A 72,089-nucleotide genomic window follows, 5' to 3' on the forward strand; every position below is an offset into this window, starting at 1 on the left:
TTTTGGCGGGGCCACAGAACAAAGTGAATGGGTCCGCATCAGACCCGCAAACAATGCAGATCAGAGGCGGACACAAATCACAATGGGAGAGATTTATCAAACTGGTGTAAAGTAGAACTGGCTTAGTTGCCCATAGCAACCAATCAGATTCCACCTTTAATTTTTTCACAACTTCGGAAAATGGAAGGTAGAATCGGATTGGTTGCTATGGGCAACTTAGCCAGTTCTACTTTATACCAGTTTGATAAGTCGCCCCCAGTATGTTGTATCTTAGGCCACGCTGCTTTTTCAGACCAGGCACAACTTAGAGGAGTCAAATTACACAATTTACCTCAAGATCTAGGTGCAGTCTCATGATAAAATGTGTATAATTTTCTTAGACCTCGCTCACATCTCCGGCAGGCGGTTCCGGCGCAGAGCAGCCTGCCGAATCCCCTACTTCACCTCTAGATCCCCATTGATTGGAATGAGGTCCAGTGGTGATCCTTTCTATTTCCGGCAGGGTGTTTACTCACTTGGCATTACCTCCCCATCCCACCCACTACATATAAAAAAATATTATTACCACCCATAGATTTCCAGCTAACATCGACTGGAGCTGAGGTTTTACTGCAAAACGCACACACTAAAAATGCCACTAAAATCACAACAAATGCCACACAATACCTATGTGTTGTCAGCCAAGAGAGGTCTAATTATCCAAACTAATGGCATCATCGGATCTGTTAGGGTACTTTCACACTTGCGGCAGGACGGATCCGGCAGGCTGTTCACCCTGTTGGATCCGCCGGACCGCCGCTCCGTCCCCATTGACTATAATGGGGACGGGGGGGCGGCGCTCCGGCGCAGTACAGCAGTGCACGGCGAAAGGCCACTGGACTAAAAGTCCTGCATGTCCGATTTTTTAGTCCGGCGGCCTCTGACCGCGAATTGCCGTACTGTGCCGGAGCGCCACCCCGTCCCCATTATAGTCAATGGGGACAGAGCGGCGGTCTGGTGAAACAGCGGAAGGACGGATCCGACAGGGTGAACAGCCTGCGGGATCTGTCCTGCAGCAATTGTGAAAGTAGCCTTAGACTCGCAATCTGGCTGCACCTTGTGGCCCTTAAGGGTCCATGAACACACAGGTTTTTCTTACCCCTAAAAAAAGTCTGCATAAACGCATGCATTTTTTGGCACCTGCACTGTTTGCGATGCTTTTTTGCAAATCGCACGCTTGCCTACCACCATTTTCTTCATGACATTTTTTTCCCCTACAGAGAAGGTGATGTTAAAACTCCTGAAAAAAAAAAACACCAATAGCTGCAGAGTGCTTTCGTGTCCCATTTTCCCATAGACTTTCAGGTAACACCCGTAACTGGCTTTTTTCTGAAAGAAAAAAAAAAAAAAAAAGCTCAAAAAGGCAGCTGTGCCCGTATTGTAGCCGGCAATATACAGGCACTGGCAGTGTGCGCACTGTATTACGGATGTGGACACATTTACTTGAATGGGTCCTCAAACCCGGAGGCAACGCAGTACTGAGGAACGGATTCAAATTCTGTCCGTGCCTTTCCACGGCAAAAAAGTAGTGCATGCAGTGCAGACCATCCAATACAGATCCTAGACCCCATTCAAGTGAATGGGTTCGCATCCGCAGACAGCAGCCACATGATCAGTGCCTGGGCATCGCTGGCACACATACATGTGCATGTGCCCCAAGACTGGCATTTTTCTGCTTTTAGATGTTTTTTGTTCCCTCTGGATTATTTATTTATTTTTTTCTTACAAAAAAACACCAAATTGAAGCCATGGCATATTTTCCGTCACCTTCTCTATAGGCAGTTTTTATTTTATTTTTTTAATAATGGCAAAACCCGCCCACCAAACTATACTATGTTAGTAGGAGACCTGCTCCCATTCATTTCTATGGGGTCGATTGAAATAGCCAAGCCGCCGCTCCCATAGGAAAAAAAATATGGAGCAGTGCACCCTCCACTACTTTCCTGGCTCCATTCTCAGTGTAGGTGCGGGTCTCAGAGGCGGGACCCGCACCTATCAGACAATGGGGGCATATCCTAGCGATATGTACCCATTGTCTGTGATGGAAAAACCCCATTAAATAAGGGCACACTATGGCTAATTTATGCCTAGCTCTTGATGGTCTGGGTATAGCACTTAGTGTAAGGCCCCATTCACAGGTCCGCAATTGTGGTCCGCATCCGTTCCGCAATTCTGCGGACCCATTCGTTCTCTATGTGCTGTCTGCATCCGCATTTCCGGAGCGCGTCACTGGAAAAAAAAAAATAGAACATTTCCTATTCCGGGGATTTCTGCTGCTCACACTACTATGGCTTTGATTTCAATATGAAGAGTGGGTCCTCCAAGTCAGTCCAGAGCAGGGTGTCCCAAAATTCCCAAGCCAAGTTACACCCCCCCCCCCCCGCCTTCTTAATTTATTAGATCTAGGTATCCTCGATTGCTATAGTTATGCATTGTGTTGTAGCACCGTGAGGGTTTCCCCTAAAAGTATTGATTGTACCAATAGGATGAGATCTTGGGCTGCCGAGCAGACACTTGTGCTTTGGACAACACACCATAATTCATCTCAACAGCTTTCCGTCTCATGGTATATTTGACCACTTATGGTCCTTAGAAAGTACCTATTCCTTCTGAAACCCCTTCCATACACGTGCACGCAAGTCTTCTCAGTGGGGAGAGGAGAAGTTGCTGCCAGATATCATGATGCCTGACCCCTCTCAACATCTGAGGTCAAGGGAAACTGGGGACACCCGACAACAGTTGGTTAGTTAGACCAACATTCATCCAACACGTATGGGCACCTTAAAAGGGACTTTCCGGTTTGAGTCAACCTTCATTCTATTGTTTGGTGATTTTTTTTTTTTTGCTTTGCAATGTAGTGTACAGACCTGTACTGTTGAGGTCACCTACTCCAGGCTGCTGTCACATAACCTCATCCACTCCTTATGATCTCACGTTCCATCCACTTCAAGCCATGTCTTCCGGTCATTAGTGTCATGAAGGGAGAATGTACATCTAGTTAGCATGGGTGGGGAGAGGTTGGGTCTCTTCCGATCCTCTGACTTTTCAGTAGTGAGAAAGGAAACTCCCGGCACATGCACTGCAAAGTGTCTGCGCATGCACTAGAAGTTCCCTGCTTCACTACTGAAAAGACAAGATAGTAGGGAGAAGGCTGTTCTCTCCTTAGACTAATTACATGGGTGCTCACGCTTCAGAAAGTCGCAGTGACCGAAGACCAGGCTGGAAGCAAACGAACATCACGGAGAGTAAGGCCCATTTCACACAGGCGAGTATTCCGCGTGGATGCGATGCGCGAGTTGAACGCATTGCACCCGCACTGAATCAGGACCCATTCATTTCTATGGGGCTGTGCACATGAGCGGCGATTTTCACGCATCACTTGTGCGTTGCGTGAAAGTCGCAGCATGCGCTATATTGTGCGTTTTCCACGCAACACAGGCCCCATAGAAGGGAATAGGGCTGCGTAAAAATCGCAAGCATGTGCGGTGCGATTTTCACACGGTTGCTAGGAGACGATCGGGATGGAGACCCGGTCATTATTATTTTCCCTTATAACATGGTTATAAGGGAAAATAATAGCATTCTGAATACAGAATGCATAGTACAATAGCACTAGAGGGGTTAAAATAAATAATTTAACTCACCTTAATCCACTTGATCATGCAGGCTTCTCTTCTGTGCTGTGTGCAGGAAAACTACCTGTGGTGACATCACATGATCCATCACCATGGTAAAAGATCATGTGATGGACCATGTGATGACTGGAGTGACATCACCACAGGTCCTTTTCCTGCACACAGCACAGAAGACAGACAAAAGAGAAGCCGGGCTGCGCTATCAAGTGGATTAAGGAGAGTTAAATTATTATTTATTTATTTATTTAACCCCTCCAGCGCTATTGTACTATGCATTCTGTATTTAGAATACTATTATTTTCCCTTATAACCATGTTATAAGGGAAAATAATACAATCTACAGAACACTGATCCCAAGCCCGAACTTCTGTGAAGACGTTCGGGTTTGGGTACCAAACATGCCGATTTTTCCGACACGTGTGCAAAACGCATTACAATGTTTTGCCCTCGCGCTGAAAAATCGCGCATGTTCCCGCAACGCCTGTCTGAAAGAGGCCTTAGAGACAAGAGCAGACAGGACTACAGTGAAATCAGCAACAGGTAAACAAACATTATAAAAGCGAAAGACCGCCAAACAAAAGAATAACTGAAAGCTGGTTGATGTAAACTGGAAAACTCCTTGAAGAGTACAGCCCCAAAGAGGGGGAATTTACACTACGCATTATGCCATTCCGTGGCAATATCTGTATGCGCTACAAGTGGATTTGTTGCAGGTTTTGCTGCAAATCTGACAACTTTAAAGGGCATCTGTCAGCAGATCTGTACCCATGTCACTGGCTGGCCTGTTACATGTGCACTTGGCAGCTGAAGGCATCCGTGTTGGTCCCATGTTTACATGTGTCTGTATTGCAGAGCAAAAATGTGTTTTTAATGAATGCAAATGAGTCTGTGGGGGGCCATTACACCTAAAGGCTCTGCTCTCTGCAGCTGCTGAACCCTCTCCACGTTGATTACCAGGGCCAGGCAGTGTAAACATGATGCACACAGCAGGTTCTAGTCCGGCTGATTCTCGGCATATTTGCCGTGTTGCGGCAAGATTTTCATATCATTTTAAAGGATGTTGATGTTAAGCGGAAAACCCCTTTAACATCAAAAAGAGGATCAGTCACCGATGATTTCACATTTTTATATTTTTTCTTTATTTTGTCCTCTTCTGCTTAACAACAGTGATAGACACCCACATACAAACATACCACAAGAGCCCCGCAACTTTTGGGATGACATGAGTGCCGGCAATACGAAGGAAAAAAATAATATATATTTTTAGGGTGGGGGGATGGAAATCTAACATAAAAAAAAAAAAAAAAAAAAAAAAAAAGTCTAAATATTAAAGCCATGACCTCTTGCACAGACATCTCCTGGATTGCCGAAAGAATGTAGCAACACGGTGCTGAAAATTGTGCTGCAAACCAAAATGCAACTTCTGTTCTATACTCTGCTTCTTTTATAGATTTATATATACAGTATATATTTCTATATATTATATATTTTTTCAAACCTTTAATGACATCACAAAAAAGCCATCAGCACAAACAGCAGCAGCAGTAGTACTAGTAGTAGTGAGCGCACTCTGGCTTTACAGAGGTGCCATGTTGGAAATGCAGCCTTGTCACAGATTTGTCTTCTTGAGGTTGAGGCAGGGTGTTTTGGGTGGAGGGGTGGGTGGTCTGGCTGAGGTAAACAGAACATGGAAAATTCATGATCACTGGAGCTAGACCTTGGCATGAACCTGAAGTGATCACTGCAGTCTGTGGTATGGGAGGGTAAAAAGCTACAAAATAAAAAATGTAAAATAAAAAACAAAAACCAGAGGACCTCCAGACAAAAAAAAGGAACCATTTCTCTGGCTGAAAACATCCACGTGAGTTGAAGCGTGAACCAAAACCAAACAGGTCAAACTGTCAGTTCAAGTTTTTTTTTTTTTTTTTACTTTTTAGGTGTGCATTAAATTTTTTTCTTTTTCTTTTTTTAATTTTCAAATATCGCTTAAAGGTATATAAACAGGAGAGGGAGAGAAGTGATTTCTAGGAAATTAAAAAGTAAAGAATAGTTTTGCACCAACGCTTGCAGATCAGCAGCGAGAATTTCTGAAATTCTGTGAGGTGACAGTATTCCCCATCCCTTGTATTCTCCTTGATGGGTCCAAAGAAATGGAGCAAGGAAGAAAAAAAAATCCAAGTGTGCAACTGCGCTATGCGGCAGAAGACTGGTCTCTTTATATCCTATAGCTTGGGCCCAGCAAGACGCCTGCCAGGCCAACACTACTCCATTTGTGGCCTGAGTCAGCAAGGGAAGAGGGGCAGAGGGAGAGGCCGAGGAACAGAGCGCAGGAAGGTCTAAGGGTCAGGCCATGAGAAAAGAAAGAGAAACACAGGCAGGTGAGAGTGTCACGACTCCTCGTTCCCGGAATCATCATCATCATAACAGTCGGCGTCCTCCTCCTCCTCATCTTCGTCATCTATGTCGTCATCATACAAGTCGTCGTAAAGCAAGTCTGAGCTGTTGTCACTAGAAGGCACTTTAGTTTTAATGCAGTATTCTGCCAAGGTGGTGGGGACTTTCACACCGTCTTTTTCTGCTTCCACTTTAGTTGCTGATACTTGTTTCCTGTTTAGAGAGAACAGATTAAAGACTTTAGAAGGGTTAAATCATTAATGTATCGATCAAAAACAGTTACCATAATATTGCCCCTCTATGTACAAGAATATAACTACTATAATACTGCCCCTCTATGTACAAGAATATAACTACTATAATACTGCCCCTCTATGTACAACAATATAACTACTATAATACTGCCCCTCTATGTACAAGAATATAACTGCTATAATACTGCTGCTCTATGTACAAGAATATAACTGCTATAATACTGCTTCTATGTACAAGAATATAACTGCTATAATACTGCCCCTCTATGTACAACAATATAACTACTATAATACTGCCTCCTAAGGATAAGAATGTATGGAGATCTCACGTGATGCTCAGTATGAGTGACACCTCATTATACAGGCGACATCCTCACTCACCTAATGATTTCAGCATATTCCTTGTCTTTTCCTTTGCTGTCCCTCCATTTCCTGAACATTACAGAAGCGTCTACATTGGCCGGGGAGAAGGTGTTTGGTTCATTCAGCAGTGAGATCACACTCAGCAGGATTGTCCTGGGGAGGAGACAAGAGGGGGTGAAGGTTCTGGTGTACAAGGTCCACTGTGTCACAGATGCAATGTACTTGGGTGTCCTGGGGTAAGAAGGCAAATCACACAAGCAAAATCCCGTACACACTGCGGGCTTATTTAGATGGCAGTTATGAAGACCCGTGGTCAGACTAGAACTTGCTGCCATAACATACACTAAAATGCTACCGCATAATGGCCACCAGAATAAGACCTTCTGAACATTATGTGGCTCAACAACACCATTCTAAAGATCTCTGCTCGCTGTCAGTGAACAGGAACGTGTAAAAATAAAAAAAAAAAAACACCTTGACCAATGTATCGCCATCAGTCTGCTCCCATACAGTCTCCTGAAGCATTACTTGACTGCAGAGCTCACATGTCCCCAGTGTCACTCATTAAGCAGGAGGTGGTGTAGGAGGGGACTGGGCAACCTCAAAATGGGGGCAGCAGGCAAGCGGTGAGGAGGGCATTTTTTTTTTAATTTTATTGCCTACATACTGCCCCATTGCAACAAATTTTTTCCACTGGAAAACACATAAAAGGGCTTATCCCAGTATGACAACTTATCTCCTATCCTGTGGATAAGGGGGTAAGTGTCCGATTGGTGGGGCTCCCACTGATCACGAGAATAGGGGCCAATGCTCCCCAGTTCAAATGGAGCAATGCCACTACCTTCAGCTCTGTGGGGCTGCCAGAGATAGAAGAGCACAGGGCCCCATTTTTGTGGTAGGCGAGTGCCCCAGCAGTTGAACCTCCACGGATCAGACACTTCTCCTTTTACCAATGGATGGAAGGGGCAACCCCTTGAAAATCAATGGCACAATTCACATTCAGGACATCTGTTCCACACATACGAATGGGGTAGTTTCGGCAGCAAGCACATGGCGTTCTGCAAGCAGCAGACACATGGGGTGGTCAGAGTTGTCCAACAAATCTGCCACGTGTGAATGCAGATCGTGCCAGAAGGTGAACCTGAAATGTGAGCCATTATCCGATAAACCCTGATAGCAGGCGGATTACATAGAGGATGGTTCAGCAGTCTTCACACTTACCTGACGTTCTGGGTGGGGTTCCACCTTTCTGAAGGCAGCTCTCCACTCTGTGGGTCATCTACAGGCGGGTGAAGGATCGAGATGCAGACATCACCATTCTAAGAAACAGAACAGAGACATGAGGAACCCTCCGCCCTTTCAGTAATCCGCAACTTCTTTTTGCAAAAGACAAAGTTCCAGTAGATGATAATTTAACAGTGGGGCAGATTGTCTAAATTTGCGCCGTCTACCTACAGGATTAGTAAGTCTCTGTAGACGAGCTATGCGCAGTGCCAACTTGGCAGAGATCGGAATACCACTTGTTGTGATGGCCGGGGTTATAGAAAAGCTGAGTTGACTATGCCATGCTGGTTCCATACATCCCATTTAACCCCCGGCCATCTCAAACAGGTAGTCAGATCTCCGCCATGAATGACTGTGCTGGGAACATCTAAGGCCTCGTCTACATGACATTTTCAAGTCAAAGGAAAAAAAACAAAAAAAAAAAAAAAAAAAAAAACACACAACAACACACGTCAGTTTCATCTGTGAAGGATCCACGTTTAGTCCACAGGTGTCCATTTTTAGCCTGTGTGTGTTATCCGAAATCCAAAGACCTAGCTCAGCTGAATTTTTTTTTCCAGAGCATCTCCTATTAATCTTCAATCTGTGATGTCTATGGGTCCACGAAAATCGCAGACACATCACCGAGCGTGTTTGGACCGCATCACAAATCAAAGTAGTGCATGTTCACATACTGATGTGTGAACAGACATTCAAATAAATAGGTACGTGTGCTGTCCGTGGAAAATGCATACAGCACGTCAGTGAAAAACTGAGATGTGGATGAGGCCCAAGTTAGGCCTCATGCACATGCGCAGTTTGTTCACCGATTCTGATACCAGCAAAGGGAACAAACACTTTGTCGGCACTGTGCATGCACTAGCTCGCACACCTCGAGATTACGGCACTAACTTTGTGAGAAAGGAGAAGATTCCTGGATGCAGGCGGTGCTGGGCTCCTTAACCATAAGCAACCACACCTTGGGCACCTTACACATCTAAAAATCATTTTTTAAACAAAATAAAACCACACAGCGCTATTAGACATGTATATTGTGGACATGCTAGCTGAGATCTATCCCTACATGTCTGCAGCTGTATAGGGTAAAACTATAGGTGACAGATTCCCATTAACTGCGGCGGTGTGGGATTTACGGGACCCGCAGGCATAACGGGATTAGGCTACTTTCACACTGCCGTTTCTGGGTCCGCCTGCGAGATCCGTTCCATTCAGAATGCATCAGTTTGGCTCCGTTCCGCCTCCATTCTGCTCTGGAGGCGGACACCAAAACGCTGCTTGCAGCGTTTGTGTCTACCTGGCGGTGCGGAGCCAAACGGATCCGTCCTGTCTTACAATGCAAGTCAATGGGGACGGATCTGTTTACATTGACACAATATTGCTGCAATTGTAAACGGATCCGTCCCCCATTGACTTTTGTTTGCATTTATAGGTGCGGATCAGTCTGTGCAGATACCAGACGGATCCGCACCTAACGCAGGTGTGAAAGTAGCCTTAAAGGGACACCGACAGCCCCAATTAGCATATTTAGGTATATATACGTGAGTACAGGTCTTATAAAGTCTATTAAAATGATCTAAGTATCCCCCCTGTCCACCTTATAAGTACCAAAATATAAAGTTATATAACCTGCTTGTCCGGTCACCAATCTGCCCAAGGGGCGGCGTTTCATCACAAAATGCGCCCAGCCAGCCGCTCCCAACTGCCGTTCTGAAGCCCCGCCCAGCTCATCAATATTCACTTCACTGGGCGGCGGCTACAACTCTCCCAACTCAAGTGCCCGGCGCATGCGCATAAAGCAGAGGCTGCAGCACTTGAGTCAGGAGAGTTGTAGCCGCCGCCCAGCTAAGTGAATATTGATGAGCTGGGCGGCGCTTCAGACTGGCAGTTGGGAGCGGCTGGCTGGGCGCATTTTGTGATGAAACGCCGCCCCTTGGGCAGATTGGTGACCGGACAAGCAGGTTATATAACTTTATATTTTGGTACTTATAAGGTGGACAGGGGGGATACTTAGATCATTTTAAAAGACTTTATAAGACCTGTACTCACGTATATATACCTAAATATGCTAATTGGGGCTGTCAGTGTCCCTTTAAAAATCGACAACGAATCCAGTTATCGATTATCATTGATAACGTTGATTAATGGTTGCAGCCCTAGTTCCCTATATGGTAAAACTGACCTGTCCATTTCATTATTCAGGTCAGTATAATTACAGAGATACCATACATGTATAGTTTCTCACATTTTAATACTGCGGGAAAAAATAAATTAAGAAAAACATTTTTCTCAAATCGCCATATTCTGACCCCTACAACTTTTTGTTATGTGCACAGAGCTGTGTGAGGACTTTTCCAGGGCGATCTGTACTTTTCATTGATACCATCCTGCGGTGTGTAAGACTTTTTGATCACTTTATTAATTTTTTGTGGAAGGTAAAGTGACCCAAAACAGCAAATGGTCCAGTTTGTCTTCCCCCCCCCCCCCCCGTGTCACCGTTTGCCACATGGGAAAATGATATAAATTTTAATAGTACAGCTGTTTTAGCACACGGCAATACCCATGATGTGTATTTTTTTTGCAGCATAACGAATCTGGCTCCCCTGATGGGGGGGGGGGGGGTGATGTCTGACCACGGCATCTGAATGGTTAAAAGTCAGATGTGCCGGTTGCGGACTTTAGCCGCGGGTGTCTACGATATGAAGCAGTAGGCACCCTGTGGCTATGGTGCCCGCTGTAAGGCATGTTTAACCCTTTCACTACCGGAGCTGTATGAGGGCTTATTTCTTGTGGGACAAGTTATACTTTCTAATGAGACGATTAATTATGCAATACAACGTAGTGGTAAGCGGTAAAAAATAAATTCCAAATGGGGTGGTATTGGGGGGGGGGGGGGGGGGAGATAAAAGCGCAATTCCTCCACCGTTTTACAGGTTTTGTTCCCAATGTGTTTAATTTGCTGCAAAATTAAGGCACTCCCTTCATTCTCAGGCAAGTACGATTACAACGATACAAACCCTATACATATGGGGTAGGTCTAAAAATAGGTAGTGTAAAAATAAAATATATATTTTTTTTATTATACGGAAAGATTGTGATTTAAACATTTTTATTTTTATATATTTTTAAAATTTTTAATTTTTTTTTGTAATTATTTTGAAGCTCATATGAGCCTATAATTTCAGTTTTTTCATTTTGTACATTCAGGGATTTTTAAATTGAGTTTATGTTGGTCGAAAGCAAGATCTTCCGGGTTTTTGCGCATTTAGATGCAGTGACCTCACTTGATCACAGCATCTAAAGCCTTTAATTATCGCAATCAGCATTATTGCCGGTCAAGGTAATTAGCTGCAGGTCTCTGGTCGTCCTACTCTTTGCACCTCTGCAGAACATCTGACGCCTCATGGCTCTGACATTTACCTGCACACTGTTATAGCGGTGGGGTCCAGCTTTGTCCTATTTGCTTCAATGGGAACAGCGTTGCAGTAACCAGGCACAGTGTACCGAACTGTAGTTCAGGATATTGATGGCACATCTTCAGGACGTTTGCCACCCACGTCGATCAGCTGTTTGAAAGGGCCAATGCAAGGTATTACAGCTTTGTTCTATTCACTTGAACAGGATGAAGCTGAAATATCCTTCACCACTACTAAAGCAGATAGCATGCAGGTAGCCATGGTGCCTCCCGACAATATGATATTGATGGCCCATCCTGGGGGACAGGCCACCGATACCTTGAACTCAGAAAGCCACTCTAATGTGCCCACTGTCTAATGATCAAATGACACTGCTCATCCTACCTCAGTCTATACAGCAAAGCTGACAAGTGATCTGCTGAAAACAGAATGGTTAGCCTACTGTGGATGCAGTCAAATACCAGGTTTCAATAATGGCATTTTCTAAGCTATGCACCATGGAAGGGTCATAGTATGCAGTTAATGTCTTACCTCATATATATTGGGATGCCACATCTTTGTCAGGAAACGGAAAGTTGGAGGAGAGTACGGATAGTCTATGGGGAATTTTATGTGAGCCTGCAACAGAAGAAACAAGGACGGTCAAGACACTGAGGAGTATTATATTTCTATCATACATTCAGAATCCCATCGTCACATTTCTTACATCTTACATTCACAACCAGGTAACATACAGTGTCCAGCTCAGACAATGAACATGGATGATAATTAGGACTGATTTACAATAAAATAGAGGCACTAAAGATGGAGAACCTTTTTCTTAAAAGGGGTATTACGGTTTTAATTTTTTATTTAATTTATTTTTTTACAGAATAGGATGTTGAACAATTTTTTAATGTACAGTACAGACCAAAAGTTTGGACACACCTTCTCATTCAAAGAGTTTTCTTTATTTTCATGACTATGAAAATTGTAGACTCACACTGAAGGCATCAAAACTATGAATTAACACATGTGGATAGATAGATATCCATCCACATGTGTTAATTCATAGTTTTGATGCCTTCAGGGTGAATCTACAAATGTAATAGTCATGAAAATAAAGAAAACTCTTTTTGAATGAGAAGGTGTGTCCAAACTTTTGGTCTGTACTGTGTATATATATTTAAAAAAAATTTGCTCCCAGCCCTTTATTATAGTCACACAGTAGCCTCTTCCTAAAGAAAAATAAAATTGTATGGCCCATTTTAGTCCTGTAAAATGCATCCACAGGAGAGCTGGATAGGAATAAACGTGGCATAGGTTATGTGAGCAGTCATGTGACCTGACTTTCAGCTAACTGAACATAAAAGGGAGTAGAATATAAACAGTATATATACGGTATTACTACCCATCTAATTTTCCATGTAGAAGCAGATTTTTTTAAACATTAAAAACATGACATCACCTACAGACAGGCAGCCATGTTACAACATCACCTACAGACAGGCAACCATCTAAATACATGCAAAGATGTAGTTACCATAATGAACACAAAAGTCATTATTCCAACTCTAGTTCTCTCTATAGTTATAACACAGATGTAAACTGTGTGCTGACCCAAAACAAGACCTCTGAAGGTGTCCTGTGGCCCCAGTTTCCCTACATTTTTACAAGACAGGTATCATTTTAATCAGCATGATGAACCCTGTTAGGAAGTATACAGGTACCAGTTTAATAGGGCTGGTCCTGCACACTGCTGCATGGATTGAAATTAATTTCCAGCACAACCCACAGATGACAATTGGATTGCGATCTGGTGAATTTTGAAGCCAAGTCATCACCTGCAACTCATGGTCCTCATTCCTGAGGCGGAAAGAATTTGGACACCGAGTCAGGGCCAAAAACCACCGTCTGAACATACCCACCCTTAGCAGGGAGTATTTTTAGTCAAGGAGGTGTGGAATAGCTGCACTAAGTAAACAGCGTGTAAGCACACAACATTCTGAGGTCACCATTTATGCAGGAAAACCATTTAAAATATTTGCATCGCTATTTTCTGACACCCTGTGTGATGGTTTGGCATTTACAGCTTGGGCTGTAGTTTTTATTGGTACCACTTTAGAGGGAAGCAATACTTTTTGATCATTTTGTATATAATTTTTTGGTAGTGGCGAGGGGACCAAAAACAGCAAATCAGTTCTCTTTATATGTTTTCCCATTACAACGTTCAGTATCCATAATATTTTAATATGATTTAAATAGCTTTGTCACAGCAACAGTTTATTTCGAATTGTTTACCTTTATATGTAAAATGCGACAATCTGACAGTTTAATATGTGTGTGTTTTTTTTTTTTACGTCTACTTTTAGTCCCCTTAGGGGGACTTGAACATGTAATCCTTTGATCATTTATACCATATACACTTGCGGTCTAAAATAAAAAACACACCAAGACAACATTATACTCCCCCTTCCCCATGCCGCTGGTCCGCTCCCCTTAGCGCAGCTTGTTTCCAAACTGCAGTGGAGCCATGCCGTACAACTGCAGCCAATTAGGGTGGGGGTAATGAGAGATTTTTTCCTCATCTCCGACACCCAGTTACTAATACCAAAAGGTAGTTTGCTATGACAGGCCTGGTAGTCAGCAGATTGCGGATCCACAAAACATGGATGCAGCCCGTGTGCATTCTGCAATTTGCGGAACAGAACAGACGGCTCATTATAGAAATGCCTATTCTTGTCCGCAAAACAGCCATGTTTTATTCTTTTTAAGGCCTCTTTCACACTACAGTATGTCCATTTCAGTGTTTTGCGGTCCGTTTTTCACGGATCTGTTGTTCCGTTTTTTTGCTTCCGTTGTGGTTCCGTTTTTCCGTATGGCATATACAGTATACAGTAATTACATAGAAAATATCGGGCTGGGTATAACATTTTCAATAGATTGTTCAGAAAAAACGGAAGACATACGGATGCATTTCCGTATGTGTTCCGTTTTTTTGCGGACCCATTGACTTGAATGGAGCCACGGACCGTGATTTGCGGGCAATAATAGGACATGTTCTATCTTTCAACGGAACGGAAAAACGAAAATACGGAAACGGAATGCATACGGAACACATTCCTTTTTTTGCGGAACCATTGAAATAAATGGTTCCGTATACGGAACGCAAAAAACGGACCGCAAAACGGAAAAAAAAAAAAAAAAAAACGGTAGTGTGAAAGAGGCCTAAGTAGCCAGAGAATGGAGCAATGAATGCGGGCAGCACATGGGGTGCTGTCCGCATCTTTTGGGGCCCCACTGAAGTGAATGGGTCCGCATCTGAGCCGGCTCGGATGCGGACCAAAACAACGGTCGTGTGAACGAAGCCTTACACAGAGGACACCTTTTGTGTATGGAATGGGCTCAGCTGGGGAGCCTGCTTCATACATGCCTTAGGCCTCATGCACACGACAGTGTCCCTATTGTGGTCTGCAAACCACAGAGCCGCAAAATATGGACAACTACCATGTGCAGGCTCGCATTTTTCCCCTCACTCCCATAACTAGAAATGACTATTCTTGTCCGCAATACGGATGCTCTATAAATTGTGGAATGGGCACACAGATTTTTAATTTTTTTGCAGACCCATAGAAATGAATGGGTCCACGTACAATCCACAAAACGCGAATCGGACAGAGATACAAAATACGGTCATGTGCATGAGGCCCTACATGTAAATGACACATTTGCATTAAGGAGTAACCAGTTCCTCATTCCCTGCGAGTATAAAGCTCCATTACTGGCAATGTCGGGCACCAACAGCTGCGCAGGTCTGTGCTCATGTGTAGAAATAAGCACAAGACTCTTTGCAAAGCTGTAGGCTGCTGGGGTCTCATGCCCGTATGAGCATTGGTGTGACAGTCTAACATCTTCCCCTCCCAGCAATACATTAGGCGCGGGTAGGGGAAATTAATGTGTTCATGAGCATAGCCGCACTGGTTATTAACATAATCTAGAATAATGATAATTCTGGATTGCAGCTGGGGGCAGATGCTGCGTGCTCGGCCCATCATACAGACACCTGCAGATCAGAGACATCCCAGCACTAGGCCTCTATGCACAGCATTGTCACCATCCATATTATAATAATATTCTGCATACCATGCTGCATGTATATACAGTGCCTTGCAAAAATAATTAACCCCCCTTGACTTTTTTCGTGTTTTGTTACATTACAGCCTTAAAGAGGACCTTTCACCTGGAAAAACATTGTGAACGAAGTATGCTGACATAGAGAGCGGCGCCCGGGGATCTCACTGCACTTACTATTATCCCTGGGCGCCGCTCCGTTCTCCCGTTATAGGCTCCGGTATCTTCGCTCTAAGTTATAGTAGGCAGTGTCTGCCCTCGTCCTGTGGGAGTCTCCTTCTCCTAGGCTGCAGCGCTGGGCAATCGCACAGCTGCGGAGAACGGAGCGGTGCCCGGGGATAATAGTAAGTGCAGTGAGATCCCCGGGCGCCGCTCTCCATGTCAGCATACTTCGTTCACAATGTTTTTCCAGGTGAAAGGTCCTCTTTAAGTTCAATGTTTTGTTAATCTGAATTTATGGGATGTATCAGAACACAATAGTCTAAGGTGGTGAAGTGAAATGAGAAAATTATACAAATAAAACTATTGTTTAGAAATAGAAAATTGGCATGTGCTTTGTTAGGAAGCCCATAAAAAGCTCTGGTGCAAATAATTACCTTTAGAGGTCACATGATGTCCACTTGTGTGCAATCTAAATGTCACATGATCTGTCATTACATATATACACCTTTTTTGAAAGGCCCCAGAGACACTGCCATGAAGACCAAGGAACTCTCCAAACAAGTAAGGGACAATGTTGTTGAGAAGTACAAGTCAGGGTTAGGTTATAAAAAAAAAAAAATAATAATAATTATATATATATATATATATATATATATATATATATATATATATATAATAATCCCCAGGAGCACCATCAAATCTATCATAACCAAATGGAAAGAACATGGCACAACAGCAAACCTGCCAAGAGACTGTCACCCACCAAAACTCATGGACCGGGCAAGGAGGGCATTAATCAGAGAGGCAGCACAGAGACCTAAGGTAACCCTGGAGGAGCTGCAGAGTTCCACAGCAGAGACCGGAGTATCTGTACATAGGACGACAATAAGCCGTACACTCCATAGAGTTGGGCATTATGGCCAGAAGAAAGCCGTTACTTTTAGCAAAACTCACAACGTGCCTTTTTGTTTTTTGCTAAAAGTATGTAGGAGACTCCCAAAATGTATGGGAGGAAGATGCTCTGTTCCGATGAGACTAAAATTTAACTTTTTGGCCATCAAAGAAAACGCTATGTCTGGCGCAAACCCATCACATCACCCAATGAACACCATCCTCACAGTGAGACATGGTGGTGGCAGCAGCATCATGTTGGGGGGACTGGGAAACTGGTCAGAGTTGAGGGAAAAACGGATTGTGCTAAATACAGGGATATTCTTGAAAAACCTAAACCACTCTGTGTGACGGAGGTTCACCTTCCAGCAGGACAATGACCCCAAACACACGGCTAAAGCAACACTTAAAGGGATTCTGTCACCTCCCCTCAGCCAAAAAACGATTTAAAAGCAGCAATGCAGCACAGCTTACCTGGATTAGGCTGTGCTCTTTTATCTTGAAATCCGTCCAGCAGTTACTGCAAAAAACGACTTTGATTGATATGTAAATGAGTCCTGAAGGTGCCCAGAGGGGCGTTTTTTTCTTCTTAGAGAGCCCAGTACCGCCCCTCTTTCAGTGCCCAGCCCGCCTTCCTTGCACTGTCTAACTGCCCCAGCCTGCCACAGCCTCCCCTCCCTCTCCTCCCCCTCCGTCACGCCGAACGAAGTCTCGCACAGGCGCAGTACCCACCGAGGGCTGCGCCTGTGCGATCATCAGGAGACTGAGGGCGGCAGCTTCATCTTCGTCACTGGGCATGCGCCGAGCCCAGTGACGTCCGATGTTAGCTCTTTCCCTCAGTCAGCCTGGTAGGAAGCGCAGAGGATTGCCGATCGGCTGCTGCACCCTGCGCTTTCTCCAGTCTGCCTGCCACAGTGAAGACGGCCAGCGATTTCTTTCCCCACCCTCCCTTCAGGAAAGAAATAAGTATTTGTTGGGGCGAATTAGGTATTATTATATGAAGTAAAGCTTTACTGAATTTATACATTTTCACTGAGCAAAAACAAATACTTATTTCTTTCCTGAAGGGAGGGTGGGGAAAGAAATCGCTGGCCGTCTTCACTGTGGCAGGCAGACTGGAGAAAGCGCAGGGTGCAGCAGCCGATCGGCAATCCTCTGCGCTTCCTACCAGGCTGACTGAGGGAAAGAGCTAACATCGGACGTCACTGGGCTCGGCGCATGCCCAGTGACGAAGATGAAGCTGCCGCCCTCAGTCTCCTGATAATCGCACAGGCGCAGCCCTCAGTGGGTACTGCGCCTGTGCGAGACTTCGTTCGGCGTGAGGGAGGGGGAGGAGAGGGAGGGGAGGCTGTGGCAGGCTGGGGGCGGCGGTTAGAAAGTACAAGGAAGGCGGGCTGGGCACTGAAAGAGGGGCGGTACTGGGCTCTCTAAGAAAAGAAAAGCCCCTCTGGGCACCTTCAGGACACATTTACATATCAATCAAAGTCGTTTTTTGCAGTAACTGCTGGACGGATTTCAAGATAAAAGAGCACAGCCTAATCCAGGTAAGCTGTGCTTCGTGGCTGCTTTAAAGTCGTTTTTTGGCTGAGGGGAGGTGACAGAATCCCTTTAAGTGGTTTAAGGGGAAACATGTAAATGTGTTGGAATGGCCCAGATCTTTATCTAATAGAAAATCTGTGGTCAGACTTAAAGATTGCAGCTCACAAGTGCAAACCATCCAACTTGAAGGAGCTGGAGCAGTTTTGCAAGGAGGAATGGGCAAAAATCCCAGTGGTAAGATGTGGCAAGCTCACAGAGACTTATCCAAAGCGACTTGGAGCTGTGATTGCCGCAAAAGGTGGCTCTACAAAGTATTGACTTTTTGGGGTGGTGAATAGTTACGCACATTGACTTTTTTTGTCCCATTTGTGGTTTGCTTCACACAAAAAAACAAACGAAAAAAACAACTTCAGTTGTGGGCATGTTCTGTAAATTAAATGATGCAAATCCTCAAACAATCCATGTTAATTCCAGGTTGTGAGGCACCAAAATAAATTTGCAATGCACTGTACCCATGCATAGGAACCCAGCCCATACATCCTGCGCAGGAGGACAGCAAGGAACTGGTTAACCCTGAGCTTGAGTGGACTATGCAGAACAGGCCGATTACTCCAGTCATGGGCTCCCTGCCAGGCTATTTATTGCTTGCAGCCCTATCAGCACATGGCGACTCAAGACCATCATCACAAGGCCACATAGTCGCATCACCACAGACACACGGGGGCCGGAGGCTGATGGCTCCACAGGCCTGAAACACACAAGGCCAGAGGCGATGAAATAAATCTAGCAAAATAAAAGCGTAAAGCGCACGGAAAGGTTATGGAAAGAACTGACCTATTTTTACGCTTGACTGAAGAGCTTGCATTCCGTCGTCTGAACAGGTGCGGACCCTTTCACTTCAATGGGGCCGCAAAAGATGCTGTCTGCATCCATTGCGTGGTCCGCCAAAAAATATAACCTGTCCTATTCTTGTCCGCGCTTTGCGGACAATAGGCAGTTCTATTAAAGGCTGCCGTACAGTTCTGCAAATCGTGGAACGCACACGGACGCCATCTGTGTTTTGCGGATCCCCAATTTGCGGACCGCAAAAAACACAACGGTCGAGTGCATGTAGCCTTGAGCTGACAGTTATCACCACCACTGGTAGGCTTAAAAGGGGTTTTCTGACTACAAATAGTGATGTCATAACTTACTGATCATTTGACGAGATGGGAAGAACTCCTTGAAGGGGCCGCTCCCAAGTATTGCAGCTCAGCTCCTAGTCACTTAAAAGGCAGTACCCTGGCGCAGCCACTACTTAGCAGATGGAGCTTTCCGCTTTGTTCATTATGGTGCCTGCTGCTGCCGAAAACAACTGATCAATGGGGGATGCAGGGTGTCAGATCGCCAAAGAATCTATCCTGAGAATAGGTCATTAATATCTAGAAAGTGCTAAAATCTCTATCTTAAAAGGTGGAGTCACCCTCAAAACACCTGTATGTGATGGAAGCCTACGGCTTGTTTATGGCATGTTTTAGGCATGAAGCCCTATACGTATTTCTCACTGAATTTCCACATCACATTGCTGTTCATACAACCACAGAATTTTTTTCCGTGTGGAGTTCAAATCTGCGTCAAGGGACATTGCTGCAGTTTCCTCATGGAAAGCACCTGGAAATCACGGCAGTTGTGCGCAGCATGCAGATTAGTACATCACGCTGGGCTTCTGAAGAACACAAGGACGCAGCCATCCACCACTGACTAAACAACCAGAGGACCAAACTCTATTCCAGCCTATGTAGAGCATCTGACAACACAGCAGAATATGGCTACACGAACTTACACTGTGTGGTTGGGTGCATTCACACTGTGCTTGCAGTGCAATATCAGCCATCAATCTGATCGGCAAGGGTCCTGCACTTCTGCTGTTCAACTTAATAGCGCCATCCGTCGTGTAGTGGATGGAGCTGGTAACTGCAGTGCGGTTCCCAATTACTTCAATAGGAGCAGCTGGACCGCAAACATACAGCTGTGTGCACGAGTCCTTATCCTGAAGCTAGGTCATCACTATTAGGGTCCATTCACACGTCTGTTTCTTTCCTGATCTGTTCCGCAAAAAACGGAACAGATCTGGACCAGTTCTGTACTCATTCATTCTCAATGGGTCCTGAAAAAAAATATATAAGACATTGAGCTGTCCGATTTTTTCAGGACCCATTGAAAATTAATGAATACAGAACTGGTCCAGATCTGTTCCGCAAAAAACGGAACAGATCAGGAAAGAAACAACGTGTGAATGGACCCTTAAAGAGGTTTTCTGAGCAGCTTTTCCTAGGCCAGTGATATCGCGTTCATTATGTGGCCTAGGCTGTGATACCAAGGTACAACCACTATACAATGTACGGTGCTGTGCTTGACGAGATGCAAGGAGGTCACGGCTAGGGAATCGACAGATATCGGAAGTACCGATATTAAAGATTTTGCACATTATCGGCATCTAACTTTTTGAGCGAGTTTGCATCGGGTGCCGGGAGCATGGGAAAAGCGCAGCAAGCGTTTCCGATACATAACTCACCGTCCCTGGTCAACATTGATGGGGCCCGCGCTGCACTGTCCTGACCCCGTACAGCGTCTGGGCATAGTGTGCAGCGTCAGGTGACAGTGCAGCGCGGGCCAGAGAACAGAGGGGAGCGCGACACTGGACCCGAAGAGGAGGAGCGGTGGCACAGGAGAGGTGAGGAGTTTTTATTTTATTTTATTTTATTCATCTGAGGTCTGATAGGGGTTAAGTCAGTTGGGGGGGGGGGGGGGGGGGAGGTATGGAAATTGGCATTTGGCACTGGTATATTATAAATTAACTACCAACTAAGGGCTTTATTTTATTTTTTATAAATTACATTTATAATATACTAGTGCCAAATGCAAATTTCCACCACCTCAGTGACTACCAACTAATATAATATATAAAACATTAGTATAAATTATAGGCTATGGGCTGAAAGCTCAACGATTATCGGTATCAGCTCTAAAAATAAATAAAATTCTATATTGGTCGATCCCTAGTCAAATGGGGTTCCGTTGTTCCATTTTTGCTTCCGCGTGTCTTCCTTTATTTTTGGAGGACCACCAGACATAAAGGAATGTTAAAAAAAAGTCTAAGACAGGTTTGCCATGCAAATAATAGGAATAAAACAGACGCAGACGTGCATGACAATCTTGCGTGCCTCCACGTTTTTTTTAGCAGTTTCCCATTGACTTGAATGGATCCACAAACAGTTTTCCGCGGAAATAGGACAGGTTATATTTTTTGGACGGACTGGAACCACGGATAGCAAACAGTGCGCTATCCGCATTTTCAACGGCTCTATAGAAATAAATGGGTCCGCACCTGACACGCTAAAATCGGCGGAACGGACGCGGAAGCAAACCACGGTCGTGTGCACGAGGCCTTAGGGTCCACTCACACGTCCGTAAAATGGGTCCACATCCGTTCCGCAATTTTGCAGAACTGGTGCAGACCCATTCATTTTCAATGGGGCCGGAATGTGCTGTCCGCATTTGCGGATCCGCACTTCCGCATCCATGCTTCTGTTTCCGCAAAAAATATAGAACATGTCCTATTCTTGTCCGCAATTAGGCATTTTCTATTATAGTACCGGCGATGTGCGGTTCGCAAATTGTGGCATGCACAATGCCGGTGTCAGTGTTTTGCCGATCCTCAAAACACTTACGGACGTGTGAATGGACCCTTAAGGTTCTGTCCCTTGCTCTTTGGTTATTGACCATCCTGATGTAAGGAGACACTTACGCTGGGTTCAGACCTGAGCGTTTTCCAGCGCGTTCCTACGCGCTGTAAAACGCTCAACAGGCAAGAACCAATGATTCCCTATGGGAATGGTTCTCACCTGGGCGTTTTACAGCGCGTACGATCGCGCTGTAAAACGCCCGACGCTCAAACAAGTGCTTGAGCTTTTTTGGGGGCGTTTGTCGCGCGTTCCCGCACATAGATATTCGGGAACGCGCGACAATGTGTGCATGCCTGTCTCTGTATGCGCGATTGTAAACGCCCGTACAATCGCGCATACAGAGCGCTCGTTTCAGAACGCTCAGGTCTGAACCCAGCCTAACTGAACACAGTCGCTATCACTCAACTGCTCACTGTATCCCCATTTTTTTTTCCAATCGTGGTGCGGCCATCTCGCCTGAGCTGCTGTCAACAGCATTTAGAGATATGCTTTACAGCAGTCATATGGACCATAGGTATAAAACTGGGGAGGACTCCCCAACGTCTACATTGTCTGTGACCTATGCAGAGTTCATTGTACAGGGAGGGGGGGGGGGGTAGATAAGCTGTGAGAATCACTTATTGTGAACGGTGGATTCCATGTCATCTATAGGTGATGATACCGGGTATTGTAATACTGCCTGTGATAATGAGATGACTGCTGAGATCTCTATAGAACATCAGCCTATTACTAGACTCAGCGGCCAGTAATAAATCATGAAAACTGCAGGATTTAATGTTTTTTTTTCTCCATAAATGTAGACAATGACAAGTTCTTATATCATATGCAAAGGCACAGATCGGGAGCCAACGGAAACACTTGGACATGTCCTATCTTTTGTGGATCGGGGACCCATTCAAGTCCGTAGCTCCACACCGCAATACAGAAATCACAACCACGGGCAACCATATGGTCGTGTGAATAAGCCCTCAGGAGGAATTTCCAATGGAAAACTGAGGCGCATGTGTTTAATGGATGCCATTGTGTGGCATCTTATACCCACAGCCTATCAGGGGGAAAAAATAAAATATATTTTGGCCTCTGTGGTATAATGGGCGTTTAAGGTCCATTAAAGGTATGCGGCTAAAAGACACTCAATCCCATTTCTTACTATGACACAATATGCAAGTCTGCGTTGCCACGGAGCCTGCAGTCTTTTGCCAATAGCAAATAATTAAAAATACTGGCAATACTGCTACTGTCAAAGATCACCACAATAAACTGCGCCAATGATGGACTCTACTTTGTTGCTGGATATTGGCACAATTTTTAAATATATTGGGGCAGATTAATCAAAACTAGTGCAATGCAAAAGTGGAGTGGCCTAAAATATTAAATTTGGTTGCCATGGGCAACTACTTCTTGTGCATCAGTTTTAAACGGGATTGTCTGGTTTCCAATATTGATGACCTACCTTTTGGTCTACACTCCTACAATCAGCATCACCGGAAGCTGAATATATTTACTGACCCGCCCGCCTCATTTATCATAACCTGTCACTCCTCAGGCAATGCGTCTGACAACTAATGTATTAACAAAAAAAAATAAAAAATATATATACAAAAATAAAAAATAAATTGGGTGGAGACGCCTCAGCAGTGACAGAATCAGGTCAGCCAGGTTGCAGTCCTGAAATGACACCACCATGAAGTAGTGAATGGAATTAAGGCACAAGTCACACACAATTACTAGAATGCAGTTTGTAGAGTTTTTTGACACAAACAAAAAAGGAGTGGATACAAAAAGATAAGTATAATGGAAAGACATATTTGCGCATCAAAAGCAGATGCCAGCCTTAGGGAATGGATATGCAGGGCAAGATCAGCAATCCGGTATGATGGGGCTGTTGACAGACAGTACTGCCTCCCAGTAAATTATGTAGGTACAGTACTGCCTCCCTGGTTTTTTTTGCGGATAGGATGGGGACCCATTTATTTCAAAGGGTCAGCAAAAAAATGCTGATAGTTCATCCGTTTGTGTTCCGCATCCGTTGTTAGAGTTACCCTTCAGCAAAAAATAAAATAGTGCATGTCCTACTTTTTTCACATTTGCGGACAAGGATAGGCATTTATTACAAGGGATCTGTGAAAAAAAAACATATCCTCCCGCATCCGTTTTTTTGGCGGTCGCACAATTTGCAGACGCAAAAAACGACTGTCGTGTGCATGAAGCCTAAATGATGTAGGTACAGAGAGTACTGCCTCCCTGTAAATTATGTAGGCACAGATAGTACTGCCTCCTCGTTAATCTTTCTGTAAGGAGTTATGCTGCAACCTTGTATGCAGCTACACAGTGGAGTCACATTACTATGACCACGTCCTACATCAGCACCTCATGAAGGAGATGAGATCTGATGAGCTGGCTCAGTGGGTATATAAGGTGTGTCATAGGCTGTCTGCACACATCCCTTGTTGCGGTCATAGGTAAAACGGACGATCTACCAAAGAGTTGAAAAAAGGGGGGCGATTATTGGCTTTCGGGTCAAAGGTGGCAGTATTTCTGAAACCATGCAGTTTGGGAACCGTTCTTGTGCCGCTGATGTGAATTGTATAGCAAGTCGGCTACAGTGGAACAATAGTTCAGCGAACCCTTAGGCCTCTTTCACACGGGCGAGTATTCTGCGCGGATGCGATGCGCGAGTTGAACGCATTGCACCCGCACTGAATCAGGACCCATTCATTTCTATGGGGCTTTGCAGATGAGCGGTGATTTTCAAGCATCACTTATTTTCACGCAACGCAGGCCCCATAGAGGTGAATGGGGCTGCGTGAAAATTGCAAGCATCCGCAAGAAAGTGCGTATGCAGTGCTATTTTCACGCACTGTTGCTAGGAGATGATCAGGATGGAGACCCAATCATTATTTTCCCTTATAACATAGTTATAAAGTGAAAATAATAGCATTCTGAATATAGAATGCATAGTAAAATAGGGCTGGAGGGGTTAAAAAAAAAATAAAAAAATTAAACTCACCTTAACCCACTTGATCGCGCAGCCCGGCTTCTCTTCTGTCATCTTTTTTGCTGTGTGCAGGAAAAGGACCTGTGGTGACGTCACTCCGGTCATCACATGATCTTTTGCCATGGTGACGGACCATGTGATGACCGGAGTGACGTCACCACAGGTCCTTTTCCAGCACACAGCAAAAAAGATGACAGAAGAGAAGCCGGGCTGCGCGATCAAGTGGGTTAAGGTGAGTAATTATTTTTTTTAACCCCTCCAGCCCTATTGTACTATGCATTCTGTATTCAGAATGTATTATTTTCCCTTATAACATGGTTATAAGGGAAAATAATACAATCTAGGAGAACACCGATCCCAAGCCCGAACTTCTGTGAAGAAGTTCGGGTACCAAACATGCCGATTTCTCACGCGAGTGCAAAACGCATTACAATGTTTTGCACTCGCACGGAAAAATGGTGCATGTTCCCGCAACGCACCCGCACCTTTTCCCGCAACGCCCGTGTGAAAGAGGCCTTACTGTGTATGGGGCTCTGAAGCAGACGGATAGTCACTGCACCTCTGCTAATGAAGATGCATCGGCAGAAAAGGCATCACTTTTTGGAAGCATCAGAATTGGACCTTCGGTGATTAGCAAAGGGTTGCCTTCTCCAATGAGTCACATTTTCTGATTCATCAAACCATGCAACCATTGCTGGAAGAACACAATGTTTTTGTGGCATTCTCTGGGCCCATTCATTCATGTGGAAGGCACCCAAAAAATTTGGATAAGAATCCATCCTTGCAGATCACATGCACCCATACACACCGATTGTTTTCCCTGGGGCAGATGGGATCTTCCAGCAGGACAATGCGACATAGCACACAGCTAGAAATGTCTGACATTGAAGTCTTGGTCATGCCCTTCCAACTAAAGTACTACCCTCCCCCCTAATTCCCCAGACTTGTACCCAAATGAGCATCTGTGGGACCACCAGATCGCTGTGTTTGCTCTATGGACCCTTCCCCACGCCCCCTCCAGCAGCTGTGGGTGCACTGCAGTCAGCATGGCTCCAGATACCTGTGACCACCGACCAGGACCTTATGGAGTCACCCCCAGCCCGTCTAGCAGCTGTCCGTGCTGCAGACACAGGTTACTCTGGGTATTAGCCGGTGGTCAGAATAACAGGATTCCACTGTAAGTAAAACAGGAACAGAAACTACGGAATAAAGTAGATTTTTACTATACATAAGAAGGACATGGCAGAATTATGGAGTGGCTGGGGTCTGAGGTTAAAACCCATTTTCTGCATGAACATGTCTGTGCCCTCATCTCAGAGGCTGCCCGCTTATCAGACAACTGGAGGTAAACAGGGTGGTGACCCTCACAGTAAACACGCAATCATGATAACCGCTCAGTGGGGGACATTGCGTTCTCCGACAGACGGACACACAATAGTACCAAACTATAACAAACTTTATACAAGAACACTTAGAGTCAATTCATCTGATGACCCACATGCCGTGGCAGAGTGTGCCAGGGCTACGGCACCACCGAGAGCTCTGACCTCTGGCACAGCTTGTGCTCATCTTTCACCACTCTCCGTTATCTACAATTACACCTCCACAATCAACAGGACTCTGTTACAGGGGTGTCCTTTTAAAAAAAAGGGCTGCCGGCTTCTACAGAGGCGCAAAACTGAAATATACAGGTTATCGGAAAAGACTGATAGTCATCCGCTCAGTTGGGGCGTGTAAATGCACCTTTAGATGCCACAGTCAATAACTACCGCCAGATAAAAGGGAGGGGGGCTGGCCATCACCCCACTGACTGAATGAGACCTGTGGGACAAGTTATGCTTTAATAGCCAATATAACCGCTACATATCACGGCACACACAGGCGTTCAGGAGTCCGGGAAAACTCTACAGTGGAACCCATCTTTCTCAACTATAGTATTACCGTCTTCAGTTGATTCTTAGGCCCCTTGCAGACGAGCGAGTCCAGATACGTTGCAAATGTGTTCAGTGAAAAATTTGCCATTGCGTTCAGCAGTTATCGCACGGGTGCAATGCGTTTGGAAGCATTTTGCACACACGTGAAAAAAACTGGATGTATACAGATAACATCTCTTAGCAACCATCCGTGAAAAACACATTGCATCTGCACTTGCTTGTGGATGCGATGAAATTTTCACAAAGCTCTATTCACTTCTATGGGGCCAGCAGAGGTCCTTTTCCTCTAGGCACCAATGAGAATCCCAATTTTCACTCCTCCACCAAATCAGATATGGACGCCATATGGCCAGCAACGCTTACAGCGAGTAAATCCACTTCACGCCTAGGTCTATGTGGCACAACGGTGGTAGCCTCAGCTGCTTGCCAGGGAATAAATGGGCAGCCGTGCACTAGCCTGACCCTATGCACCTTTTATTAACAACTAGTGTCATTCAATTTCATCCTGTCTTTACAGGAGTGGTCCTTTGCAATCTACGATCGTGGAAAGTTTGACCATTTAAAGTGACGGCGCTGCCCGAACATATCGCACACTGGCAGGAGCAGCCCATCTGCAGAGCCGGCCCTGTACAGTAATGGATGGAAACAGATACCATGCACCGTCTATGGCCGAGGACAGACTGCAGCAGATCGGGCTTCACAGGACAGAGGGCCGGCTGCAGAGGCCGTCCTGGAGGTCACACTTCTCGTATGTCCATCGTCTCTGCAGCAGAAGTCGCCTTTAGGGAACATTCACAGGGAGGGGGAATAAAAAAAACAAGTAAAAAAATAAAAATTGCATTACAAAACAGATACATGGTCAGTTTGCATCCATTCTCTGGGTATGCAGCTGTATCCAATGGCCATTTTATATCTGGTTTTAACAGATTAAAAAAAAAAATTATATATATATATATATATATATATATATATATATATATATATATATATATATATATATATATATATATATAAATTTGATGACGCAAGCATGGCACAATACTACTGGCGGCTCTCCTCCCTCTACATGGTGCACTGCCCTGCCCTTCCATAGCTTCAACAGCCATTCGCTGCTCAAGTCAGCCGGTAGCCTATGCACCCTGGATGTACGATATAACTCACTCCCAAACCGTCCATCACCCACCCCCCCCCCCCCCCAGCAATCCATCAGCACATAAACCAGATATGAAAGCCATCCCATGCCCCTGATAACAGCAAACGTACAAAGCAGGTCTTCAACAGGAGCTGCCGTCCGCAGCGAAAGCCAGGTTGCTTCCGCTTCAACATCTGGGATCAGATCCAGCTCGGACTAAGGCATCAAAGCAGTCAGAGTGATGGATCTCCTGTCATCCCAATGGCCTCCCTCCAGGCCGCCATCATGAGTTGGTATTGCAACTGGGGGCACAACAACGGCCTCCAAGTCCGCCGTGTACGGCCAGAGCAAATATGTTGACGGGAACATATAATACACTAGTAGTAGTAAGTAGTGTAAGCAATTAAATAATGTTCAAGTCCCCTTGTGGGACTAAGAAATTGTTTTAAATGGTTTAACATTAAAAAGAATAAAACAAAAAACACACTACCGAATTAGGTACCGCCATCATCACACTGACTCACAGAATGAAGGCAGCAGGTGGTGTACAGGTGAACATAAAAACTATGCCAGAGTTGCAGTTTGTTTTTTCCCCATACCCCCAAAAAGATTTAATAAAAAAGTGACTAAGTTACAGAGATCACAAAATGGTTTTCTCCTTTAAACCCGTCAGTAAAGCAGTGCAGACGCAGAGGTGATCTGAGCGGCCCCAAACATCATCCCCAGGACACGTCGTCTGAACGCGCCAGTATCTGGAGCCTGTCCCTACATGTATAACGTGTTCTGACTACACGCTAAGAGACCCTGTAATGCTAACCAAGGCATGTTGGATGTACGCACTACAGATGACTATACTCCACCACAGTCAGCCCTTCCAGGCTGTACATAACGCAGTGTAAGGTTACCTGCACACAGGTGCGAATTTCTGTGAGTTTCCGCCCCAGATATGAATCAAACATCGCATGTGTTACTTGTGGTTTTGCTGCAGATCTCACACAAAGGGTGAAGTCTGCACAGAAGAACCGCACAAAGTGTGCTGCGTTTTTTCTGCACGTAATCCGCAATGTGTGCAGGTATTCTGAGGTTTATATGACACCGCGAGTTCTTTTGGGATCTGCTGACAATCTAATACGCATGGGTCAAGCTGATATCCGAAGCCTAGGGTTGGGCAGAAGGCGCAGCCGCTTATCTCCTTCCCTAAAGAGAAGGAACATACAGGCCAAGCTAAACTGGTACGTTACAGGTATGAGCAATAGGACTCCTCCACCAGCGACCACAACTTGCCGGTCCATTCTTAAAGGGGTTCTGGAACTTTTACTACTTTTGTGAATATTAGTAGCTTTTTAGAATAGTCAATAGGGCAGGCTGAGGCTACATGGCCACTTTTGCTGCTCCAATTCTAGCTGTGCCAAAGTTGTGAGAAAGGGGTTCCTCTTGGGCAGACCTGCTTAGGAAACCATACTTACCTGATGCCCACCACCAAGTACTGGCTCCACCGCTGCCCCGCAGGTCCCCACACTTGGGTGATGTCACCGCTGCACCGGTCACGTGACCCGCATCAAAACAGATAGTGTTGTGGGGCAACGATGAACCTTGCGGTGGGGTCAGGCAAGTATAACCAGCAGCACAGATCTGGCCAGACAGGGTGAGGGGTCCGTATAAAATGTCCCCATGGTTGGACAACCCCTTAAAGCCCAAGCTTCCACACAGCAACCGCAATCCTGCACACCAATGATGGCTGCAGAATTTTACAGGTGATGGTTCCATAAGGGATCATTCTTTGCGGAGCCATTCATTTCCACGAGGCCACAAAAAAGCGGACAGCACACAGATGTCATCAGGGTGGTGTCCAAATCAGTGTGACCTCGGTGCAAATAATAGAACATGACCTCTTCCTGCAGACAAAAGGCAGTTCGACAACAGGCCCCGTAGAAAGCGAGGGGCGTTTTGCAGAGCGCAAAATGTATACAGTGGTGTGAACGCTCTCTAACCCTGAATATTTAAATGGTCATGGGCCACTGTAAGAGGATGAGATTTCGGTTGCACGAAGCACCCGTTACATGCACGCCATGCCTAAAGGGGTTGTCAGGGGGATTCATTTTCAAATTCCTTTATTTTTTTTTATTTTTTTTAGTTCAGAATGATATAAAATAATAAATTAAGTTGCCGTATTGTGCCCCCGCAAACGTCGCCTTCCTGGTTCCTCTCGACACACAGGACCGCACAGCCAATCACTTTTTCCCGCGTGTAGAGTGGGACCAGCAAGAGCTGGAACAGGAGCGGTGAGGGATCGGTACGGAGAGTACCACAATAATTACGCTGTCCCCCCAGAACTCCTTGTGCGTACTGGTATCAGGGAGGAGGACTCTCCCTTTATTAGGGGGCATTCACATGACTGTATTGGTATCCAATTTACATTTTTTTTTGCGGATACGTTCATTTCAACGGGGCCGCAAAAGATGTAGACAACACACAGCGTGCTGTCCATAACCGTATATCATGTTCCATTCTTGTCCACAGAATGTTCCATTCTTGTCCATTTTGCGGGATGTGCTGATCCACAAACCGCAGGACGCTCAAAGCTGGTATCCGTTTTGCGATCTACGGACCTCAAAACGGATAAGGCCTTGTGAACGCCCCCTTAACGGCAGTGACAGATTGCAGTAGAGCACCTGCCTGTCCCTCTCTTTTTATATATATTTTTTAAAGCAAAAGACGTTACATGTTGGCCAATTGAAAATGATAAGATGCCCTACAAACATGGCTTTATTTTGTAGCAGCGTTTTAAGATGTTTCCTGATTTTTTTTTTTTTTAAAGCACAGCGTGCTCTAGGTGTGGCGTTTAGGTAATTTTCCGTTGACTTTTCTACAGGAAAGATAAAACACAAGTATACCGTTTCAAAGTAGAAAACTGAACTCCAAAAATACTTGTAAAAATAAAAAATAAAATTGATTTTAACGCGCTTTTAAACAAAAAAAAAAAAAAAAAAAAAAAAAAAAAAAAAAAAACACACCTTTAAGTGGCAGCCCTAAAAGGGGAGTTATGAGCACCTGACAACCCCTTTAGGGTGGCCACAGACAGAATCTATAACCACCACCAAATCAGTCAGTGCCCACCTTAAGAACCGCGTCAATACATACCCTGCATATCCCTGGAGTAGGCGCAGCATGTCCATCACTTCTAGAGGGATGGCACGCTACCCGATACAATCGCCTCCCAATTACCGCAGGACGACCAGACACCGCGCTGGGCGCAGAGATAGATACACACAGATCATTCCTGTTACTAAACCCACTCCTGAAACAAGTTTTAGCAGTCATGTCGCAATCCTCTCCTCCTCAGGCGTGCAGAGCAAGGAAGCAGACTAACCCAACCTCCAAAGCCAGCCCCCCCGCTGCCGGTGTGTGCCAACACAGGCCAAGCCAATGCCAGGAGCCAACGAGCTAAAAAAAGAAAAACAGATCGTACTGATGACACCTATATTTTCAGGTTGTTGTTTTCTATGAACTGATTTTCTGGCTCAGAGTTTACAGAAGGGGTCTGCCGCGGCAGAACTACAACTCCTAGCGTAATCTCTGGAAACGAGCAGTGTAAAATTAGATAGAAAATTAATCCTACCAGCAAAGGAAGTAATATGGACAATCACAATACATTAGTAAGTGCCTTGTATTAACTTTCTGTTCTAGGCCGGGTCATTTTTTTTTTAAGCAAATTTGTCATTTGGAAGGGGAGACCCCAATGGATATGAAACCACTCATTTTAACACCGAAAACAGACCAAAAAATAAAATAAATAAAACCATAAACACAGTAATGGCATAATACAAATAAACCCAAAAAATCCTCTGGATTAATCAGCATCTGATTGGCGGGGCTTCGACACCCGGGACCCCCGCCGATCAGCTGTTTGAGAAGGCAGCGGCGCTCCAGGAGCGCCACGGCCTTCTAGCTGTTTACCGCCGCCCAGTGACATCACGACTAGTATCAAGTGAACAGAGCTTAGCCCCGCCCAGGCCACTGATACTAGTAGTGATGTCACTGGGCCTGCGGTAAACAGCGAGAAGGCCGTGGCGCTACTGCCAGCGCTGCTGCCTTCTCAAACAGCTGATTGGCGGGGGTCCTGGGCATCCAGAGGATAGATCATCAGTTTAAACAAACTGCAGAACCCCTTTAAGAAAATATCTAGATAAAAAATAAAAATCTCTAAGCCCAAATCAAAATTAGGCAATACTGTATTTTTTCCTCCAAAACGTTGGGAAAATGCCAGTGCGTCTTATGGGGCTAATACTAAGGAGTACCGGTACTCACTAGTACCGGGAAGCAGTGAATGCAGCGCTCCCGGGCTCTGTACTCACCGCTACCTGGTCCTCTGCCGTCGGCTGCACTGCGACTGCGCGAGGACGTCAGCACTCTGACCTCATGCTGTACGGGTCAGGTGGTCACACCAGCTCTCTGGCAGGAAGAGGTGGAACTGGATCCCGGGAGCGGAGGCGTCCTGAGCAGGAGAGGCAAGGGTTGTTTTTTTTGCTCTGAGCAATAGGGTCTCTACTGAGGTCTGTGGGTCATCCATATTTAGGGGGTCGGATCTGAGGTCTGAATTGGGGGAGGGTTTATTCATAATGAGGCTGTTATCTGAGATCTGGGGAGTCTGATTTGAGGTCTAAATTGGGGGGGGGGGTTGGGTTCATTCACACTGTGGTCTGAGCTGAGGTCTAATGAAAATGGTCTTATTCTCCTCTTCTGAAACCTTGGTGCGTTTTTTTTGTATTTCTTTCTAAGATAACTAATCCTCCGCCACTGAATGGTCATTTCCTGTGTGTTGAGAGGGGAAGCAGAGACGGCGGGGCCCAGTAATCGCCATAATGGGAGCAATGGATGAGCGAGGAAGGGGACACTTTTTTTTAAACACATTGAAAAGGGCATCTGTCAGCAGCTTTGTCCCTATGACACTGGCTGACCGGTTACATGTGCGCTTGGCAGCTGAAGGCTTCTGTGTTGGTCCCGTGTTCGTATGTGCCCGCATTGCTGAGAAAAATTAGGTTTTATTATATGCAAATGAGCCGTGACGAAGCGGTGGTCTACTCTGAGCAATGATGATGATAGACTCCCCGTACTGACCACTCTAGGGGTGGTCATGTGACTATACGACTTACCACTGGATAGAACAGCGCGCAATACGCGGTTTATATATCTCAAGGACAATAATCATCACCCCCACTATCCACACAGAGGTGTATGAGCACGGCGCAGCAATCAGGACTCCATACTCACCTTGAAGTAACCCCCCTCATAGAGGGTATTGGGGGGGCCAAAGATGGCCACCTCCCAGTTGTACAGGTCGCTTTCGTCCACCAGGGTGATACGGAAACCTTCCACTGGCTCCTCCTGCAGCGACTTCAGCTCCAGCATCAGCGCCTTCTGCGAGCTGGTCATCTGTTGCTGAGCCATGGCGAGGAAAACGTGCAAATCAGCGGCGTTAAAGGGTCTCTAGTCTTTAGAAAGTGTCAGCTCTTGGGACAAGCGTCCTCTGGGAGGCGCTATCGGGAGAGTCCTTTGTCCACAGCGAGAGTCAGCTCTTGGAACGAGTCTTATGGTGGACGCAAACCAAGGAGAGGGTCTGCTCTTGGGCCCAGCTTCTGGTTATAGGTGACAGCAGGTTCTTTGTTCCCAGAGAGTGTCAGCTCTTGGGCCCACCTTTGTATGGGGGGTGAGGAGGAGTCTATAGGAATATACAAGTCCTTTGTCTCCAGTGAGTTGTCAGCTCTTGGGCCCACCCTTATGTGGGGGGGAAATCTACAGGATTACAGGACTCCTTTGTCTCCAGTGAGTGTCAGCTCTTGGATTACAGGACTCCTTTGTCCACAGCGAGTGTCAGCTCTTGGGCCCACCCTCTTGTAGGAGCAACCACAGTCTTGTCCCTTTATGGGATCCGCAGGCTACACTCAGGGGCCCCCTCGCTCTATAAACTTCCGTCTCAATCTATGGGGCCCCTTCAGTGTCTGCGGTGTGGCCCCTGAATTGGGCGGCTTCTCTCTAGGTTTAGGGTGAAGAGGCCTTACTGTAATCCCCGGCCTGTAGTGAGCGGCCGGACGGTGTCGGGTGAAGGGGAGGACGGATGAGGCCTCGGCAGTGTCCCCCTTCCTCCTGCGGGTGTGTGTCGGGGGCTCGGGGTGACGGGGCTCCAGCGTCAGGGTGTCGCTCACTCTCCGGGCTTCCCAGCTGTAGAGGTAAGCGAGGCGCAGCGAGTTCCTTTTGTGACGTCACGGGGTGTGGTGACGTCACGGCCCCGCCCAGAAAAGGAAGGATGACGGGCGGGACAGGAGTCGGTTTGGGGGCGTGGCTGTCACTGGACGTTCTGATGACACACTGATGATTATAATGTGTGGGGCTGTGACGTCACCATGCGTGGTGTTCTGTACCGCACCCAGCCGGTGATAGGAAGAGAAGGATCCCGTACTGCTAAAAACTATGTGCCCCCTCCCAAATCCCCAGCAAATGGCTGCTAATGAGTGTTCCTATTACTTGCCCTTAAAATAATAATTCTTAGTACTTATATCATTTGCAGTGATCACCTTAAAGTACCCCCCCCCCCCCCCTTCAAAGATGGTCACCTCCAAGTTCTGAAGCTTGCTCCAACCTGGGTGATACAGAAACTTTCCATTCATGCTGCGCCATCTCTCAACCCGGACCATGTGAAGGGCCCCCCGCTCGGCCCACCAGTGTGTTTTCGGGAACATGCCCCCCTTTCTTGGTCTGGGGGGACCCGCTCTGAACGGATCCATTGTCTGCATTATATGAGCGGATCCGTCTGGGCAGACCCCAGACGGATCCGCTCTGAACGCAAGTGTGAAAGTAGCCTTAATGGCCAGAAGTCCTCCTTTTTTTTGGTTATCGGCGCGAGTCCAGCGACTAGTACAGGGCTGGCCAACCTGCGGCTCTCCAGCTGCTGCAAAACTACAACTCCCAGCATGCCCAGACAGTCTACAGCTATCAGCCTACAGCAGGGCATGGTGGGAATTGTAGTTTTACAACAGCTGGAGAGCCACAGGTTGGCCAGCCCTGGACTAGTAGAACGGGGCACTTTAAGGATTCACTCACATGTCACATCCGGTCTCCGGATCACTAAAAGTGCAGAGCGCTCGGCGTCCGGCAGCGCTGCCTGCAGATTCGCACCAGTCAATTCTGGTTTGCAGGCCTGGCAGACTCTGACGGAGGAGCGCAGCTGCGCTGAAGTAGTCCTAGCGTGAACCTACTGTGCTGTTGTTGCTGTGGCCGGGTCCCGGGGATTCGATTGCTGAAACTGAAAGGGAGGAAGTCCGGGGACTGTAATATAACTGCTGTGAAAGGGGGGAATAAGTTATAAGAAAGTGAATGGCTAGCGGCTACTGGGCTGGCGCTGCGGATTTTGAAAGGCGTTAATAACTACTGTGGGAGCTGAAAGGGGGGGATAAATAACTACTGTGAAGAGGGGACTGAAAGGGGTTAATAAAATGTATACTGTGAATGGTGGACTGCTGAAAGGGGTTAATAACTACTGTGAAGGCCCTTCACAGTAGTTATTAACCCCTTTCAGCAGTCCCCCATTGACAGTATTTATTAACCCCTTTCAGCAGTCCCCCATTCACAGTAGTTATTAAGCCCTGTGAAGGGCCTTCCCCCCGTTTTCCCCTGACGGTGATGGGTGCGTGGCTTCACTAAGGTAGGGGCGTGGCTTCATGAGCATGGTTATCGGTTCGGGGGCGTGGCCGGTGAGGGTCGGCTTTCTTGGGTGAAGCCAGTGGCCAACCTTATTCCATGGCCACTTGAAGTTAAGTGTTTTCTTTCCCTTTTGTATTTTGTTTGGATGCTACTAGTCGCTGGACTCGCGCCGATAACCATAAAAAAGGAGGGCCTGTGCCGGATGGAGGACCAGGAGTCTGAAAACCGGACTGTCTGGACTAAAACCGGACTGTCTGGCCTAAAACCGGACATCTGGCCACCCTACTATGGAAGCACCACTCTCCTCTGTGGCCTTCCATCTAGCACTCTCGCACCCCTCCAATCTATCCTCAACTCTGCTGCCCGACTAATCCACCTCTCACCCTATTACTCCTCTGCCAATCCCTTCACTGGCTCCCCATTGCCCAACGAATTCACTTCAAAGTACTAACAAATACATACAAGGCCGTCTATAACCTGTCCCCTCCCTATATCTCTGAGCTACTTTCCCGACACACCCCCACACGCACTCTCCGATCCTCACAAGACCTTCTTCTCTCCTCTCCTTTTATTGCCTCTTCCCACAATCGACTCCAAGATTTCTCCTGTGCATCCGCCACACTCTGGAACTCGCTACCCCAACATATCAGACTCCCACCTACAGTGGAATCCTTCAAAAGAAACCTGAAAACCCACCTCTTCAGACAAGCCTACAACCAGTGACCCTGCTGCCTCTATACCGCCATGACCAACTTCACCCGCACCTACTGTGTCCTTCTCCCATACCATGTAGATTGTAAGCCCTCACGGGCAGGGCCCTCTCTCCTTCTGTACCAGTTTGCAACTTGTCTTGTTTATGATTAGCGCAATTGTCTGTATTATGTATGTGCACCGCTTATCATATGTACAGCGCTATGGAATGAATGGCACTTTAATAACAATAAATAATAATAATTTGTGTGTTGCATTTCCCTGTCATTTGTACTAAGGCCTGAGGGAGACTCCTGTTCGACCTTCCTTTTGGAGGAACAGGTTGTCTCAGTCCTGACATTAGTACCAGGGTCCTTTAGGGTGAGTTAGGACACTGGGTATTCCTGTGTATGAACTCACCTACCTCTGGGGTCTGTTCATACTGGTAGTTAGTCAGGACTTTTATTAGGGTTTTACTAGGAGGTGTCCATCTCCTTCCCCTAGATTCCAAGTCTTATTCCCTCACTCCTTTCCCTCCTATGTTCAGTGTGGTGTTTCCCTCCCACACATGAATGTGACAGCACCCCTATAGTCACACCAATGGCTCCTTAAAGGGGTATCCACTGGTTTAATGGTGAAAACAATTACACTTTTAAAGGGGTTGCCGGACACCAAAACTAAAATTAATGCGTTTACACTAAAAACACCTCACCTGCTCACTGGCACACTGTGGGTCCCCTGTGTAGTGATGGAAGAACATCGGCCAGGACGATTCACAAACGTGCATTTGCGATCAAATGTTCGAGAACTGCGCGTTTGCGGTGGGCCCCATTCATTTTGATGGCAGGCGAACCTGAAAAACCTTCAGGTCATATTTGCAGCCAGCAAAGACTTACTAGAAGTACAGAAATACTCCCACAACATGGACAGTGATATACCAGAGGGGGATCATCGGCACAAATTCCCACCAAAAATAAGTATTTTAATCAGGGGCCATTCTTATGTGTCTTAAATCGAAACTCCTAAAAATTGTGCCCTTCTGGAGCCTAGATATATATATTTTTTTATTTCCTATCGGTTTGATGTATACAAATGTGCAGCGCATGGAGCGCTGCACATTTGTATACATCAAACCGATAGGAATACATCAAACCGATATCCTGCAGAGTCCACAAAAAAAATGTATGGAACTGTATGGTGAACGGACGCCACTGTACGGCATGAGTCTGAGGCATCTGGTAACGCATACATTTTTGGTATACATTAAATGGATGGCAAAAATAGGATGTGAACCCAGCCCTAGTGTCAGAATAAGCACCAGTATAGAGCGGAGCAGAGTGGCAGAGAGGGGAGGCCGCCATGTACTGACAGAGCGCTACCTGGTCCTGGTGGTCAGGGATGAGGACTGAGTTACAGGGCACAGTATAATACACTAGAATCTATATAATATAAAGATATAATATAATTAGGTGGTCATTTATTATATAGAAATACATCAATGTTAGGCGTATTTTTGACACAGATTGTGGCAAAAGGTCCTTAGCACCACAATCGGCATATTTTTCCCGCTCATGCCAGGTCGAAAAAAGGATGGCATGGGTAGGGAAAGGGATACAGTTATGGCCATACAGTTATTGGATACCACCGCCATACATTGACCGGATAACATCTCTGTACAGTGACCACATAACACCACCATACCGTGACCGGATAAAAGGGTATAAGAGGGCACAGTACAGGGAATGACTAGGGGCACTGTACAGGGTGTGGTAAGAGGGCACAATGCAGGGTATAAGGGGGCACAGTACGGGGTGGGGGGCACAGTCACATGACCCTGTGACATTAGAAGGTCCTGATGGTGAATGTGGTTCATACGCCACCATAATGATAGGCAGAGGAGTGAGACCAGGGTGTGATTATGTGGCTAGAGATAAAAGAAAATGTAACTGTCGGTCAGTATAGGCCCCAAAAATTAGGCAATAGGCATTCACCTGACAGCAAAGAACTTTGGATTCTGTGGCTGGAGGTGCATTAGGCGGTCACACGATAAATATGTAACTGTCAGCCAGTACAGGCCCCAAAAATTAGGCATTCACCTGACATAAAAGGCATTTTATGCCGCTGTATATACATGAGGCAAGGACCATTTTTTGTTCTGGGTGGTGTGTGCTGGCATGAGGAAATTCAATTACACGTGGTCATCACAGGTGTTGAATTCCTCCAAGATCCATGCCTCATTCATTTTTAGAGGTATTCCACACTGTCGTGAGCTAGGCGAGTGTGCTTATCGGTCACGATCCCCCCTGCTGCACTGAACGTCCTTTCGGACAGGACACTCGACGAGGGGCAAGCCAAGAGTTCCATGGCAAATTGTGCCAGCTCTGGCCACAGGTCAAACGTGCACAGCCAGTAGTCAAGAGGTTCCTCGATCCTCAGAGCGTCTACATATGCCGTTAACCCAATGTAGCCGGACACCTGTCGGTCTAGGCGTTCCCTGAGGCTTGATTCAGAGAGCGGCTGTCGACGGGTTGATTGCAAGAATGATTTAATATCCGAAGTGTCCAACAAATCTTCAAATCGCCCTCTTTTTGCGGGCGCTGTAGGATTGGTACCCGCACCTGTTTCGCTGTGGGTGGAAATTCCTCTGCCTGTGCCCGCAACAGCAGAATGCAGCATCCCTCGCAGCAAGGCCTGGAAATGCTGCATTCTGACAGCCCTCTGTGATGCTGGTAACATGTCCGCCATTTTGTGTTTGTACCGGGGGTCTAAGTACGTTGTCACCCAGTACAGGTCCTTCTTGACCTTTATGCTTTTTATACAGGGGTCCCTCTTCAAACACTGGAGCATAAAGGCCCCCATTTGCACTAAATTGGAAGCGGTGGAGCACCCTGGCTCCTGCTCATTGCCCAGGAGAATGTCGTCCTCGGTCTCCCCCCCGCCCCCAGCCATGGACAACACCAAGGATCCCCGAAAAGTTTAAAGCCTGCTCTTCTTGCTCCTCCTCCTCCTCCTCCCCCCAGCCACCATCCTCCTCTGACTCCTCTTCAGACTCCTGCTGACTTGTCTCAGATGGAGTAGCCCCCCTGTGAATTCATTCAGTATTGCGACTTCCTCATCTTCCAGCTTCCGCTCCTCGACGGCTTAATCAATGACACAATGCAATGCACGCTCCAGAAAGAAGGCATAAGGTACGATGTCACTGATGGCGCCCTGGCTTGCTCCAGATACATTGGCAGTCTGCTTTTTGCCTCCTGTGCACTGCGAGTTCTGCCTGCTTCTCCTATCTCTCCCTCTGAACTCCCCTCCTCTTCCTCTCTCTTCAAACACTGGAGCATAAAGGCCCCCATTTGCACTAAATTTGAAGCGGTGGAGCACCCTGGCTCCTGCTCATTGCCCAGGAGAATGTCGTCCTCTCCCCCTGAACTCCCCTCCTCTTCCTCTCTTGTGGCGTCTATCGACACGTCATCATCGTCACCTTCACCACCACTGACATTAGAGATCTCGGAGTAGGCAGCAACAGCGGGGACCACCATACTTGGGCTGATCTGGGTACTGTCGTCAGACCGCTGGGTGGCAGCCGTTGCTACCTCCTCTCCCTCATCCGATGCCAAGAATGGCTGCGCATCGGTAAGGTCTGGGAATGGATGGGAAAATAATTCTTCTAACTCAAATGGAGGGGCTATGGTGGTGTCTTTGGGGGTGCACACAGCAGAGAGTAAGAAGGGTGCAGCTACAGAGGATAAGGAAGCTGCAGAAGCGGAAGGCTGAGTGAGCCACCCAACCAACCCTGGTGCATCCTTTGACATAATCGCACGCACCTTCTCCAACTTCCCACTTAGGCTCCGGCCTGGTGTACCTGCCCGACCCCTACCACCCCTGCGGAACGGCCTGCCTCTTCCTCTGCCTGTCATTTTCAAAATTACCCTGTGCCAAAGTCCCTAGAGAAGAGCAGGATTTGTGGAAGCTGATATATGGCAGGCATCAATCAGTTGTTAGTTGAAGCTGGTATATCACCCTCAAGCAGTAGTTTTGTGGACACAGGTATATTTGGAAAACCTCTATCACAATTTTGTGGAAGCTGATATATGGCAGGCCTCAATCAGTTGTTAGTTGAAGCAGGTATATCACCCTCAAGCAGTAATTCTGTGGACGCAGGTATATGGAAAACCTCTATCACAATTTTGTGGAAGCTGATATATGGCAGGCCTCAATCAGTTGTTAGTTGAAGCAGGTATATCACCCTCAAGCAGTAATTCTGTGGACACAGGTATATGGAAAACCTCTATCACTATTTTGTGAAAACTGATATATGGCAGGCCTCAATCAGTTAGTTTGTGGACGCAGGTATATGGAAAACCTCTATCACTATTTAATGGAAGCTGATATATGGCAGGCCTCAGTCAGTTGTTAGTTGAAGCTGGTATATCACCCTCAAGCAGTAATTTTGTGGACACAGGTATATGGAAAACCTCGATCACAATTTTTTGGAAGCTGATATATTGAAGGCTTCAGTCAGCTGTTAGTTGAAGCTGGTATATCACCCTCAAGCATTAATTTTGTGGACGCAGATATATGGAAAACCTTTATCACTATTTTGTGGACGCTGATATATGGCAGGCCTCAATCAGTTGTTAGTTGAAGCTGGTATATCACCCTCAAGTAGTAATTTTGTGTATGCAGATATGTGGAAAACCTCTATCACTATTTTGTGGAAGCTGATATATGGCAGGCCTCAATCACTTGTTAGTTGAAGCAGGTATATCAAAACCCGCAATCTGTAGTTTGTCGACACAGGTATATGGAAAACCTCTATCACTATTTTGTGGAAGCTGATATATGGAAGGCCTCAATCAGTTGTTAATTGAAGCTGGTATATCACCCTGAAGCAGTAATTTTGTGGACGCAGGTATATGGAAAACCTCAATCACTATTTTGTGGAAGATGATATATAGCAGGCCTCAATCAGTTGTTAGTTGAAGCTGGTATATCATCCTCAAGCAGTAATTTTGTGGGCGCGTGGACATCGCCATATGTTTGCATGTTCGGCGGATCTCGAACGCGCAAAGTTCACCGCGAACCGACCGCCGGGCGAACCGCATGGTCATTACTATCCCTGTGTGTGATATCCTGTCCATGTCCACTGCTGCAGCCATTCACTGGCCTCAGGGTTGACGTGTCCCTGAGACGGACCCCTCAGTCCTAGAACAGAGCACTGGGGACTTGTTTTTTTAATGGTATTTTTATTTTATTTTATTATTTTAAAGGGGTTGTTCTATTACTACAACTTAACCCCAGGATATGAGATAAGTGTCGGATCTCCGGGGGTCCGACCACTGGGTCCCTCATGAGAATGGGGCCCGTGCTCCTCATTTCAGTGAAGTGGCAGACAACGTATGCATGTCCGTTACGCCATTCAACGTAGAGAGCGACAGGACCAGCGCTCGACTATCCCAAGGACCGGCCATTGCGCAGGAGTGTCCGCTGCTCCAATCAAAGGGAGCATGGGCCCCGTTCACGTGATAGACGGGAGTCCCAGCTCGGGCCCCTGCCTATCAGCTCAAATACCTGGATAGGAAATAAGTTGTCATAGTGGAATAAGTACTAGAGGGGGTTTCTCTTTTTATTTATTTTTTATAATATCGTCCACCTTCAGTTTTTTGGGGTCTTGGAAATATTTATGACTGGAAGGCTATGTTCACATGGCTAAAATACGTATGAGGAACAACAGGGAGATGAGAAGGCCGATCTGAAGGCCTCTGAGAAGAAAGAGAGTTTTGGCACCGGAAACGTCATCAAATACACGTCAAATACATCAACCTGTTTTAGCCCTTTCTTTTGACTTCAATGGGGAACGCAGCGAAACGACACAACATTGGTTGCGTAACAAATCCGACTATGTGCACCTCTTTCCCATTGCAGGTAATGCCTTCTGAGACTGAACACGGCCGTAAGTGTTTTGTGGCCCACAAATCACGGATGCACAAAACACGGATATCAGGAAGTCCATGCTGCTGGAAAATAAATGATGTTTTTTTGCAGAGTGGTGGAACAGACATACGGATGCGGAGAGCACATGGTATACTGTTCGCATCTTTTGCGGCCCCATTAAAGTGAATAGGTCCGCATACGATCCACATTTTTGGGGATATTTTTGGAAAAATACGGTTCTGTGCACGAGTCCTTAGCGTTACCTACAGAACAGTGTCACACACAATGCAGCAGTAGAGGAAAATGGAGTCAGAGCTGTAAAAGCCTCCAATCAGCGAGTACTTCACTGACAGGTGCAGACAGTGGACGCCGACTACTACATGTGTGATCACAGTGTCCCCATGTACAGCCATGACCTGCACTTCTAGAAAAGTGGAAACCATTACAGGCAACATTGTGCTGATCAGCCAGTGTATCTAAGCCAATCATGTGTGGTACACTACGATTCTATAGTAATATGAACCATGCTGCCATAACCTAGGCATCTCCTGTATATAGTTATATGTGTACAGCTGGTATACAGAATACATCTTCTTGTATATAGTGATATGGACCATACTGGTATAACCTGGGCATCTCCTGTATATAATTATATATGTACAGCTGGTATAAGTTATACATCTTCTTGTATATAGTGATATGGACCATACTGGTATAACCTGGGCATCTCCGGTATATAATTATATATGTCCAGCTGGTATAAGTTATACATCATCTTGTATATAGTGATATGGACCATGCTGGTATAACCTGGGTATCTCCGGTATATAATTATATTTATACAGCTGGTATAAGGAATTCATTTTCTTGTACAGTGCTGCCCATAATTATTCATACCCCTGGTACATTTTGACTTAAAGTTACTTTTATTCAACCAGCAAGTAATTTTTTGACGGGAAATGACATCGGTGTCTCCCAAAAGAAAATAAGACGATGTACAAGAGGCATTATTGTGGGAAAAAAACATAATTTCTCAGATTTTTTTTACATTTGAGCAAAAAGTGTCCAGTTGGCGTAAAAAAGGAGAAGCCTTCAACCCCAAGAACACCATCCCCACTGTCAAACATGGTGGTGGGAACCAAATGCTTTGGGGGTGTTTTTCAGCCAATGTACCAGGGAACCTAATCACAGTAAACGGCACCATAAAAAAAGAGCAATATATGAGGATTCTCAACGACAACATCAGGCGTCTGCAGAGAAACTTGGCCTTGGGCACCAGTGGACATTTCAGCTTGACAATGACCCAAAACACACAGCAAAAGTGTGAAGAAATGGTTAGCAGACAACAACATTAACGTTTTGGAGTGGCCGAGCCAGAGTCCAGACTTGAATCCAATTGAGAATCTGTGGAGGGAGCTAAAGAGCAGGGTGATGGCAAGAAGACCCTCCAACCTGAAAGATTTGGAGCTCATTGCTAAAGATGAATGGGCAAAAAGCTGGTCTGTAATTATAGGAAGCGTTTGATTGCGGTAATAGCCAATAAAGGATTTTCTATTGATTATAGAGAAGGGTATGAATAATTTTGGACTGGATACTTTTTGCTCAAATGTAAATAAAAGTTGAGAAATGTTTTTTTTCCACAATAATGCCTCTTGTACATCGTCTTATTATCTTTCGGGAGACACCTATGTCATTTCCCATAAAAAAATTACTTGCTAGTTGAATAAAAGTAACTTTAAGTCAAAATTTGCCTGGGGTATGAATAATTATGAGCAGCACTCTATATAGTGATATGGACCATGCTGGTATAACCTGGGTATCTCCGGTATATAATTATATATGTACAGCTGGTATAAGTTATACATTTTCTTGTATATAGTGATATGGACCATGCTGGTATAACCTGGGCATCTTCTCTATATAATTATATATGTACAGCTGATATAAGTTATACATCTTCTTGTATATAGTGATATGGACCATGCTGGTATAACCTGGGTATCTCCTGTATATAATTATATATGTACAGCTGCTATAAGTTATACATCTTCTTGTATATAGTGATATGGACCATGCTGGTATAACCTGGGTATATTCTCTATATAATTATATATGTACAGCTGGTATAAGTTATACATCTTCTTGTATATAGTGATTTGAACCATGCTGGTATAACCTGGGTATCTTCTGTATATAATTATATATGTACAGGTGGTACAAGTTATACATCTTCTTGTATATAGTTATATGGACCATGCTGGTATAACCTGGGTATGTCCTCTATATAATTATATATGTACAACTGGTATAAGTTATACATCTTCTTGTATATAGTGATATGGAGCATGCTGCTATAAACTGGGAATCTCCTATATATGAATATATATATACAGGCTCTATAAATTACTTTATTTTTATGTTATTTTCCATATATAACAAAGAAAAATCTGGGCACTCTCAAGATATCAGACCATAGAACATTTATTACTGCACAAATAAATAAAATACAGATTGATAATTCATAAAACTCCGCTACCCATAAACATCCTAATAAACGCTCCTAAGGGTAAAAATATACATGCCAACAAGGTACCCTAAAATGTAAGTATAAATAAACAAGGGGCCGCAAGTCACAAAATATCGCTGCAGAAATAGAAAACAGCACTGTCAATGAGGTAGATGTGTTGCACTTAATATATAATCACACTTGATATATAGTCCCAAATATAATCAATATTGACAAAATCTCCTAGCAGAGATCAATAAATGTTCCTGGTGTGGTATCACAAACTGGATCCTATAGGTCAATTGCAAATAGTGTGTACATACACTCAGAGAGATAGCGGCGTCCCGCTATAGACTATCACCAGCGGCGTCCCACTGGGGAAAGAAACTTTTTCGTGCTCCTTATGACTGCCAAGAAAAAGTGGAGTTTTTAGACTTAGGCTACTTTCACACTAGCGTTGTTTGAATCCGGCGTTCAATTCCGACACCGGAACTGCCCGCCGGATCCGGAAAAACATGTGAAAACTGATTACATTTGAATCCTGATCAGGCTTTCGATCACAATGGAAAAATGCATTGGAAAAAACGGATCCGCCATTTATGGACTTTTTTTTCCTATTTTTCGGGTTTAACATGCAAAAGCCGGATCCGTTTTGACTGAACACACGGCGCCGGATCTGGCGTTAATGCAAGTCAATGGGAAAAAGGCCGGATCCGGCGTTCAGTCAAAGTGTTCAGGATTTTTGGCCGGAGGTAAAAATACTGCATGCTACGTTTTTCTGAAAAGCCTGATCAGTCAAAAAGACTGAACTGAAGACATCCTGATGCATCCTGAACGGATTACTCTCCATTCAGAATGCATTAGGATAAAACTGATCAGTTCTTTTCCGGATTTGAGCCCCTAGGACGGAACTCAGCGCCGGAAAAGAAAAACGCTAGTGTGAAAGAGGCCTTATACATCTATGTTGAGAATAATAAGATACAATGTTGCACATACATTAAACCCTCCACAAGGAATAGTTACATTTTATATAATAGTTGCCTCCTCCCAAACTGGCTTATGAACATTCCGCAGGGCAAGTTTCGGAGGATTAAACGTAACTGCACACTAGATGATCGGTTTAAAATGGGAGCAGCAAAAATGAAAGAAGCTTTTTTGGAGAAGGATTACCCTATGGAGCTTGTGGAGGGAACTCTTAGTAGAGTTAGAGACACGAGAATGGAGGATTTTTTTAAAGAAAAGGCCAAAATAGATAAAGAAAAGGAGAGTTACGGCTAATTTTACAGTTTAATAGTGAGTATAAAAGGATTTAAAAAATAATTCATAAACATTGGCATTTAATTAGGAAGGATAAAGTATTGGGCCCAATTATCCCAACTAACCCTCGCGTCAAATTTACAAAAGCATCTAACCTAAGTAATAAAGTGGCCCCGACGGTTAAGAATGTAATGGATCAAAAATGCTCAGTCCAAAGTTGGGCGAATATTAACGGCTTTTTCAAATGCGGACAATGCAGCAACTGTAGGATTACAGATTTCCCACGCAGAACTAACAAAGTTGTATCCACCACTAACAATTACAAACACACGATAAGAGATTTTTTTATCTTGCAATTCGACGGATGTGATTTACATTATAGAGTGCTCATGTGGCAGACAATATGTGGGGAGGACTAAAAGGACATTGAAGAAACGCATTTCAGAGCATGTGGCTAATATAATAAAAGGGTTTGGACATGCACTCTTTGTCCAACCATTTCAAAATAGCCCACAACCAGAATCCAGTAGGGCTTAGATTTGCTGCCATTATAAGGTCCATAGGGATTGGAGGGGGGGGCAATCATATTGGCAAGATGTCAAGACTAGAATCCCAACGCATTTTCGAACTAAATACTCTGTTTGGCTTTTTGTAGGTTTGGTGGATGCCCCCTGCTGATGGGTGAAACTATAAGGGGGCAGTACACTGAAATAAAACGTCACTTTTATTTGTATAGGAGACAAAAAGGCCCCTACACACAGACAAACAAGTAAGACATACACACCCTCAGCCTGATGTAAGGCAAAGATGCTGAAGGCTAGAATAACAACATTAATATTAATGGTGGGCTAGGCAAAAACTGGATGTAGAAGGTCAGAGGGGGGTTGTTGGTACAATATACCCACTAGCCCTAGTGACTCCCTACTTGTCCTAGTCCACCCTAATAGTGTATCCAAGGGACGGGGTCCAAAAAGCCCCGCAAGGGGTGGCCCAGACTGGAGCTCTAAACCTGCACTGGAAGCCCTAGTAAGGCCCTAACCAGTGATGAAAAAGACCATGCGTCCAATTGGAATAACACATTGATACAAGTTGGTAAAAATATGCCCCAACCAAAACCAGAAAGGATTAGATAGGGAATACTCAAGTGTCCCGAAGCGTTTCCTCGATAAAGGCCCCAAGATTCTTCAGGGGACACAGGGCGTAAATGATGGTTACCCCAGCTGGCATATGGCCCAACAGCTAGGAAATAACCTGTACGGTTGCTACAGTCAGTGTGTGGCTGAGCCTAAAAACAACAACAACAGAAAGCAAAAAACGTAAGTATAATAACCAAATAGGTCACCACCAATCATCCAACATGGGACGATGGAGGAGAGTGACTTACTGTTTGGTGGCTGCAGTCAGCGTATGGCTGTGGACCCAAACACAAGCAAGACCCAGGGCGGTGGTGTCTGCAGGAGTACATGGACCGGCAGCAAATGGGGCTGCACTGCCCCATTATAAAGGCAGAGGGGCCATGTGAGACGCATCTCCAGCGATCAGCGCCAGCTGACAGGGTGTCCGCTGATGACGTCATAAGATGCGCCTCACAGTCGTGGTCACGTGATCGGGAGAACCGAAACCACGTGGCCGCGCATGCGCTACAGGATCCTGCCCCATGCGTTTCATGGGGCCTGGGATGGAACGCACGGCTACGGGCGAACTGATGGTCAACTTCACCCAGTATTTTCTATTGGGAGAGTTTTCCCTTGGCGGTGGGCTTCCACCGATATCCGATTGCCTAAATTGAAATCCTCTAAGAATATCTATCCAGCTGTAAGAAGTGTTTTTATAGTATATTTTTTTATTATAATTTTTTACTATAGTATTTTTATAGTACTTTGTATAGTATTTCTATAGGCTCCTTGATATTGTATAGGTCCCTTTGTCAAATAGTGACTTTTATTTAGTCATGTTTTTATATATTTATAAAAAATTGATATAAGCAATTTTTTGAGTATTTTGTACAACAAATGGTACCGATTACTTAGGATATCTCCAATTCATTACCTAATATAATATCAAATGAGTATGGACTGGAGTTTAGAGCAAAGATATGGAAAAACGCAACGGAACCGCATCGGTACCGCACAGGTGGCGGTGCGTTTTCGAGTGATATGGAGATAATGGATATGGACAAACATTTGTATGGGAGGTTTTTTATGTAGAAGGTTGCGATGAGGCTATTTTTGAGAGATTTATGTATATGAATGTCATGAGGTGGATTAGAAGAGGTTTACTATGTGACTATTTATTATATGGTGAGGACTCCTTTTTCACAAATACCCAAGATCATGAAGTGCAAAAATAAGCGGAAATACGATTTACTTGCCAAAAATCCATGTCAGGTTTTGCAAGAGCCTATGAACTATAAAAGAGAGGATTATTCTAGGGGTCCGATAGCTACTGAGGAAGGGGTGACCAGATACCCCGAAACGCGTTTAGCCAGGACCCCAGTGACCGTGCCTGCTGTTGATTGCAATACCGTCAGCGCGCGAATGGGAAGGTGAATCACACAGCGTAAGACTAACCATATCAGCTGGAGTCTAGCTGCACGTGGTTAAACAAACCACCATCGCGAGAGAAAGGAGACAAGAGACGCTCGTGTTGTGAGTATTGGCCTGACAAATACAGGACCACCAAGCCGAGCACCTTTGGGACATTTACTTACATGGTAAGATCGTCCTGATTGTTCCGTCAGGCAGTCATAAGGAGCACGAAAAAGTTTCTTTCCCCAGTGGGACGCCGCTGGTGATAGTTTATAGCGGGGCGACGCTATCTCTCTGAGTGTATGTGCACACTATTTGCAATTGACTTATAGGATCCAGTTTGTGATACCACACCAGTAGAGTTGAGCGGACACCTGGATGTTCGGGTTCGAGAAGTTCGGCCGAACTTCCCGGAAATGTTCGGGTTCGGGATCCGAACCCGATCCGAACTTCGTCCCGAACCCGAACCCCATTGAAGTCAATGGGGACCCGAACTTTTCGGCACTAAAAAGGCTGTAAAATAGCCCAGGAAAGGGCTAGAGGGCTGCAAAAGGCAGCAACATGTAGGTAAATCCCATGCAAACAAATGTGGATAGGGAAATGAATTAAAATGAAAATAAAATAAATAAAAATTAACCAATATCAATTGGAGAGAGGTCCCATAGCAGAGAATCTGGCTTCACGTCACCCACCACTGGAACAGTCCATTCTCAGATATTTAGGCCCCGGCACCCAGGCAGAGGAGAGAGGTCCCGTAACAGAGAATCTGTCTTCATGTCAGCAGAGAATTAGTCTGCATGTCATAGCAGAGAATCAGGCTTCACGTCAGCCACCACTGCAACAGTCCATTGTCATATATTTTAGGCCCAGCACCCAGGCAGAGGAGAGAGGTCCCGTAACAGAGAATCTGTCTTCATGTCAGCAGAGAATCAGGCTCACTTGATTTTATCGGATACTTGGTTGTGCAGGGAAGGCACGGCTCTCTTGGAGAAGTAGTGGCGGCTGGGAACAACATACTGTGGGACCGCAAGCGACATGAGCTGTTTGAAGCTGTCTGTGTCCACCAGCCTAAATGACAGCATTTCATAGGCCAGTAGTTTAGAAATGCTGGCATTCAGGGCCAGGGATCGAGGGTGGCTAGGTGGGAATTTACGCTTTCTCTCAAATGTTTGTGAGATGGAGAGCTGAACGCTGCCGTGTGACATGGTTGAGATGCTTGGTGACGGAGGTGGTGGTGGTGTTGGTGGTACATCCCCTGTTTGCTGGGCGGCAGGTGCCAACGTTCCTCCAGAGGCGGAGGAAGAGGCCGAGGCGGCAGCAGCAGAAGAGGCCGAGGCGGCAGCAGCAGAAGAGGCCGAGGCGGCAGCAGCAGAAGAGGTAGCAGGGGGAGCCTGAGTGACTTCCTTGTTTTTAAGGTGTTTACTCCACTGCAGTTCATGCTTTGCATGCAGGTGCCTGGTCATGCAGGTTGTGCTAAGGTTCAGAACATTAATGCCTCGCTTCAGGCTCTGATGGCACAGCGTGCAAACCACTCGGGTCTTGTCGTCAGCACATTGTTTGAAGAAGTGCCATGCCAGGGAACTCCTTGAAGCTGCCTTTGGGGTGCTCGGTCCCAGATGGCGGCGGTCAGTAGCAGGCGGAGTCTCTTGGCGGCGGGTGTTCTGCTTTTGCCCACTGCTCCCTCTTTTGCTACGCTGTTGGCTCGGTCTCACCACTGCCTCTTCCTCCGAACTGTGAAAGTCAGTGGCACGACCTTCATTCCATGTGGGGTCTAGGACCTCATCGTCCCCTGCATCGTCTTCCACCCAGTCTTGATCCCTGACCTCCTGTTCAGTCTGCACACTGCAGAAAGACGCAGCAGTTGGCACCTGTGTTTCGTCATCATCAGAGACATGCTGAGGTGGTATTCCCATGTCCTCATCATCAGGAAACATAAGTGGTTGTGCGTAGTGCATTCTATGTCTTTCACCGCTGGGGAAGGGCTAGGTGGATGCCCTTGGGAAACCCTGCCAGCAGAGTCTTCAAACAGCATAAGAGACTGCTGCATAACTTGAGGCTGAGACAGTTTCCCTGATATGCATGGGGGTAATGTGACAGACTGATGGGCTTGGTTTTCAGGCGCCATCTGTGCGCTTTCTGCAGAAGACTGGGTGGGAGATAATGTGAACGTGCTGGATCCACTGTCGGCCACCCAATTGACTAATGCCTGTACCTGCTCAGGCCTTACCATCCTTAGAACGGCATTGGGCTCCACCAAATATCGCTGTAAATTATGGCGGCTACTGGGACCTGAGGTAGTTGGTACACTAGGACGTGTGGATGTGGCAGAACGGCCACGTCCTCTCCCAGCACCAGAGGGTCCACTAACACCACCACGACCATGTCCGCGTCCTTTACTAGATGTTATCCGCATTGTTATCGTTCACCACAACAACAAAAATATTATTTGACCCAATGTATTGAATTCAAATTCAGGCCTTTTTTTTAAAGACAACTAACACTATCTGGCTATCTATTTAGGTACCATATTACACTAATACAGGCACAGCAGTAACCACAGATTTAGCTGACTATAAATTTGAGGCCTAGTATTTAGGCGCTGGGTGACAGGTATAGGTTTACTGACAGAATTTGTGTGAAGTTATTCAAAATGACCCTATGTGCACCTTGAATCTGATATACTCTTTTAGGGATAAATTTAAAGTAGGCCTGATACAGCAGAAACCACTAAATTAGGAAATTGCTAAATTTGGAATTGTATTTCAACCCAGAACAAAAAATGTGCTTTGACGGACACTAAATAACTTGACCAGCCACAACAGTACAGCAGTAACGACAGATTTAGCTGAAAATAAATTTGAGGCCTAGTATTTAGGCGCTGGGTGACAGGTATAGATTTACTGACAGAATTAGACTTGGAAATGCACAGTAGCGTGTGTGTGAAGTTATTCTGAATGACCCTAGGTGCACCTTGAATATTATATACCCTTTTAGGGATAGATTTAAAATAGCTCTGATATAGCAGAAACCACTAAATTAGGAAATTGCTAAATTGGGAATTGTATTTCAACCCAGAACAAAAACTGTGCTTTGACGGACACTAAATAACTTGACCAGCCACACCAGTAACGACAGATTTAGCTGGATATAAACTTGAGGCCTAGTATTTAGGCGCTGGGTGACAGGTATACGTTTACTGACAGAATTAGACTGGGATATGGCCAATAAATAACCACACTATTGATGGTTAAATGCACTTGGTGTGACAGCTTGACCAACCACACTACTGAGGGTTAAATGCACTTGGTGACAGGCGCAGCTTGCCCCTGATGTAGTATATGGCCAAAAAATAAACAGACTATTGCTGGTTAAATGCACTTGGTGTGACAGCTTGACCAACCACACTACTGAGGGTTAAATGCACTTGGTGACAGGCGCAGCTTGCCCCTGATGTAGTATATGGCCAAAAAATAAACAGACTATTGCTGGTTAAATGCACTTGGTGTGACAGCTTGACCCTGATGTAGGCTTTAGCCAAAAAACAACCACACCATTGAGGGTTAAATGCACTTGGTGGCAGCTTGTGCTGGCGCAACACAAGACACAAAATGGCCGCCGATCACCCCAGAAAAAAGTGACTGAAAAACGCTCTGGGCAGCCTAAAAACAGTGAGCAATTCAATAGCAGCAGTTCAATCATCCACAGCTGCAGATCGATCAATGGATGGAGTCTTTTGGAGGAGTTAATCAGCCTAATCTCGCCCTACTGTCGCAGCCGCAACCTCTCCCTACGCTAATCAGAGCAGAGTGACGGGCGGCGCTACGTGACTCCAGCTTAAATAGAGGCTGGGTCACATGGTGCTCTGGCCAATCACAGCCATGCCAATAGTAGGCATGGCTGTGACGGCCTCTTGGGGCAAGTAGTATGACGCTTGTTGATTGGCTGCTTTGCAGCCTTTCAAAAAGCGCCAAGAAAGCGACGAACACCGAACCCGAACCCAGACTTTTACGAAAATGTCCGGGTTCGGGTCCGTGTCACGGACACCCCAAAATTCGGTACGAACCCGAACTATACAGTTCGGGTTCGCTCATCCCTACACACCAGGAACATTCATTGATCCCTGCTAGGAGATTTTGTCAATATTGATTATATTTGGGACTATATATCAAGTGCGATTATATATTAAGTGCAACACATCTACCTCATTGACAGTGCTGTTTTCTATTTCTGCAGCGATATTTTGTGACTTGCGGCCCCTTGTTTATTTATACTTACATTTTAGGGTACCTTGTTGGCATGTATATTTTTACCCTTAGGAGCGTTTATTAGGATGTTTATGGGTGAATCTGTATTTTATTTATTTGTGTAGTAATAAATGTTCTATGGTCTGATATCTTGAGAGTGCCCAGATTTTCCTTTGTTACCCGTATCTGACCTTTAGAGGATAGGGTGAGTCCTCTTATCTGAGAGTACCTCATTTTGGTTCTAGTGAAGACTGTGCGCCACATACATTACTGTTTTCATTTTCCATATATAAGAAGTTTTTTAGTAACCTTGTATTTTCTTTTGCTTTGTCGCAGGATGCCGCGGGGTCATGTGAGGGAGCCCGCGGTCATGTGACATATACCTAACATACGAATGCCGTTCTGTCACCTTCAGTCTGAATGCAGTTTTGGGCAGCTAAAAATAAACTTCACGCCCAACCTGACAAGTGATACTGCAATTATTGTGAACTGGGAAGCCGTACGGAGGGAGGAAGCCTGTCCTTATTATATGAATCACTGTGTGCGTGCCACCGAGCACTGACTCACCTCATTTGAATTGTGTACATTGTACAATATGTATTATTATTATAATGGCATTCAAGGGGTTGTCCCTGCTAACCTTGGAACACCCGGCACCCCTACCAATCAGCTGTTTTGGGTGGCCGTGGCACTGTAGACAATGTATGGAGCAGAAGCAGAAGGCTCTATAGACTGTATTGGTATCTGCACCAACGTACTGCAGCTCAGCTCCCACTCAAGAATTAGGGCCATGCTGCAGTACCCCGACACGGCCACTACTCTGTGTATGGCGCTGTCCAGGTGTGTAGCTATAGGGGAAGCAAGGAAAGCGGCTGCTTTGGGGCCCTGACCCAAAAGGGGCCCATCCAGGAGGAGGAGGACTAAAAGATTTACAGTATTACACAATGAAATGATATACAGTGACAGTATAGACAGTTTTTAAAACGGATGGAACAGCTGCCGGGCCTGGTCTGAGAGAGATCTTTACTAGTCACAGGAATGGGGGCAGCATGAAAGGAAGGGGTTGCGAAAAAAATTACTGGGGGAGGGCGGCCCCATTTAAAAATTTGCTGTGGGGCCCAGTCATTTCTAGCTACGCCACTGGCGCTGTCTGCTTCCCGCTCTGTACACTGTTAGTTTACGGCTTCATGGCAGCCCAACACAGCTGATCAGTAGTAGGGGTGCCGGGTATTGGAGTCCCACTAATCTAATATTGGCGGGAATCTCTGTAGTCTGGAGAAACGTTTTAATTGAATTAAATGTAATCATTGGGCTCACTGACAGACAGATTTGCTTTGTTTGTTTTTTACCCCTAAAAACACCATAGAAACCGGCTGCGTTGTTTTCCATACCACATGCGTTTTGTATGCTTTTTTTCTTAGTGTCATTTTTTAGTTGTGGTTGGCGTATTGTTTTTGTTTTTATTTTCCTTATAGAGAATTAGATGGTAAAAGGTCTTCAATATGCAGCAGAGGCATAAAAACTGAAATAAATGACAGTAGCAAAAAAGCTACTGCAGCGCGCATGCCAGTTTCTACTGGATGGTGAGTGTGGGGGAAGTGAGCATTATGACTTGTTGGGGGTGTGGAGAGGATGGTGAGCCTGCATGAAATTGCTGGGGGCAGGGACGTAACTATAATTCATAGGGCCCATAGCAATATAAGATGGGGCCCCCACCACCTAGTTTAACAAAATTAAAACAGCTGTATAAATAGCAATAATGAATGGTAGCACCACATGTCAGAAAACCCACATTATGGCAAAAAGCACCATATTGTTATTCCCCACAAAAAGGAACCATGTTCTTGCATCTGACTGCCCCCTCCCCTAATCATAGATGTGAATTGTGCATGGGGGTGACCAGTGCATGGGGGTGACCAGTATATGAGGGACCATGCTGGGGGAGGGCTGCTCTTCCCTACCACTGTCAGAAAGTAGATGGTTGGTGGGGTGGTCCCCCCATATATTGGTCCCTTAGAGGATTCAGGGGAGCAGTGGCATGCTTTATTATCCATAGACCTCTTTGTGCATGTGCAGTGTCGTTAAGAATTTTGGGACATAGTAAATACCTGGTTTATGTCGCATACAGTTTGTGTTATGACTTTCCTGTATTGCACGGTACACTGAGAATTGCAGCTTTTTTTTTTTTTATTGCAAAACATGCACATGCGATCTCCTAATTTCTAGTCCCAAGGTCTGCAATAGAATTCTATTGCAGTCTATGGGATTTTCACTGGCTTGTCTGCTAGACTGCGGCTTGGCCATGCGTTTTCAGGCAGCTTGCTATGACAGTGCTAGTTGCCTTTTCAAGGCCTTAGGCTGTCATAGCAGTCGATTAGAGCCCTGGATTTCGCCACCGGGGCCTTGATTGGATGGAGGGAACCCCCTCCCTCTGCCTAACGCCACAGATGCAGTGGCCGCTATTGACTGTGGCACCTGAGGGGTTAAATGACTGAGATCACCATTATTTCTGATCCTGGTCATTGTGGCCAGGTGCTGCCTTCTGCCTAGTGGTAGTAAGGGTGCCCTTAATGGAGTATGTTTGACTAGGTGCAAGACATAAGTGTGGATGCAGGGGTCTGCGTATGGTGGAGAAAATAACCTGGTCTGTTTATTGTAATAAATAACAGTCTTTGTTTACTGAGTGGAAGATAGGAGTAGTAGTAGTCTATATAGCAGCAAACCACACAGTTCCTAGCTAGATCACAGTGCAATCCTCTCTCAATAGCAGTGTAGAAGCAACAATGATGGTATCTCTCTATCTCTCTCTCTCTAAAGAACTCTCTATAGTCTCTCAGATAAGCCACAGGCATGCAATTAGGTTGTTATTAACTTCTTCTGCAGTTCTCAGCCTAAGGGGTGTAGAGCTTAGATAACAGGTGGTCAATCGGTCTCAAAGTATGGGGGATGCTTCAGCAGTATTCTCTCTCCACAGCAGCAAAGTCTTTCTGTGCACAATACCTTGCTGTCCAATGCACAGTGCAGTTTCTAGGTAAAATTTCTCTCAGGGCGAGTGTCAAAAAAACTCCCCCCCCCCCCCCCCCCCCCCCCCGGTAACAGACAGGCAGGCAGTGCGGGCGGTACAGTGAGTGAGCGCCGCCGCCCGCACTGCCTGCCTGTGGGGGGGACATTATTTTTAATAAGGATCACTATGGACATTATTTAGAATGGAGGCTGCTGTGGATGTCATTATAACTGTATAATGTCTGATAGGCCTAGTCCTGAGTTATATTACCCTGCCCTGTATAATAATGTACCCTGATACCCCTTAGTTATATTACTCCAGCGGGGTAATATAACTAAGGGGTATCAGGGATGGGTACATTATTATACAGGGCAGGGTAATATAACTCAGCTCAGGACTAGGCCTATCAGACATTATAGTTATAATGAGTAATGACACCAACAGCAGCCTCCATTCTAAATAATGTCCATAGTGATCCTTATTAAACTTAATGTCCCCCACAGTGACAGTGGCCCCCATTTTCATGTCTCCCACAGTGGCCCCCCCATTGTAATTAATTCCCCCCATTGTAATTAATGCCCCCCCCCATTGTAATAACCCCCATCCCCCCATTGTAATTAATGCCCCCCCAGACCATCACTCGCCTCACAGCAGGCATCAGCACTGCTCAGGGGCTCAGGGCGGGCGGTAACAGGCAGGCAGTGCGGCACTCACTCACTCACTGTATGTCACGCGCCTGCGCCGCCTAGTGGGAGGATCAGGCGCGTGACGTCAGTAAGTCTGACCAGGGCCGGTGCAAGGATTTTTGCCGCCCTAGGCAAGATAAAAATTGGCACCCCCGCCCCCCCCCTTATCAGATCCGGAATTGCGGACCCGGATCCGAAATTCCGAACCTGAAAAAAAAATAGTACATGTCCTATTCTTGTCCCCAATAACGGACAAGAATAGGCATATTCTCTTAGTGCCGGCAATGTGCGGTCCGCAAAATGTAGTATTAATAACTAAACAATTAAATAATACACATATTGCATTGTCGGACTCCCTTGTCACTCTCCCCCCCCTCCCTTGTCACTCTCTTCTCCCCCCCTCCCTTGTCACTCTCTTCTCCCCCCCCCCCTCCCTTGTCACTCTCTTCTCCCTCCCCCCCCTCCCTTGTCACTCTCTTCTCCCTTGTCACTCTCTTCTCCCTCCCCCCCCTCCCTTGTCACTCTCTTCTCCCTCCCCTCCCTCCCTTGTCACTCTCTTCTCCCTCCCCCCCCTCCCTTGTCACTCTCTTCTCCCTCCCTCCCCCCCTCCCTTGTCACTCTCTTCTCCCTCCCTCCCCCCCTCCCTTGTCACTCTCTTCTCCCTCCCTCCCCCCTCCCTTGTCACTCTCTTCTCCCCCCCCCTCCCTTGTCACTCTCTTCTCCCTCCCCCCCTCCCTTGTCACTCTCTTCTCCCTCCCCCCCTCCCTTGTCACTCTCTTCTCCCTCCCCCCTCCCTTGTCACTCTCTTCTCCCTTGTCACTCTCTTCTCCCTCCCCCCTCCCTTGTCACTCTCTTCTCCCTCCCCCCCTCCCTTGTCACTCTCTTCTCCCTCCCCCCCCTCCCTTGTCACTCTCTTCTCCCTCCCCCCCTCCCTTGTCACTCTCTTCTCCCTCCCTCCCCCCCTCCCTTGTCACTCTCTTCTCCCTCCCTCCCCCCCTCCCTTGTCACTCTCTTCTCCCTCCCTCCCCCCCTCCCTTGTCACTCTCTTCTCCCTCCCCCCCTCCCTTGTCACTCTCTTCTCCCTCCCCCCCTCCCTTGTCACTCTCTTCTCCCTCCCTCCCCCCCCTCCCTTGTCACTCTCTTCTCCCTCCCCCCCCCTCCCTTGTCACTCTCTTCTCCCTCCCTCCCCCCCTCCCTTGTCACTCTCTTCTCCCTCCCCCCCCTCCCTTGTCACTCTCTTCTCCCTCCCCCCCCTCCCTTGTCACTCTCTTCTCCCTCCCTCCTCCCCCCCTCCCTTGTCACTCTCTTCTCCCCCCTCCTCCCTTGTCACTCTCTTCTCCCTCCCCCCCTCCCTTGTCACTCTCTTCTCCCTTGTCACTCTCTTCTCCCTCCCCCCCCCTCCCTTGTCACTCTCTTCTCCCTCCCCCCCTCCCTTGTCACTCTCTTCTCCCTCCCTCCCCCCTCCCTTGTCACTCTCTTCTCCCTCCCTCCCCCCTCCCTTGTCACTCTCTTCTCCCTCCCTCCCCCCCTCCCTTGTCACTCTCTTCTCCCTCCCTCCCCCCCTCCCTTGTCACTCTCTTCTTCTCCCCCCCCCTCCCTTGTAACTCTCTTCTCCCTCCCCCCCTCCCTTGTCACTCTCTTCTCCCTCCCCCCCTCCCTTGTCACTCTCTTCTCCCTCCCCCCCTCCCTTGTCACTCTCTTCTCCCTCCCCCCTCCCTTGTCACTCTCTTCTCCCTTGTCACTCTCTTCTCCCTCCCCCCCTCCCTTGTCACTCTCTTCTCCCCCCCCCTCCCTTGTCACTCTCTTCTCCCTCCCCCCCCTCCCTTGTCACTCTCTTCTCCCTCCCCCCCTCCCTTGTCACTCTCTTCTCCCTCCCTCCCCCCCCTCCCTTGTCACTCTCTTCTCCCTCCCTCCCCCCCTCCCTTGTCACTCTCTTCTCCCTCCCTCCCCCCCCTCCCTTGTCACTCTCTTCTCCCTCCCCCCCCCTCCCTTGTCACTCTCTTCTCCCTCCCCCCCCTCCCTTGTCACTCTCTTCTCCCTCCCTCCCCCCCTCCCTTGTCACTCTCTTCTCCCTCCCTCCCCCCCCTCCCTTGTCACTCTCTTCTCCCTCCCCCCCCCCTCCCTTGTCACTCTCTTCTCCCTCCCTCCCCCCCCTCCCTTGTCACTCTCTTCTCCCTCCCCCCCCCTCCCTTGTCACTCTCTTCTCCCTCCCCCCCCCCCCTCCCTTGTCACTCTCTTCTCCCTCCCTCCTCCCCCCCTCCCTTGTCACTCTCACCTCTAATGTAGCGTGGCCGAGCTCTGTTCGCTCCGCGGTACAGGAGCTTTTGTTTCCTGTACCCGGCTGACAGGAAGTGCTCACTTAGTGTGCACTTCCTTTCAGTCCGGCCGGGTACAAGAAACAAATGCTCCTGTACCCCGGGCCGGACCGAACAGAGCTCGGCCACGCTACACTAACAACTCAGCAGTCTGCAGCGCAGGCAGGCTGCGCAGCACTGAGCCGGCCGCTCAGGAGGCTCAGCATGAGGGGCGCCGCCGGCCGGCCGCCCGATCCTTTACCGTCATAACGAATTTTTTTTTTTTTTTTTTTTTTTTTTTTTTACACCTCAACGGGCGCCCCCTGCTTCTGACAGCGCCCCGGGCGGCCGCCCGTCCCGCCCGCCCCTAGAAACGGCCCTGCCAATGCATAGTCTTGTGGATTCTAGAACTTCCAAGATTTTTGGTCTTTTTCCCTCAGGGGTACTTCAGTAGCAGTGCTGCTTCTCTGGCATCTGTTAACTTGGAGGCAGAGTTTTCTGAACTTGAGTCTAGTCCATGCCGGAGCTCTCAGCATACAATCCTCCCCTGTAGTTTCTTCTCAGACTAGACTCTACTCTTAACTTCTAACTTTTTTTCTTAACTTCTAACCAGGGGGCATAACCAGTTTCACATCCACAAAAAATCATAACATTTGACAGGGAACCTGTCACCTGCAAAACGCATATCAAACCAACCACAGTACCTTACAGTATCCCCCAGTGTGTTGCTAATCATGTTTTTCTTTCCTCTTTGTGTTTCTTCATACTTAATGTCGGTTGGCGCTGTCTCCGAGTCAGGCTTGAAGTCAAAGGGGCAGCGGCCTCCTTGCTTCAAGTAAAGCTAAGCCCGCCCCCTACCCCTCCTCTCTACAATTAGATGGACATGCTGCCGTGATAGCGCTCTTTTAGCGCATGCGCGGTACGCTGCTTGTTACAGTGCGATTCTCACTCACCTGCCTGCATTTTGCTGACTGCAGATGCGCCGGACAGTTCATCGCGCGCGTGCCCGGCTGTCACGCTGTAACAGGCAGTGTACCGAGCATGCACTAGAAGAGCGCTATCACGGCAGCATGTCCATCTAATTGTAGAGAGGAGGGGTAAGGGGCGGGCTTAGCTTTACTTGAAGCAAGGAGGCTGCTGCCCCCTTGACTTCAAGCCTGACTCGGAGACAGTGCCAACCGACATTAAAACAGAGTTTTTAACAAGTATGAAGAAACACAAAAAGGAAAGAAAAACATGATTAGCAACACACTGTGGGATACTGTAAGGTACTGTGGTTGGTTTAATATGCGTTTTGCAGGTGACAGGTTCCCTTTAACCCCTTAAGGACACAGCCTTATTTCACCTTAAGGACCAGGCCATTTTTTGCAAATCTGACCAGTGTCACTTTAAGTGCTGATAACTTTAAAACGCTTTGACTTATCCAGGCCATTCTGAGATTGCTTTTTCGTCACATATTGTACTTCATGACACTGCTAAAATGAAGTAAAAAAATAATAATTTTTATTTATAAAAAAATACCAAATTTACAAAAAAATTGTTAAAAATTGCAAATTTCCAAGTTTCAATTTCTCTACTTCTATAATACATAGTACCTCCAAAAATATTTATTACTTTACATTCCCCATATGTCTACTTCATGTTTGAATGATATTTTATTTTTTGGGGATGTTACAAGGCTTAGAAGTTTAGAAGCAAATCTTGAAATACATAATAGAAACCACCCAATTCTAGAAACTACACCCCTCAAGGTATTCAAAACTGATTTTACAAACTTTGTTAACCCTTTAGGTGTTCCACAAGAATTAATGGAAAATAAAGATACAATTTAAAAATTTCACTTTTTTGGCAGATTTTCCATTTTAATATTTTTTTTCTAGTTACAAAGCAAGGGTTAAAAGCCAAACCAAACTCAATATTTATGGCTCTGATTCTGTAGTTTACAGAAACACCCCATATGTGGTCGTAAACCGCTATACGGGCATACGGTAGGGCGCAGAAGGAAAGGAATGCCATACGGTTTTTGGAAGGCAGGTTTTGCTGGACTGTTTTTTTTTTTTTACATCATGTCCCATTTGAAGCCCCCCTGATGCACCCCTAGAGTATTAACTCCATAAAAGTGACCCCATCTAAGAAACTACACCCCTCAAGGTATTCAAAACTGATTTTACAAACGTCGTTAACCCTTTAAGTGTTCCACAAGAGTTATTGGCAAATAGAGTTGAAATTTCAGAATTGAAATTTTTGGGCAAATTTTCCATTTTAATCCATTTTTTTCCAGTAACAAAGCAAGGGTTAACAGCCAAACAAAACTCAATATTTATGGCCCTGATTCTGTAGTTTACAGAAACACCCCATATATGGTCGTAAACTGCTGTACGGGCACACGGCAGGGCACAGAAGGAAAGAAATGCCATACGGTTTTTGGAAGGCAGATTTTGCTAGACAGTTTTTTTTACACCATGTCCCATTTGAAGCCCCCCTGATGCACCCCTAGAGTAGAAACTTCCGAAACTACGGGATAGGGTGGCAGTATTGTTGGTACTGGTTTAGGGTACATATGATTTTTGGTTGCTCTATATTACACTTTTTGTGAGGCAAGGTAACAAGAAATAGCTGTTTTGGCACCGTTTTTATTTTTTGTTATTTACAACATTTATCTGACAGGTTAGATCATTATTTTTTATAGACCAGGTTGTCACGGATGTGGCGATACCTAATATGTATACTTTTTTTAAATTTATGTAAGTTTTACACAATGATTTCTTTTTTGAAACAAAAAAAATCATGTTTTAGTATTTCCATAGTCTGAGAGCCATAATTTTTTCAGTTTTTGGGCGATTATCTTGGGTAGGGTATGATTTTTGCGGGATGAGATGACGGTTTGATTGGCACTATTTTGGGGCGCGTGTGACTTTTTGATCGCTTGCTATTCCACTTTTTGTGATGTAAGGTGACAAAAAATTGTTTATTTAGCACAGTTTTTATTTTTTACGATGTTCATCTGAGGGCTTCGGTCATGTGATATTTTTATAGAGCCGGTCGATACGGATGTGGAGATACCTAATATATATACCTTTTTTTTTTATTTATGTAAGTTTTACACAATAACAGCTTTTTTAAAACCCAAAAAATGATGTTTTAGTGTCTCCATATTCTGAGCCATATTTTTTTATTTTTTGGGCGATTGTCTCAAGTAGGGGCTCATTTTTGGCGGGATGAGGTGACGGGTAGATTGGTACTATTTTGGTGGGCAAACCCCTTTTTGATCGCTTGCTGTTGTACTTTTTGTGATGTAAGGTGACAAAAAAATAGTTTATTTAGCACAGTTTTTATTTTTTATTTTTTAGGGTGTTCATCTGAGGGGTTAGGTCACATGATATATTTATAGAGCGGGTCAATACGGACGCGGCGATATCTAATATATATACTTTTTTATTCCCCCCCTATTTTTTACCAATTTTTTTTTACTTTATTTGGGGAAAATTACGTTTTTGTTTATTTTTACTTGAAACTTTTAATTTTTGGGGGGGACTTTTTTTTTTAAAACTTTTTTCACTTTATTTTGTGTCCCACTTTGGGACTTGAACTTTTGGGGGTCTAATCCTTTACAATGCATTCCAATACTTCTGTATTGGAATGCATTGGCTATATGAGTAATACAGTGAATATTACTCATACAGCCTCCGGCCTGTGAGATACAGGGGGCTGGATCTCACAGGCTCGTCACCGGAAGGCAGCGCGATGCCTTCCTTAGGCATGGCGCTGCCTTCCATGCCATCGGGTCCCCCCTGCAGCCGCATGGGGGCCCGGTGGCACCGCCCGCTGCCGCCGTAACTGCAGGTAAAAGCCGCAAACCCCAGGTCTGAATTGACCTGCGATTTGCGGCGATCGCCGACACGGGGGGGTCACGGGACCTCCCCGCGCATTTCGCCAAGGTGCCTGCGCAATGATTTGAGGCGGCGGTGATCGGAAATACACATGACATACCGGTACGTCATGTGTCCTTAAGTACCAGGACAACATGCCGCATCAGTACGTCATGTGTCCTAAAGAGGTTAAGAACATTGCATTAACTCTTTTGGTATTCATTAACCCTTTGAAGTAGTTCACTGGGGTACTGTACCCACTGCCACATTTTAAGATGAGCTGGCCACTGAGGAAGGGGCGCAAGACCCTGAAACGCGTCTGGAATACAGAGTGAGCTTGGATCTACAAAAAGGATAAAGGAAGCCTGACACAAAAGGAAAAAAGTATACAAGATCAGCCTGAATCAAAGAATTGGAGTAGCAGTCGCGCAGTAGTGACGTCAGCTGAGCGTCTATCCGGTCCCCTAAGCAATGAGGTCACGTGGGACGCCACGTACGGCCAAGCACACCACGTGGGACGCTGTGAGTGTACGGCCACCTGGTAAGAGCGCTGCGGAGAGGCAGTGAAGAGGGGTAAGACCGGGCTCATAAGAGCGCTACAAGCCGCATGAAGAGACTGTGAGTAATGACATTATTAGCTCCATTGTGAAGCCAGGATTAGGTACCGTAATTCATATCCACCATTGAATGTCCTCAATTTATGATATTGGACACTTGAATTCTGTTGCAACACTATTACTGCTCCACCTGTTTTTGGCCAGAGTGCCATTGTTATATCAGCAGGATTATATCTAACGGGAATAGGACTCTCATTGGGACATTGCTGGTATACCACCTTACGATTGATTGGATTAGGACATTGCTGCTATATTTAATCATATTCCCAGTGATCATATTTCCAGTTATTGATGCATGCTGTATGCACGTTTTTATTCTATCGTCATTTCTGTGTAGGAGTGTATTGTTCACGCCAATCACACGGCTTATGTGTGGTTTTTTATGTATTTTTTAGGGGTATGTTTTTAAAGTATTAAAGCATTATATCATTATTCACCATTGGGTTTCCCTCTTGAGTGTGCCCCCTTACTATTGCTCTTACCTCATTTATCCTTGCTGGTCCTGAGGGTGGGACCTGAGGGCGAGCACCTTATCCATACGGTGAGGGGGTGAGCCGCTGTAACTTCATACTTTATGTATTATAACCTGACGCTGTGCGACATCAGTTCAAAGTGCAGGACGGCGCTAGCAGGAGACCAGGAGGTGGTGAGTGAGGGAAGAGCTTGCCATCCAGAGCAGGTGAGGTAAGTTGTTTTATTTACTGATCTGAGGTCTGATGAATATTGGGGTCTGATGAAGAATGGGGTCTGATTGGGGGTCTAATCTGAGGTCTAATGAAGATTAGGGGTCTGTTCTGACGTCTGATAAAAAATAATTTCCTCCTCTAAAACCTAGTTGTGTCTTATAAATTAGGCGTATTTCAGATGCAGATGGCGGCGCAACTTCGCCCTGCTCGCGCCAGGTCTAAAAAAGTAGGCGTGGTGTAGGCGGAGAAGGGGACGGGCTGGCAGACCCGTATCATTTACCATTTTCTACTCCTGTTTCAGGTGTAGAAAAAGGTCTAAATGTAAGACAGCTAGGAAGCTGTCTTACATTTAGAACTGGCGCTGGATGCGCCGTAGTTATGAAGAGGCCAGGACATCTTCATAAATCCGGCGGATCCTCCGCCAGCTTAGGGCTTTATTAAGACCAGCGTCTAAAATGCCAGAATGAGTGCAGTACGCAGCCCTGCAGGGTGAGCGATGGTGAGGTCACAGGGGTAATTACTAACCGAGGGTGTTTTTGGTACTCACAATTTTTTATAGACCCTGGGCAGTGATGGAGAGGCTGGCATATGGATCCTCTGGGGCACTCTCTATGTATAGGGACCAGGCCGGGTGGTAGGTGAGGTGCCCTGGGTGTTGCAGGTTTAATGTGCCGGTGGCAAGATCCCTTTAAGTTCGTGACGCCAGTGCCGGTAACGGTGGCACACCGATTTGTTGTAGGAATAATTGAGGAACACAAGTAGCAGTGAACCAGAACTTCCTTTTACTGAAACAGTTCAACTATTTACAGTTCTTTAGTTAGTTCCACATGTAAAATGTTGTAACAGGCAGGCTTTATATAAAACGGCAGGCAAAGTCCTTGCAAGATACTCCGAGGGAATAACACTTACAGATCAGGCTGTATTTCTCCTCAGTTCCTGTCTGGCTTTCTCCAAGGCCCGTATGCCCTATTGCTGGCTTTATCCTTGGGTAGGGAAACCTTCCTCTGGTATATGTCTCCTTGCTGTACAATATCCTTCTGCCCTTCAGCTCTCTACTTGGCTGGATCAAAGTGGCACTGCACTGTACTTTTAAAGGAACTAGGTTTCTTCAGGGGGCAACTTCTTCCGCTGGATTAACTTCTGAACTTCCTTTGCTCAGGTACTCAGGCAGGCTAGACTGCACTAACTAGCCTCCTGGATTAAACTGAACTGACTCTTTCCTGTCTGGGCCTAACTATATATACTAGGGGGTTCCCTAGCTCCCTCCACTGTCTAGGAGGAGGAACTACCCCTAACAGGCCTGGTACAGGAGATAACAGGAAAATACACACTATAATCCAATACGAAATACTGTATAAAATACAATGACCATGTTTCACAGGAGGTGGAGAATAACGTGGCCATATTGACCCTGGTGTAGTGCCCACATTTACCTAGTGGGACACTACATGTGCCCCTAAGTCTTTTCCCTGAGTGCAATTCTTGAACATTAGAAAACAAATCACAGTTTAGTCCAGGTATCTAGCTGGCTTTTTACCTTGTGTAGCTCTCTGATCTTCTCACCTGTGGTTCTGTACTGGAAGGGCTAGTCTCTGGTTCCACCAGCTCTTCTGGACTGATAAAATATCTCACTGGTTTCCGATATGGCTAAAGGATCTTTGGCTGGTGGAATGAAAGGGATTAATGGCTTCAAGAACCATTGCAATGGGTCTGGAACGGATGTGTAACGGGGAACCGGCCACGCGCTCTCTCTCTCTTTGCAGCACCGCTCCATGGTGACAAGGGGGCGGGGAGGACCTGGGCGCGCACGCTTCCTCAGCGTCGCCGGCGTCCTCCATCTCCTAGACAACGAGCAGGTGGGGAACTGAGCGCCGGTGCTAGTGAGTCGGCACTCAGGAGCAGTGGCGTACATACCAGGGTCGCAGGGGTCGCAGTTGCGACCGGGCCCGGCACTCCAGGGGGCCCGGCCGCCTGTGGACCCCCCAGGCTGCTGGCAGGGCCCCGCTGTACTCACATGTAATGGAGCGCTCTGATGGAGCCCGGCATGAAGTACAGTGGCAATTTCGGGCGCTCCCCCTGCTGGCCCCAGATCGCGCTGCTGGCTGTGGGAGGAGACCTGAAAGCCCGGCAATCTGCCTCCTCTCATCAGGGAAGAAGGTAAGTATGTGTATTTTTTTTTTTTAACGCTGCAGACTGGGGGCAGGGGGGCTTTGATGGGAACAACTAGAGTGAGGGGGCACAAAAGTTGGCATCTCTACTGAGGGGAACCTAATCTGCCATAACTAATTTGAGGGGGGTACCTAATCTGCCATAACTAATTTGAGGGGGCACCTAATGTTGCATAACTACTGTGAGGGGGGCACATATAAAGGCATAACTATGAGGGGGCACATATGAAGGCATAACTACTGTGACGGGGCATGTAATCTGGCATAACCAATGTGAGGGGCACATATGTGGGCATATCTAATGTGAGGGGCACATAATCTGGCATAACCACTGTGAGAGGACACATATCTGGGCATATTTACTTTGAGGGGGCACATAACCGGGCATAAATACTGTGAAGGGGCACATAATCTGGCATTTTTACTGTGAGAGGACACATAATCTGGCATAACCACTCTGAGGGGGCACATATCTGGGCATATCTACTTTGAGGGGGCACATAACTGGGGATAAATACTGTGAGGGGCACATAATCTGGCATTACTACTGTGGGAGGCATTTAATCTGGCGTTACTAGGTGAGGGGCACATAGTCTGGCATTACTACTGTGAGGGGGCACATATCTGGGCATAACTACTGTAAGGGGACACATATTTGGCATAACTACTATGAGGGGGCACATATCTGGGCATAATTACTGTGACAGGAACAAAGGTGGGCATAACTACTGTGAGGGACCACAAGGTGGGCATTAGTACTGTGTGGTTGCACTTAGGGGAAATGTCCTAGATTACCCTGCTATACATTAGCATGGCTCAGTCTTAAAGGCCAGCACAGCGCCCAGTGCTGGTGATTTCACAGGGGCAGTCACCATCCCTTCCTTATGTGATTATTCTTTTTTTCTCACCACAGGGACCTTGTTCTGGATCCAGCGGACATCACGCCGACGCCAGCGACACCCTGGATGAGGTAGGACCAGATTTTATTAGGACTGGGTGAGTGTAGCCATGCATTGGGCTTAGGGCTCTTTAACACGAGCGGATCCCGTGCGGGTAATCCACTGCGTGAAAGAGAGCAAAGTCCCGTTCCGGACAGCAGAGACACGGAGCATTAACATGATTGGCAATGCTCTGTGCCTCTCTGTGATCTCTTTACTACAAAATCACAGAGACATAAAGTTGTCACCGTGATTTTGTAGTAAAAGGATCACAGTCAATCATGTTACTGCTCAGTGTCTCTGCTGTCCAGAATGGGGCTTGGCACTCAGTCACGCAGCGGATTACCCGCACGGAAAAAGCCCTTAGAAAGAAAATCTGCCGGTTCTTATTAAAAATGTTTGCACTGTGGCGCATTACACTATAGTTACAACACTAGTAGGGGAGGTAGTGGGGGGGGGGGGGCTTGGAGGCAGGTTGGGGGGGGGGCGACGGGGAGGGGGCCCCATAGATCAGTTTCGCACCGGGGCCCCATGGATTGTGTGTACGCCACTGCTCAGGTGTACAGAGATGCTTGACATGGGTCATGTGACGCTGGCCACGTCACGTGACCCATCAAGAGGACCTATTTAAACAGGTAACTTGCTGGCCACAGGTTGCCTGTGATTGGTCTTATCACCTCACTAGCGTATGCTGCATATGTGACTTTGGTTTGTTTGACCTTGGCTTGTATTTGACTTCGACCTTGTGTTACCCCTTGTACTGATGCAATATCTTGGCTCCTGACTTTGGCTTGTTTTGACTTCGATCTTGTATTACCCCTGTGTGCCTGCATTATCTCCTGGCTCTTCATCTCAGCTCCATTGATTCTATTGCTATTTTGGTGATGGCCTGGGAATTTCTCGCTTCCGTGTTGTCTATCTGTGTATAGTTCCTCCCTGTGTTATGTGTCCCCTTCCTTAGGCCCCTGAACGTACGTAAGCTAGAGACTGCCGCCCAGTTGTGCCCCATTGGTTAGGATGGACCGTGCAAGTAGGTAGGGATAGAGGTGTGGGTGGAGTTAGGGCCACACTTATTCCTACCTGTTTGTGACAGGATGTTTGTCCAGCTGAAGGCACAGGAACCAGTGGGGGCTAGCAGATGGGGTAGCAGATTGTTGTCTGTGTACACAGTGAAGGGTGTGGCTACAAGGTAGCCTTTGAATTTTTCAGTCATGGCCCACACTAAAGCAAGGAACTGTATCTTTAAAAAGCTATAGTTTTGGCCAGTCTTTTCAGCTTCTCTGAGGGATCAGCTTGCATAGGAGATGACTCGTTCTTTCCCAGCTTGGACTCCAGAAAGGGCAGCTTGCTGACAGACGAAATGGTTGAATGTAATCAGGATAGTCAAGGAGTGTTGGTTCTGTGAGTTTCTTTTTCAGGAGCTGGAATGCAATATTTCAGTCTTCAAGGATCTTGGTCTTTAAGTATGGTTTGGGATCATGAGTTCTTGGAGAGGCTTAGCAATCTGTGTGACGTGTGGTATGAAGCGTCTGTAATATCCTGCAAAACCAAGAAAAATTCTCACCTCTTTTACAGTAGTAGGACTCAGACAGTTCTAGAACATGACAATTTTCTCTGGATTTGGTCTCACATCTTCTATGCTGACATTATGACCCAGGTACTTGACTTAAGGCTTCTACAGGTGTCACTTGGATGGCTTGACTTTCAGGGACTAAGAGTGCAGGCCACGGACTGTGACCTAGATGACTTTTGCTTTTTTCATATCTTTAATCATCTTTTTGACAGGCTGGTACATGACAGGTGGTATAGGCGAATGTTTTTCTTTGACTGGATTATAGGAGCCAGTAGGAATACTGTAGATGAGGCTGGCCATGTCAAAGTGTAGGGGGTATTTACTGAAGGCTTGGTGATTTTGTTTATCAACCTTGAGCACACCATTAGTCTGTTCAGCTGGAGTAGTCAGGTCACCAACATAAAGTTCTGCCCACCACAGCATGGCTGATGTCTCTTCTGGAACACTTGTTTGGATGGATTATTGGACTGTGGCAGCAGGAGAGTCAATTATATCTTAGAAGGTGACTTGGAATAGTCAAGCGACTGAGTAATGTTTATTCCATTCCACACTGTGGTCACTCAGATTTAGAAGACAAATAGGCACTTTGCCATGGGAGACAGTCACTAGGTATTTGGCTGCTAAGACCATCAGGTGTTTTCTATGGGGATGGGTTCCACCAAGGCTTGATTGTCTTGGCCTTGTAAACCTAAGCAGGCTTTGCACCTGGTTGTAGAATCATTGGCTGAGCATCTTTGATGTGTACACAGCAGATTTCAACTTTTGGATTGGTGAATCTCTCTTGAGCAATCAGTACTGTAATGGTTTGTTGGATTGCCTTCTTGGTAGAGTGTGGGACAGTAGGCAAAGACCAGCATAGTGCTCCTAGCATCTATCCATAGCAGTTTCAGAAGACATTCCATGACATAAACGTGTTTATTATCTGTGTATTGTGAGATCACTGTTTATGATCCCTGAAGTATGACATCACAATGTTTATTATTCTTGTATTGTGACATCACAATGTTTATTATCCTTGTACTGTGACATCAATATATTTATTATCTTTGTATTGTGATATTGCTGTTTTTTAACTTTGCACATAGCGTGGGGGGGGGGGGGGCGGCAAATTTGTAGGGGGTGCCAGCAGGGCAGCACTGCCAATTAGGCAGGCTGATTCGATCACCTATCAGAGGCCGCTGCATGAGGCGCAATGACGTCATCGCGCCACCTGACCCGCACAGAGCGGGACACAGGCCGGAAGATGCCTGCATCACATCGCTGCCAGCCTGTTGGAGGTAAGTATGTGAGTTTATTTTTTTTAATATGGTACAATACAGGAGAGGAGCGCTGTGGGGGCACTTGTTATTGGCACATGATTGGGGGGGCACTTGTTACTGACATATGATTGGGGGACATCTATGGGGGGGGCACTTCTTACTGGTACATGATTGGGGGGCATCTATGGGGGCATTTCTTACTGGCACATTATTGGGGGCATTTATGGGGGCACTTCTTACTGGCACATTATTGGGGGGCACTGTGGGGGCATTTGTTACTGGCACATTATTGGGGGGCACTATGGGGGCACTTTTTACTGGCACATTATTTGGTGGCACTATGGGGGCACTTCTTACTGGCACATTTTTGGGGGCACTATGGGGGCATCTACTGAGGCCACAAAGAAGGGTTATTTTATATGGGGGCACTATGGGGGAAGGGGGGAGAGGAACACTATGGAGGCATCTACTGAGGCCACAAAGAAGGGGTATTTTATATGGGGGGCTCTGTATAGGGGCATTTTATACTGGGACACATTATGGTGGGTACTATGGGAAAGGGGGGAGATAAGTACTATAAGTACGGGGGGCACTAAGAAGGGGTATTTTATACTTGCAAATTAGGCTACTTTCACACTCGTGTTTGTTGCGGATCCGTCTTGTATCTGCACAGACGGATCTGCACCGATAATGTAAATGCTTGTATCCGTTCATAACGAATCCGTTTGCATTATTCATAAAAAAAAAAAGTCTAAGTCAAAACGGATCTGTTTTCAATTGCACGATATTGTGTCAGTGAAAAACTGATCTGTCCCCATTGACTTACATTGTAAGTCAGGACGGATCCGTTTAGCTCTGCATAGTCAGTCGGTCACCAAAACGCTGCGAGCTGCGTTTTAGTGACCGTCTAAAAAACGCAACGGAGGCCAAATGCAGCCAAATGCAGCCAAATTGATGCATTCTGAACGGATCCTTATCCATTCAAAATGCATTGGGGCTGAACTGATCCGTTTTAGGCCGCTTGTGAAAGCCCTGAAACGGATCTCACAAGCGGACCCAGAAACGCCAGTGTGAAAGTAGCCTTATGAGGGACACTGAGGGCATCTACTGGGGCACTATATATGGGGAATTTTATACCGGTACATTATGGGGGGCACTAGGAGGAAGGGGGGAGAAGAGCACTATGGGGACATTTACTGGGGGCACTATATAGGTGTTATTTTATACTGGCACATTACAGGGGCACTATGGGGACATTAGCTCAACTGGGGGCATTAAAAGGGGGTATTTTTTGCACTGGAACACATTATAAGGGGGCATTTTCTGTACTGTCACATTATAAGGAGAATTATTACTACTGGAGGGCATTATGGTGGGACTTTATTACTACTGGGGGGTCTATGGGAAACATGATTACTTGTATAGGCACTATGGGAGCATTATTACTTATGGGGCACAGGGGACATGTTGGGGGCACTGTAGAAGCACTATTACTACCATGTGTGCTCTAGCAGAGAATTATTACTATAGATACTATAGGCGACTTTATTACTACTGCATGCTCTTATAGGGGTATCTTATAGAGGGGTCTTGTTACCGCTGGGGGCATTATTATTATTGAGCACAAATGAATGGGGATACTATTGGAGATACTGTGGGGCAGTGTTCCTCAACTCCAGTCCTGAGGGCCCACCTACCGGTCATGATTTGAGAATATCCCACAGAACAAATACCTGTGGTAAGTCCTGATGCATCGACACTAATTATATCACTTGCTCAATACTAAGGAAATCCTGAAAACATGACCATCAGGTGGGCCCTGAGGATTGGAGTTGAGGAAACCTGCTGTGGAGAACGCTGTTACCATTGAGGACAGTTTGGGAGCATGTTATTATGGGGGACTATCTGTATGGCTCTACCACAGTATTGGGGGGCAGCAGGATGAGTGTTGAGGCACCAGGAGGGGGAGGATGATAGTAAAGTGAGTAATCTAAAACAAATTTCTGTGAAACTCTACAGATACGAGACGGTATCGTGGCGGTTTTATCTCCGAATGAAGACATTGAGGAAAGTCTATATCACAGGAGATGTCACTGGAGGTAAGAGGTACTGTATGTGGTGCTGTGTTGTACTGTATATTTTGTAGCAATGTATGTAATGTCCATCCAAATATCTGTTTCACGGTAGGATTGGGGGGGAGGGGGGATATAGAATTTGGCCCACACTGTAGCAGACCGGCCCCAGACTACAGGTCACACTGTGCGTGATCTG

The 72,089-nt window shown here is 46.2% G+C and overlaps 1 protein-coding gene across 1 annotated transcript; it reads right to left on the minus strand.

Moving 5' to 3' along the window:
* Positions 1–4,789: 4,789 nt before the first annotated feature.
* Positions 4,790–34,150, minus strand: UBE2R2 (ubiquitin conjugating enzyme E2 R2). The gene is made up of 5 exons (XM_044292619.1): positions 33,145–34,150; positions 11,914–12,000; positions 7,907–8,004; positions 6,704–6,838; positions 4,790–6,281 (listed from the first exon to the last, which is right to left on the minus strand). The coding sequence occupies exons 1-5, from the start codon at positions 33,319–33,321 to the stop codon at positions 6,062–6,064; spliced, it is 717 nt and encodes a 238-aa protein (XP_044148554.1). The 5' UTR covers positions 33,322–34,150; the 3' UTR covers positions 4,790–6,061.
* Between the last annotated feature and the right edge of the window lie 37,939 nt (positions 34,151–72,089).

Source organism: Bufo gargarizans, chromosome 1 (genome assembly GCF_014858855.1).
Source record: "Bufo gargarizans isolate SCDJY-AF-19 chromosome 1, ASM1485885v1, whole genome shotgun sequence".
NCBI lineage: Eukaryota > Metazoa > Chordata > Amphibia > Anura > Bufonidae > Bufo > Bufo gargarizans.

Coding starts and splice junctions, on each gene's coding strand:
- UBE2R2 (XM_044292619.1), bottom strand. CDS start 33,321: ATGGCTCAGCAACAGATGACCAGCTCGCAGAAGGCGCTGATGCTGGAG. Junction 6,839..7,906: donor AACCCCACCCAGAACGTCAG/GTAAGTGTGAAG, acceptor TCTCCTCCCCAG/GACAATCCTGCTGAGTGTGA. Junction 6,282..6,703: donor GAATATGCTGAAATCATTAG/GTGAGTGAGGAT, acceptor CTCTCTAAACAG/GAAACAAGTATCAGCAACTA.